Raw genomic sequence first — 72,089 nt, forward strand, 5'->3', positions numbered from 1 at the left:
GATCTAGGCTATAGTGGGGCTTCGACCTTCAATGGTAAGACGCATTTTGGGGGCAACCCCGAGAACAAATCCGTGTGCCCTCAGGTAAAGCGGACAATATCCTACTGTTGGGGTTGGGCTGTTACATTATAGTAGTTCGGTGCTTAAAATAACCACACCTACTCCACTCCCAAAATTACTACTCTTGTAATTTTGGCTTTCACCATAATACAGTTTTCACAGGTTCACCTTAGCAACCTGATATAGTTCCTTGTGATTTGCACGGGCTATCCCAATTTAAAAATAAAAATAAAAATAAAAATAAAAACCCTTTTGTGATTTTCACGGGTTATCACAATAAAAACCGCTTTTGTGATTTTCACAGGCTATTACAAATAAAAACTCCACTAAGATTTTCACAGGCTATCTCAGAAAAACCTAAAATGAAATACAGTGAATGTACTTATCTTCAAATGGAGATTCGAAGACGTGGCAGAAGCTGTAGTAGAAGAACTTCTTTCTTAAACGTAAATGGCGTAGTGTTCAATTAGACAGAAAGAGTCTAGGGCTCTATAGATTTTATAAATGAAAAACTCAAATGCTACTTGATTCAATTCTCTTAGATCTCAAAGAAGAGTATAGATTATTCTCTTAGAATAAGATTAAAAAAATCTTGAGATAAGGGAATTAAATAAGGTATAAATTAAAATTATAAATACTACGTTGATAGCTTGCTGAGGACTTGAGCTTCTCTCACTTGCAGAAGAATTATAGTAAATTTTCGTTATTCTTTAGAATAAGAGAAAGCTTTAATTTATAGGCAAAGAGGTTGAAAATTCGACTTGCTTAAGACTGGCTTCAGCTGGCTACATTCCACTGGATTCGTTCCAATGGCTATCGGATCACGTGGGATAAGATCTATCTACAATTCGGCTGGCCTGAGGTCAAATTCGGCTGGTTGAACATCACAATTCAGTTGGCCGAATTTGCCAATAGTCTAGCCAAATTCTCGCAAAAAATCAAAGATTTGCATTGCTGAAATTTAACCTGAACTTTCTCGGGTTAACTGAATTTGAAGCTCAGGCTAGCCAAACCAAAACATTAGCTAGCTGAATTTTCAATAGAATTTATTATTTTGCTCGGGCTTAAAGTTATGCTAGCCGAATTCTAGAGCAAAAACACCTATAAAAACCTAAGAAAACAGTCCCCACCCACAAATCAAGTCATCCGACCGTTGATCACGTAGTTTGATACATTGACATTCCCCTAACTAAATCAATGGATAACCCTTCATTTGTGTGAATTTAAACATAAGTTCTTTTATAGGAAGTACTTAGAAATGTGCCTACAACCATATAAAACCATAGGATCTCCCAAAACTCTCATATCAGCAATAATTATGAAAATGCCATTAACCTAGACCCCTGAATTCTAGATCACATGGTTCCCGCGATCCATTTAATGTGAAATTTTACACTATGCCTTTATATCATAAATTAGCCGTATACATCAAATTCTAACCCTTAGATCATTGTTAAAGGGGCCCAGTCGACAGATCATCCCCTCAACCGTTGATTTTGGTGTCCATTGAGCGAAGAAAGGTCCTGGGTAGTTGTGGTAGGGATTTTCCCTTCATCTATGTCTATATGATCTTATGGACAGGTTGGATGACAAATAAACAGCACTATAGAGCCTACGCAGGTTTCAACAGTAGAAATCACCAATAACCACTGTTATGGCCCACCTGATCCTTCGATATGCTTCAATTTTGGGCTCGACCCCTTACATTAGATGGAAAAGCGAATGGACGGTGTAGATTTGTCAAAAGGTAATCACTGTGGGCCCCACCTTAGTGTGTAACATCACAGGTGTGCGTGTCCTAGTGGAGCACAGAACTAAAGGTCGGATCAAACCACGTTTGACACGACGTTTTGCCGAAAACGGACCCCTGTCCATTACGCGCTGAATCTGGGCCCACCATCTTGGACCACCTCGTTAATCCGAACCATCCATCACGACGAGAGGCCTGGCCCGATAAAAACCATGGCACTCGTATGCATCCATGCATGCACACGTGCCTCAAGTGACAATGAAGGGTACGTGAACGCCGCAAGATTCAGACGGACAGGGTTATTTGCGACGCCGGTAGGCCACTATGATCGGCCAATTGATAAATCCAAGCCATCCATCTTGAAGATGGGACAGAAACGACCAAGACCCAAACATCGGTGGACCCCACCTATTGCAATGATCAGACCGGAGGTGACTTCACTCTGCACGCTATAACAGCGTTCGAACGACATACGCTAGGGAAGAACATCGCACTAGGACTCTTGGACTCGACGGTTTCAGTGAAATCGGAACCGTCCATTGGGAGCGGATGAGAGCTCCGACCATAACCTGGATAAACAGTGGCGGAAATGGACCAGCAATCATCCCCGTCGTTTTCCCTGCGCTCTGATCTCCACAGCAAGGTAACTCGATGGGCCACACCGAAGACATCTCCTCCTAGGCCAAAGCCATATGCCGAAAACATTGGATGGAACAGATCTCTCACGGGCCCGTGATCGTGGACCCCATCAGTTATGTAAGAAGGTTTCCACAACAAACGTGGACAACGTTGAAAAGGGAGTGGTGAGATGAGTTGTGTGATCAAAGTTCAGATCAAAATGATGATCCGAGCCGTCTAAATTGTTGGGAGGGGAGTTTTGACCTATCCCACTCCGACCAAACAAATCAGATATGGTCGCGGGCCACTCCGGATTCCTATTACACACAAATGAAATCGCGCAGCGAAAGGACTCCGCATGCTGCTGCGTAAACCGATCCATGCAGAAGAGTCTAGAGACTCTCTCCGTCTATAAAAAGCCTTTATTCGACAAAGGATGAGGGAAAAGAGAAAAAGATAAAAAGAAAGAAAGAGAAAGAGAGAGAGAGAGAGAGAGAGAGAGAGAGTACCGACCAGCCCTGCTGGACGTATCAACAAGAAGAGAAGGAAGAGAAAGAAAAGAAAAGAAAAGAAAAGGAAAGAGAAAGGAAAGAAAGAAAAAGATAGAGGAAGGAGGTCAAGTTGACTCACCAAGTGCTAGGATTGAGTTGGGATTAGATCGAGTCGAGTTTAAAGTGAGGGCTTTTCCTTTAAGCTTACGATAATTTAAGATAGTCTGAATTATTCTGTTTCCTCACATGCTTTGAATCCTTCCTACAAGTAACTAATTTTAGCACCACCCATTTGTTTGTCTTTTGAAAATATTGACTTAAGAGTAATGATTCGTGGCCTTTTAGAGTTTATGTAAGGGTTTTATCCTTTAGGCTTACATTAATTTAAGTTATTATATTTACATTGCCCTACATGCCTTCCTGTTATTTCATCTTACCTTTTACATGCCTTCATGTTATTTTATCTTGTCTTTTACATGCCTTCATATTACTCTGAATCTTCCCTACAATTATATGTTTTACCATCAATTGTTTACCTTTGGCTTACAGTATAATGTTGATTACAAGCGATCTTTCTGAATTTATGTGGGGCCATGGATACAAGCCTTGCCCTTGCCTTATCAAATTTATTGAGTTGGCCTTGCCACTCTCCTTATTATTGAATCGGCCGTTGCCGCTCTTCTATTTGTTGAGTTAGCCATTGCTACTCTTCTTTTATTGAGTTGGCTATTGTCACTTCCTTATTATTGAAACAGTCATTGCCGCTCTTCTATTTATTGAGTTAGCCAATGTTACTCTTCTTTTATTGAGTTGACTATTGTCACTCTCCTATTTGTTATGTTGGCCATTGCCACTATTTGAGTTCACCATTCTCTTCTCTTTATTATATTGGCTTTGTGTTATTTATCTTTAAAACTTGGGTATGTGTCTTGATATTCCAGAACCCCCATGATTTAGTTTATGTTCTCTATAAGTGCAAGCGATATGGTCAGATGTATCACAACTAGTGATTCAAATAATCTATCATGGACGTAATGCTCTCTAGGTAGAGACCATCTTGGTTGTCACGTAATTCTATGAGTTTTAGGTAATGGTGCACAGATCAATGTGTGTAATTCGCAAATGTAATGTCACATCACTTTCGGGATTGGATGTCGCAAATAGACATTCCATGAACAAATCGTGTCACGTAATTCATCCGACTCATGTGTTGTGCGCTTTGAGGTGTTCACATAAATTCACGGTAGCGTTGGCCATGCCGGCGAATATCCGTTTAGTGAGAGTGCGGGTGGATCCAGATATCATGAAACTGTTTTCCACATTGGGATGATCATTATGTATGATGAGCTGTACACGCTTTGTTAGGTATGCATCTCATGTAGGTTGTTTGCGCATGCTGATACTCTCATATTAATGGAGTATGGGACGTATCAGAACCCTTACATTATATTTGTGAATCTCTTGAATTATTGTTAATCTTAAAGGATAACCATCACTATGAGTAGGGCGTTAACCCTTTCCAACCATACAGATTATGCAGGTGATGTACAGATTGAAGTCATAGAAGGTCATCTCCCTATAGAAGACTGTAAAGGCTGAGCAATATGTCCTAAAGGGGGGTGAATAGGACTATACCAAATAAAAATTAATAAGCGGAATATAAACAATAAGATAACCAAATAAATGCAATTAACCAAAACAAATAACAACCTCAATAGTCAAGTATTGAGAGGTTGATACCAACTTGGTTCTAAGGACAACCTGACACCAAAAACCACTGGTTATGGCAAGATAACCTTACTAGAACATGGGTGAGTATCAAAAACTCAAACTGAAGAGGATATGAATAGAAACTAATCTATTACAATATTCACCACATAATGCTGAAATGAAAAGATTACAACATTCACATCCACAAATACATCCCACAATCTTGAATTATAAAAGAAAAAGAAATAAACCACACATCCACCAAACATAAAGAATTATAGTGGTTCGCTTGTGTGTACATCAACCGTTAAACAACAGCCACATAACTACTCCACTCCTAATATCCACTCCCTCGGGATATTAGCGTTCACTAATCAAAATAGGTTTTTCAAGGTTCACCTAAACCTTCACAATTATGTCTTTCAAGTGGGCTTACACAATTCAAAAACCCCACACACTGAGTTTTCTATATCACCTAAGACAAACCACAAATGGAGATTTTCTGGAACAATCTCACCAACCAAACAAATAGATTGAATTACAGAAAAAGTAAAATACTTATCTATATGACGATTCTGAATGAGCCCGGTAGAACCAACTTGATGTCGACATAGATGTTCAACATTCAATCTCACAAGTATATAGGGTTCTAAGTTTAAATGATTTTTAATTAAATCAGCAAGGGCTTTGCTTTGATTTTGATCTCATAAAGGGTAAATCGAATATCCCTTTTCAATATAAGAATGGAATAGATAATCAAAATCAAAATACAAGAGCTACTTTAAAGAATCTTAAATATACACAAAATGACCTAAAATGTACTCAAAATTAACTCAGAGTGTTTGCTTAAAAAATGATAAGAATTGAATGAAAAACTCTGAAATTCGAGCACTATTGATAGGTGAAAAATCAGTTCGCACAACTGGCCTTTGGTTAGCTACGACTGGCCTTATCCAAACAGATTTTCAAAAATTCTGGCGCGATAAGATTTTTCAGTCGCACGGCTGGCCTTTTGGGTCCCACGACTAGTTGAGTGGCCTACTCGTTTGGTCATGTGAGTTCAGATCACTCGCTGGAAAATAAGTCAAGCACTGTACGACTGGTCGAGCACTATTCACACAACTGGTCGAGCAGTTTCCAGGACTAGTCGAAGACCAATAGAAAAATTTTTAAAATTCATAACAAATCCTAGACTGGTCGAGAAAATTCTAAGACTGGTTGAGCCAGTGTTAGGGCTAGTCGAAAGAACAGAATTTTACACTTATAAAATGACCAAAATGACTGACCAAAAGTATGAAATAATCTAATCATGATCTAAGGTCAATCTAGGTCAATCATACCTTACTTGTGAGATAGAACATATGAACCATCAAACTATCAATCACTTCAGCAGCTTTAATTTTGCGCTTGAACTCAACATACCGAACACAGTCTTCAACTAGGTCTTGAGTTCTTAGACTTTTCTGGTTCCAGATCTTGAACCGCAATGTTCTTGAAAACTAAGTCTTCACTTTCTTCCAGTTTAAAGATCTCGGCAAGTTCGTCATAGATATCAGCAAGATAAATTCAACACAAACAAAACAAACGCTGAAGATTCAATATGAACAGATACACAAGCTTGATACACATCAAGATACAAACTTAAAATGGTTTGGCACACCAAAATTTGACAATACTCAGGGTTTATCAACATAACACTTTCAATCTCCCCCTTTGTCAAATTTGTGACAAAACCAAAATTACAATATGCAAAATAGATATTCAATCAACACATTCCACAAGCATATTATGATATGATCCATAATCAATAATATAATCAACAATAATCAACTCTCCCCCTTAATCCAATACTCTCTGCAAAAAAAATTAAAAAATTAAAAAATATTAGTCACATTCATCATCATCATATCATTATCCTCATATCATCAACAATGTTCTCCCCCTTTTTGTCACAACATGACAAAGGAAGCGATTAATGATAAAGGAAGATAATAAGAGAGTAGGTAGAATCAATAACTACTCATCCAAATAGAATAAAACAAAGTATCTGAACTGATACCATATATAAGAGTTTAAACAACATTATCCAAATAGTCATAGGGAAAAGAGTTAGAGTAAAGTTATTACAAAAACCATTAAATCAAAAGATAACTAATCAAATCCTGAAGAGGAAGTAGGAATAGATAGATCAATTTGATGTAAACCCTTATTAATACACCTCATGTATTTACGCATATAAGCAAATTGAGAATCTTGGGTTACTCGAATCTGAGCCACCTGTTCCTTAAGAGTATGCAACCTCTCATCAAACTAGAAGGCTAATAATCAGGGTTAGCCTCAGAATCTGATTCAAGTTCATCAAATAATTCGTCTATATTAACGTCTTCTTGAAGTAAAGCATCAGCATCTTCAGCTTCTTCATCTTCTCCACCATTCCCATCAACTTGACTAGTAGCCAAGTCCAAATTCATCTTGTTGATATTGGAGTTGTTAAATGGACGGAGATTAATAAAACCTTCCCCAACAGGCATAGCTATCAAAGCATGATCAGCTAAGGTGGTCATAAGATAAGCGAAAAGAATATCGATGTGACCAAGGTGAAGACAAAAATGAATAATATGATGACAGATAAGAGACGGGAGACAGATATGAATGCCAGTTACAACAGAATGTATAATGTGAGCCATAAAAGAAATTAACTTAGTCTTGTTACCTAAGCGAGGATAGATATTCGAAATAAAAATACGATCCAAGACCCTGTATCTGGGCAACATATATTTGAAACTGAGCGTAGTACTGCCGTTCTATTCTGCATTCATATTACAGAGAACTCTCGTAATCAATTGTTTAGCATTTTTAGAAGGTTTAGCTTGCAAAGTAGATATGGGTACACCGTCATCAACAACAGGTATATTCATGACTGCTGAAATCAAATGACAGTCTACCTCTTCACTTTCATCTTCTATTTCATCCCCATACTCATCAAGTCAGGCTAGACGTTGCCTAGGACCAATTCCCTTGTTATTGAGTGCAGTGTCATTAATGAAGTGGATCGGCGCAAGCTCATCCGTATTAAGTCTGAAGCCGAAATTATGGGCAATTTTGCAGATAAATCGGCCGAATGGGAGTGAGGCATCTCCCCTAGTAGAATGTACGGTCTTGATTATCTGTGTCAGGGCGAAAGTATGCAGACACAGCTTGTCTCCTTATCCAGCTCTGTATAGGAAGTCCACCATCAGACGAGTGTATTCTGTACGGTTGCTCCACCTAGGATACACGTTGTACGTGCATATGTGGTGGAGTAGGCGAAAGTCTGCCGTCATCCTGGTCGATGGGAGGCTATTGCCTCGCCTCCAATGAGCCAGTCGGCCACAAAGAAACCACGTGCGGCGATTTTTCTCTCGCCCACTAGTGAGACGAGATGCACTAGCATGTACCACCCCACGCTCAATTCCCATAATACGGGCCATCACATTTACATCGACTATGGCTTCCTGCCTCCCCAAGGGAATAGTAAACTGAAGCGGCTCCAGTATTGGATTCCGTGTGTGGGCATAGAAGACTCGGACAGTGCCTTCACTTGCATGAGACACTTGCATGAGACTTACCTTCAAATATAGGACCCCACCTAGACTCCAACATGAGGTCCATCACTGGATACAACCCAAATAGCCTTTCATTAACATATGCTTCAAATACGACTTTGCAGTTACGAAACTTACTAAGTCCGATGCCCACCGGTAGTGATCTTTCAAGCAGGATTTGGGGATCGAGGTCCCATTTTGTTCTTCGCTCTCGCTCGACGCTCGTAGTAGCCATGACGCTTGCTTGCTTCCTCGAGGGGGTTGGGCGGCTCAGCCTGGCCTCATCCGGGGCCGCTCTTCTCTTTCCCATAACGGAAAGGAGCGTTAAGATGGAAAAGATAGCAGTGACAAGCTCAAAAAGAACCATGGAGTTGGAAAAGCTTGAGAATGAGGTGGATTCGTGGGTTGAAAGGTTATGAGACACAAAAGACGGGTTTTGTGCTCATGCTGGTGTGAAATGGGAAGATGGAGAGTTGTATGAAATGGGTTTGAGAGAATGGTGGAGGATAGGTGTGTAATGTAAAAAAAAAAAAAAAGAAGCTTGAGTGTATAGAATGAGGATTTGAGGGAGAAAATGGAGTTTTTTGGGGGTTTAGAGGGTTAGAAAACTTGAAATAGGAGGGAATGAAGCAAAAGGGTGTGAAATGGAGTGGTCCCACACGTGGACGGGCCCCACAAGAGTGGGTGGAGGGTGATGGCCGCTAGAATCGCGGGCCCGCCGCGCCCTGCTGTGAAGGCGGGCAGCTCACCGTAGTCCAGGCGGTGTTGCCGCTCTCCCCCTGGGCTGCCGGCGGTGGCCAACATGCGGGGGACACCCTGGGTCCCACTGGAAATTGTACTATGGGCCCTTACGCCCGCGTGACGTGTTTTCTGAGTCTAACTCGCGCGTATTCGCACCTTCTAATTTGTTTCAAATTCGGGATTCACCAAATTTTCATTCTAACTCGTCGATTGACGGCCTAAAAAGGGGTTGAGATCACTTCACATGATCTCGGACGCATACGGGCTACATTACAACGGTCAATTTCGCCAATCAGCAAAACCTTGGTATCCTACAATCATTTCTATATTTTATCGCCCCCTCCTAAGTCAAAGTGCGTCAGTGTGAGTCGTGTTACCATAACCCAGATCCAGTTTAATCCAAGTCATGCTCTGATACCAACTTGTAACGCCCTGAATTTCGAGGGTCGAGCAAAGCTCAACTCCCGAGATTCAACGCATCACTTATGCAACATAGATAATGATGTTTAAATGTTGTCCATGTTAGTGCATTAAACATGAGGGGGATTATACTAAAACAGCATATCATACTCCAGAGACAATTTAATTTAGCAAGCGAAAGACTGAAACACATATATATATATATAAGTACGTGAGAGTGTTGTAACCTCCAGAGTATGAGTATGATACCGGGCTGAATATAAACATGTATTGTTTTAAAATTTACAAAATATCAAAATGTACATGTCTGACTAATCCATATAATCCATGTGATCCCATCGATTAGCGCATGGTCTACATAGACTCGCCTGATAACTGCACATAAGAGAACTTCTCCTCCTCGTCAAAAAAGTCCATCTCAGATGTATAGACTCCGTCATCACCTGCATCTATAACAGAGTCTGGTTGGTGTTTTAAAACACCGTCCCAAAGTGGGAGCGAGTGATCAACTCAGTGGTACTATAAGGAAAAGGTTAACATGTTATCAATTCAGTCAAGCAGTAATGATAAAGCAATACAAAAATCATATCCCAAGTACTCTTGTTAATGCAGGGATGGTATGCTATAATGATGCGTGACTCGCACGAAGCTCTCTCACAAGCGACTCCGTCAACCATTCGCACATGATAAACTCCGTAAACGTGCCCTTCATCGCCAAAGCACATACAATGCGGTGCATAGTCGTGTTAGCCAAGTACTTAATTAGGCTTATTCATATAGCAGATTTGGAAAGCTAGGGCACCTCCCTTTATATCACTAACCCTAAACGGAGATCCATCTAGGGTCGTCAATCCTAATTAATCACATACGATAGACAAGTTGTAGGGCATCACCCCTAATGAAAGTAGTGGATAGGAAAATTCAAGAGTTTATACCCGAGGTCACTACGGGGAGGCTCGTCACCTCAGCGTAGGCTGACAGCTCAAATGTAGTGTCTCATACCACCGTATTCGGCTCACGAGTTTTGGGTTGCTCACTGGTCACTACGGGGAGGTTCGTCACCCCAGTGTAAGCCGACAGCTCGACCATGATGTCTCATACCAGCATGCCCGGCTCATGAGTCTTAGCGGATCGTGGTATCATGGTTGAATTGGATCTTTTCATTGGTAGGTGGTACCTTAGATTCAAACAGGGATGTCCATACATGGTAAACACATAATAGGTCAATCGGTTTTGTTAAATAAGTTCGGTTGGTACAAGCGCACGCTGAATTAATCAACATGGAGTGCATAAGCATTTCACGTGGCCTAACCACTATCAACAATCGTCGTACGATCCGGATTCACTAAACATATGACGAGACTAATTCCACCACTCAAACGGGAATTGTTACCGATTGCATGGGCCAGGTTATGGCCCCAATCTTACTCAAGTGCAATAGGAAGACACATGTGATAATCATATGAGCATTTAACGAACAATCCAAACACAACACTCATTTGAGCATTTTATCAACACATTGAACATATTACTAAATATTTGCATTTCATCCATAAATTGCGTAATCGAAATTATGATTATATGAATGAAGCTATAGATATAGATAAGGTAGTTGAGAATCCTATCTCAATACTCTTATTAAATACAAATCATCAACCATTTCTCATTCAGACATTTTATCAAACACTTAGACTACACATTACTAAATACATAGACTAGATTAGTTACAACATGAACTATAGCAATTCATTACACAACATCGGTTATAAAGCATACAACGAACATGGACCTTAGATTAGAAAGCATGGCAAGCAAAAATCATAATTTCATATTCATTCAATCATTTCAACAAACACATGGAATGCATCTTATATTCTACATAGTTCACACATGTATAGTATATTGAAAACGTTGTAACTAAGATCATATGACAGCAATCAAGTCAGACATAAATCATTGCTGGCATTGAAAGCCTTGAAAACCATAACCTAAATGTTTATAGTTCGCACCTTCCATCGGAATCCTCGTTTCGAACGTGGTTCGAATCCTACGTTCCCGAGTACAGAACAACGAGTACCTAAATCACGAAATAGGTTAGCTATTTCGTCGATTACTCTATTTGGATTCCTAAATCAAGATTAAGGTTAGGATTTCTTACCCAAATCGTAGTTGAAACGATTCGCGTAGCGATGGTGGGGAGGTGAATCAGCACGTGGAGTAGTGGGAGTGATCCCGGCAACGATCTCCCGAACTCTCTCTCTTCTCCTCACTCTTTTCTTTTCTTTTCTCTCTTCTCTCACCTAGGGTTAGATAAATTCGTATTGAATAGGAATAGGGTGGTTTAAGGGCATTATATAGGCCCAAAACTGATGTCAATGGCCCCAGGGCTATGATATACTTAGGTTACAACCAAAGGGTGTCTGTTTCGGGCAGACGGGACACATCTGGAGGTCCATTACCTGTCTATGTCATAGACTAAGTTCCCTGACAATGGATCTAGGCCAGGATACAATTGCAGTACGATGGGATTAGCGGATCGACCGTGGAGGACCCATGTCAGAACAACGGTCGTTGGCGCTCGATCAGGGCCACAAGTATACAGATATGTGCAGGAAAATTTCTCTGATCCATGGGTGAAGTTCGGTCAGAAACCGATGGTTTGAAATCTTCAATTTCGCTCATGAGTGAACGGCCCAATTTACTTAAGTTCCATTTTCTAAATATATTCGCGTTTCTTATACACTTTGCTCAGGGCTCAAGTTGTGTGTTTCTGGATACTATCTGAGATCGATTCACGCCATGGTTGTCAAGCCCAATAAGACGGTCATAACTCTATAATTTCGTGATTATCGGACTTTCGACGTGCGGTCCAGGTCTAATACAGAGTTTCAATGTGTTGAGTCAGTGATTTTGACGGGTTTGGGTCTTGCCATTTGTATAGATAGTAGTTCAAGCTAATCCACCGATTAATTCAATTTAGTACTTAATTACTTTTCGTCTAATTTCTACAAAATACGGTCCTTAGGGATTTCTTCCTGAGGCAGTACTCGAGCCTTTGTACGGATTTTTCCAAGATGTTGCACCTTCTTTCATGTCTGTGTTAACTTGTGAACGAGTTGGATTTCAAATAAAAATCACAATGAGCCTTAGGAAGGTTTCAACGGTAGCCATCAATCTCGCCACTGTTTTTTGTGGAGGGGCCAACTACATATTTGGATCTCCCTCATTCTTTAACTCATGCTCTAAAAATTAATAGATGAACGGTATAGATAAAGCACATACATCATAATAGGCCCACATACATCATAGTGGGCCCATGGAACTTGATGACATCACTTTAATAGCAAATCTCGCTATTCAACCTATCAATAGCTAATCCGCGTCAAGTAGGATGCGGATTGGTTGGTGTACCTCACACAAGCTATATAGCTGCTATATTGACGTCAGCAAGTTCTGTGGGTCCCATCATGAGGTATGTGTTATATCCAAACCATCCATCCATTTGGCGAGCTTGGATTAAAGCTTGAGATGAAAAATAAGCTGCAAAAAGCAGTGGGGTATTGAATGTCTACCATTGAAACCTTTTTTAGGGTCACAAAAGTTTTAGATCAATATGATTTTTTTCCTTCTTCATATAGGTATTTGTGACCTTATGAACATATTGGATGGAAAATAAACTTAAATAGGCCACAGAAGTTTTGGATCAATATGTTTTCACTTCATCCAATTGGGAATAACCTTATAAACAGTTTAGATAGCATATAAATATAAGGTGGGCCTTATTTGAAGGTTTTGTTACTACTGGTGTTCAATTCTATACAACACATAGTGACAATCTTCCCGCTAAGAGGAATAGAGGGTGTTATGATGATATTTTAGTTTATTTGAATTAAGTATAATGATTTTATTTTCATTTAATAAAAAATAATTTCTTTATAATGTAAGACATTCCCAAACAAACGAGAGATAGGGGCAAATGTGTCAAATTAACATATTTCAGACATTTAAGATGTTTGTTAACAAACAGTTTGTTTTAGATTCAGTACTTAATTTTTAGACTTCAGTCATAATTATCAAACAAGTTTTTTTTTTTTTTTTTTTACTTTAAATTTCATATTTAGGCTTTAGATTTCAGATTCAGGCTTTAGATTTCAGATTCGGTCTTTAGACTTCAGATATAACAAACGGGGCCTAAATCTTATTTTAAAAATAGGCGGTTTAATTCAACTTTAAATATTTTATTAGAAACTAGTAAATAAGCTCTTAAATTTTAAATAATTGAGAGATCAATTTATTTTCAAGAGCTTAATTGGTTTAATTAGGAAGAGGTTTGGCCCACATCAAGTGGGCCGAATTAGATGGATAGCCCACATCAAGGGTGGGGCCCCACATAGTGGATAGTCCACATCAAAAGTTGGCCCATAATGATGAATGGCTCACATCCAAGGTAGGTCTCGCGTGATGAACAATCCAATTCAAAGGTGGGGCCCACAGGATGGACACATTGAATGTGGGCTCCACGTAGTGGGTAGTGGACATTGAATGACCCCACATTATGGATGACTTACATCGAGGTGAGTCCCATATAATAGATGATCCACATCAAAGATCGACTCCTAATGATGAGTGGTCCACATCCAAGGTGGGACTGCATGATGGACAACCTACTTTGAAGGTTTGGTTCTCATGATGGACGGTCCACATCAAAGGTGGGCTTCACATGATTGACGATCCACATCCAGTGTATAATATGGTGTATAATATGATGGACGACATTTGTCCAAGGTGTGAGGCATGTAGGGGCGGCGTGCATGCTTGAGATAGGGTGGTGGCAATTTTAAAAAATGACAATGGCTGCCCCTTCAAAAGTTCTCATTTGACTACTACACCAAACATATTTATTAAAAAAAAAAAAAAAAAGCTTCTTTGGGTAATAAAAAGCTGATTTTACCAAACGAGCTTAGTGTAAAACAAGTGCTAGAATAAAAGTCTTAATTCTCTTGTTTATATTAAAGTAGCTCTTATTAGATTATATAAAAGATGCCCCACAAGCCTTAATTTAAGTTCATTTTCTTGTCTTGCAAATTTAATATGCCTCAAAATCACTCTCGAGAAATTACAACTACCTGTTTCCCAACATTCTTCCCCGTGAATAGTCCTATTAAAGCTGCTGGAGCACTCTCGAGACCATCGACCGAGTCTTCTACGTAAACAATCTTCCCTTCCTTGATATATTGTCGAGTCACGTCGAGAAATTGAGGATACAAGTGGTAATAGTCAAACACGAGGAACCCCTCCATCCGGATGCGCTTCGTGATGAGACAAAACAAGTTGTGTACACCTTCGGGTTTCTCAAGGTTATATTGAGAGATCATACCACATGCTGCGATGCGACCATGAAGCCTCATGTTCAGGAGTACCGCATCAAGCATATAGCCACCCACGTTTTCAAAGTAGATATCGATTCCCTCGGGAAAATGCCTAACAATAGATTCCAAACATGTGGGTAAATCAAAAAGATAAAATACATCGAGTCTTCAAGCATTAACCAGATGCCTTTAAAAAAATAATAATAATAAATTGAAATTGCCACCTTGCAGAGCTTAGCTTAACCCACATTCCACACCTTGTGAGGGAAAACTAGGCCATGTACCTTTAGTGTGTGATCCACTAAGTAAAAAAGGGAAGCGGATTGGCTGGTTTACCAGCCACCACCAACCTGGCTGGTGTGGGTACGTGCCGTGTGAAGACAAGTGCTGACACTCCTCGATCTCGGAGGTCTACAAACGGTTCAAAGAAGATCCAACTTACATGGGTCGCAAAACGATGTATTTATTATATCCAACCATTCATCCATTTCGGGAGATTAGTTTTGAACATGAGTCCAAAAATGAGTTATATTCAACGCTCAATTGGACCACACCACAAATAGTAGTGGGACAATGATTCTCACTATTTTACATTTATAGGACTCACCATAATGTTTATTTTCCATCCAATCTGTTCATAATGTCACAAAGAACTGGATGAAGAGGAAAAACAAATATCATATTGATCCAAAACTTCTGTGACCCCCAAAAGGGTTTCAACGGTAGACGTTCAACTCCCCACTGCATTTTGCAGTGTGGTCCACTTGATATTTGGATCTGTCTTATTTTTGGGCCCAAAAGTTAAGACAATCTTGCCAAATGGACGGAAGGTTTGGATATAACACATACCTCATGATGGGACCCACAGAACATGGTGACCTCAACACACCAGCTAGCTCGGTGGTGTGTGGAACACCAGCCAATCCGCTTCCATAAAAAACCTGGCTGAATAATTTAAGGTCGTCCAACCAATAGGTGAGCATCATACACATAAAATGTGGGATTTTTGCAATTTTTTTTTTTTTCTAAACCATCTTCAACTTGTGTGGCTTGCCTATTGGGTGGGCCACCTGTTTACTGGGTCAGATCATTTACATTGTGTGACCCACCTGGGCCCGCTGCTTATACACCAACACATGGTTGGTGTGTGTTTAGCCATTTGTAGGGACGTTGAAAAAAAAAAACCCATGTTTTGAAGGAAACTAAATCGATAATATTTGAGATTCTCATATGCTAATATGAATACCGACCTTGTTAAAGCCTTGTTCAGGTCAGGTTCTTCCTTATAGTTGAAAGCATCATTGAACCCAAACTTACTTTTCAATAGTTCAACCTGAGCCCACCAAAAATATATATATATATTAGTAAAAAAAAAAAAATTCTTCTAGTTACCGATAATAATAGAAACGCATTCTTTTTTAAAAGTTGGCAGTGATGGATTGCACGCCAACATCTATACATCATTAGGCATTACTGGATCCTTAGAACAAACCAACAATTCAAATTGGGGCCTCAACATAAATGGCTGAGAAGAGGAATGCATGAACAATCCACATTCAACTTAAAAAGGACTGGGGATTGGGGCTGAGATCTTCCAATCTGACAGATATTTGATGCATGGTCCTTCCCCAGAAACTTGACTCGAACTAGTATTAAATTGACTAAACTCAATATTATAATTAATTCAACAATATAAACAATGTGAATGAATCTTTAAAACCATCATATGTATAAAATTATCCAAGTTGCCTGGGGAATGCTCGTATCAAGGCTGCGCTTGCAAACAACTAATGCACGTTTGGTTATTGTTGGCTGCCTTTTTATTACTAAATGGCCCCTGCCTATGAGGCTGACTTGGTTCGAATCAGGCAATTTCATATTGAGTCAGCCAAGTAATCGAGCTAACCATATTGAGTCTTGTTGAGTTTGGATCCTCAAAATCTTGACTTTTACAAGTTTTAAGTATTCGGTGAGTTTTAGAACCATGGTTGCAGCAGATTGATTGCCTAGATCAATGAACCAAAGGCTCACTCCTACAAACTGAAAACCGAAGCAAGTTGTGCAAAACCTCCAATCCAGGATCATATAATACTCTTTCTTAATAGTTCTCATGCTTCTATGAACTAATATGTTGTCTAGCAATTTATTTTTCACTTAAAAAGGTGAAAATAATAATCATCACAACTAGCAACTAACCTTGTCACTGGAACCAGCACTTCCAACAACATAGCAGCCCATCAGCTTAGCGAATTGTCCAACTAGTTGACCCACGGCACCAGAAGCTGCTGACACAAAGACGTATTCACCTTTCTTAGGAGTGCAAACCTCATAAAATCCAGCATAAGCTGTAAGACCAGCCATACCTGTAGATAATCAAGTAATGCAGTTGATTGTGGTGTTAGACATAAATAAATGGAAATGAGAATGCTAATCCATGAACTAAAATGAATGTGGTATCCACACTTACTGGCGAAAGCTGATTTGATTGAATTCCATCTAATGGTTAAACCAGGATGCTCACTTCATGATTCTAATTGTGGGGCCTTCGGATTTAGTACTTTACATAAACAGTTTAGGCAGCTGAAAGTAACATAAGACTAAAGATGGGATGTTAGTAGGGAAGGCGTGGGTTAGTGGCATTAAACAGTTTAGGCAGTTTAGCCTATTTTACCAATTGGTCACAGGGAAGGGTATAAACTTTTGAAATTTAAAAGAAAAATGGGATATTTGTAGCAATTCATACGAAGAAACTTTTATCCTTTCACTTGTTTAATGCCACTAACCCAGGCCTCTTTGCACATTGCCCACATAGACACCTAGTGTTAGGGAGCACATGAAACAAAGGCTATACAGGGCTCTACTGTGATGACAATGGTATTCACTTTGTACATATGTTGCACCACCTCGTGTCATGATGTGAACCCAAAAATGAGGCAGCTCTAAAACTCAAACGGGCTACAATATTAAAAATTAAAGATGAGCGCCCAACATCGAAATCATTCTGGGAGCCCTTCTCTCTTTCTTTGTACTCATGTAGGTGCATCCATTCTTCCATCTCCCTCCTTTTTCTCTCCCCAAATTAATCTCTAAATGTCCTTTGCATGTAGCCACACCCCCAAGTAAGAATAACACAAGCAATAATCTCCACTAGACCTCTTTTATGAAATTACTCGTCAGACCCTTGGGCTTAACCATTCTCCATATTGTTCATCTAGCGGGTCTATCATGGCTGGGCCATAGCCAAAACTTGCTCTAACTGGACACATCCTAAATCAAACAATGGCTCACAAATGGACAGCTTGAAAAACATAACAATGGCTCTCATTTAACTAAGAAAGAAAACTCCTCTAATCAAATAACTAGTATAACCCTAGTGGATTGATTTTCATGCCAATGGACAATTGACAATAAGCCTGGATGAACAGGAAAATAAATGTAAAATGCCGTGTGAGTGGGCCCATAATAGGCCATTCGTCATAAGCTAAGAATATTACACACCATATTCACAAGAAAATTCAGAGAAGCATTGAAGAGAAAATATAAGACTTTATTTATGCCTAACATAATAGCAAGTCAAATTTGCTGTTGTTAGGAAAATGGACACCCAAATAGCAATCCATATACCTCATAATAACAAATGAAATTATGCAAATAGATGAGCTCAGAAATAATAAGCTAGCATTTTAAGTACACCGTGTGCATTTAATCATCTCTCTTGTATTATTACTGGAGGAAGAATATGATCAGGGGGAATATTAACTATCAGTCAACTTGCATTATAAATCTTTAATGGCTATAATTCTTAACAATATTCAATCAAATTGAGTAAAAAACAACTTACCTAGAATGCCCGTATAGTAAGAAAGAGGAATATCAGTGTATTTGATTTTAAATAGGGTCTCAGGCTCTGATATGAGAGTGAATTCTTCCCATCCAGTCATCCCCCAAACCAAGTCACCTTCCTTGAAATCTGGATGTCCAGAATCTAAAACTTTAGCCACTCCAAAGCCAACGATGGGCTGCAGAATAATAAATTAATTAATTAATAAATACAAGTTCAAGCCTTAGAAACATGAAAAGAAGAAGAAGAAGCTAAAATTAAAAAAAAAAAAAAAAAAAAGGTTCAAAACTCAAAATTTAAGTGGGTTTATGGGAATCCAAGTTGGCATGTAACACTTCCGGGTAACCAATATGTTCTTTTGGCATTGAAAATGTCCATTTTATTGTAATCTAGGAAATAATAAAAGCTAAGAAAGAGAGGGGACTAAACAACTTCATTTTTTATATTGGACCTTGTTTTAAACGTTATAATAAGGCTGAGAGTTTTGTGCTAGATAGATCGATCATCTTCACGAGAAAGCAATTAACACACAATCCCTTCTATATAAAAAGAAAAGAAAACCACTGAATTCCTTTTGTCAGGACGTAGATTATTTTTTTATAAAATAATGGATGGCTTTTAATTGAACTTTATGCATCTTTTTATGAATAGAAATGATCTAATGCAACTCCTATGCATTATAATATTATAAAACAAAGATGCACTGCACATATGGATGGTTCTCTTGGTGACTTTGCTTGGGATGCAAGTTCATTCTAAGCATCTCCATTGGTGGATTTTTGACAAATATATGTTTTTATGTTGACTATAAATCTATTTACCGTATCTTGCCTGGACACTAGGGACGAAGGGATGTTTACACACATGCAAAGTCATATACTAAAATGCTATCTTGAACATCAGTTGCAAATCATGCAATGTGTTGTGGGTGAAAATGGACTGACCAGGGTAAGTCAAGATGGGAGCACGGCTTCCATCAAAAGGCTTGCTAAACCATGACTCACTCGACTTCAAAGTCGACCTGAATTCAACCAGCATCAACTACAACGTCAATTCAAAACAAGCCCGGCCTCACCCTCGTCCTGTCCGACCTCAGTCTGACCGACTTTGACCTCCGTCTATCCGACCTAGACCTCGGTTTGTCCAATCTCGAGCTCGACCTCAACTTCGGCCCGCCTAAGTTCAAGGTCAAGCTCAGCCTTACACCCCAACTTAGTTGATCATCCGCCACATGGGAATCTACTAAAAGATCCTCTAAATTTTCTCCGAGAATGTCAGAGGAATAACCGCGCATCCTCAAAATTAGTTTCCTAGCATGATACGGTATCGGATGGCGGATTCATTGCCATACCCGACACTGCCTCCATGGGACCTATATATACATGCCCCTTTTGTAAAGAAGAGGATGCACAATCACTAGCTTAAAACTCTATTTTACAATCAAACCCAAATTCCTTACCTGACTTGGGCATTGGAGGTCCCCTGTACTAGCCAGGGTCTCCTTTGTTCATTCCTTGTGTGGGTATGCGAAGGTCCAGGAAAGGCTAACCAGAAAACCGCATCAACGCAATGCATGGCTACCAATACTGTACTCTCATGGTCAAGCACCTGGGACATGGGAGTGGTGGAATATATGGAGAGCTTAAGATGGTTAGTAATACATGTACAATTATGGTGCATATGTATACTAATTTACACATATGGCATATATGAGGCACTTGAAGATTAATAGTGGCATATGTGGGTTCTTAAACATAAATAGTTGCACATATAGAACTTCTTTTTTTTTTTTGCATACGTTGGCACAAATAATGCATGTGCACAAAACATTATGCTCATTCATACAACATATGTTACTTTAGCATGCATAATCTAACCAACCTTTTTAGCAAATATAGACAGTCGTTGGGTAATGATCCTATTGGCAATGCATGTCCTCATTTTCCACTTTTTGTACCGGAAAAAAAAAATGCTTGACAAACTGCATACATGTTGTCAATGCACGATAGCATATACAATAAAAGACTTTACATGCATCCAAATAGCCTTTAAGTGTCATCTAAATTAGAGTGATTCTAGGGCCACCAAGTGTCAACATATACATAAGAACTTAATTGATTACGTGGCAGATTACGCAAGAAAGTAAAAAAAAGGCAATAAGTGATTGATGCAGGCCCGAGTTTTAAGGGTGAGAGTTGCATGGGTAACCAGTTGCATTTGGTTTGTTATTCTATACATCCTTTCAATGTATCCAATTATTAGGTCCTTGGTTTGTACAAAAGGCGCCATGGTTGAATGATCCAGTCCATAAGCCAACGAATCCGACAGTGGATAGAATACGCCCAAAAGACAGCTGGATGGGACATTAATCATGACCTTTTGATCGGTGACCTGAAAATAGGTAGTTAAGAAAAAGAACACAGCATGCCCCACATTTAACTGAAAACCAGCCAAAGATTGCAAGACCACAAAGTTCCATTCCAAGAGAGTTTTGATGCATGGTCCATCCACGGATGGGCCCATCAGATCAATGCCACGGATCACTAAACATGGCTCAAAAACACGAGGGCCATGCTTGGATAGGGTCAAGGAATTTGCAATTCCTCTTCTTATAAAGTGCTACACTTTTTTCTTCTTTTTTTTTCTTTTTTTTTTTTCTTTTTCTTTTTTTTTTTAAAAAAAAAATTTACTTAATTGTTACCTCAGGAGACAAAACAGTCTGCCCTTCAATCTAAAAATCATGTGGAATGACCATCGATCTAAACCATATACAATCCTGGTTCCTTTTCACATTCAATTTGTAGGCTTCTGATAAGATGGCTACCATTATGGAGCAATAAATTAGGCCCTTGTAGTCCACGGTGGTTTGCATTGAAATCGCTACTTCTAGGTGTCAAAGGATACAGGAATTATCCCTCCCATTTCTTCAATAATTATTTTTATCATCGAGGTCCTGTCTTCGAGGTGATTCCGGTTGAAAAACCCAAACCCAATTTGAATTCATGTTGGGTTCGGCTTGAGCAAATTTGGGTTGGGAACAATTACATGTAATTGGGCTGAACTGGGTCTGTTAGATCCAGTTGGTTCTAGTATATAGGATTGGGCACCTCTGGTTGCAATTGGGTCGGTTTGAGGGTCAACTTGAGCTCAACCTGCTCGAGTTGCACCTCTAATTATCATCAACCTTTGGATACATGTATAGTTCATAGTCCTAAAACTCAGTGACTTGACCCTATTTCAAGCCCGGTGACTAAGAAAGTTGCTGATGAGTTCGACTCAGTTCCGACTCAGCAAGATTAGAACCGAAGCACTCACTTAGTGTTTTCGTTTTTAATAAATATAGTGAAAATGTATGGTGAGATCCAAAGGACATTTTGGAGCAGAGCCAACAGAAACTACCTGCGGGCATCTATGCATTTAAGGTAGTCTATATTTATTCTCATACTACTTTAATATCATTTATTAGTCAAATATACTTACGAATTTAATTATTAATACGGAGTCAAGTTCAGTTGAGCCTTTGAGTCCACCCGATCCGGCTGGATATCAAGTCCAGTTGAGCTTCTGGGTTTTTAAGCTAACCTTCAGGCGTTGCAGAGCTCCTTGTTCAGATGATCCAAACCATTATCTGATGACCCCACTATGGACTTGCTTGCCAAACATCTAAACTTAGATGAACCTAACTGCCCAATCCTTGGCATTTTCTTCTTACACGAAGGCGAAGGCAAACTATTGCTCTGTCTTTCGCGTCCCGTGTTTTGGCAGGCCATGATCGAAGGATTGGGAATGCCATATGGAGATTTTTTGGCCACAGTGGGGTCATCAGCTCCACAGCTAGGACTGCTGAAACATACCTCCATTTCTACAAACTTTCAATAAAACTAGTAAATAAATTATTAAAAAAATAAAATAAAATAAAATAATTCAGGGGTACCCTGTTCCATCTCAGAAGCCATGTCTCCTGCAGGATTTAACGAAGATATGCGGTCCTCTCACCTCAGCCGTGACAAAGGCTCCAGTCTCCATCTCCCATTACCAAGGGGGTATTGCATCTCTATGAATAGGAGCCTGTTGGTTTATTTCTAAAACAAATAAGCTTTTATACTATTTGGCAAAAGTCTAATAACGATGCTTATTTGTTTAGAAAGTAATAAATAAGCTTCAACTTTATAATTTAGAAAGGAGTGACCATTTGAAAAGGAGCTTATTTGGCTTAAGCTGGTAGATATTTTAAGCTAATTTTTGGACAACTTTGTCATCAAACTTTTCAAGTACTTCCCATCTTACCCTCTTTCCTTCTTTTTAGAATCTCTTCAAGGTAGGCCCATATGATGAACGACACATATTAAAGGTGGGCCCCACATGATGAATGGTTCTTATCAAAGGTGAGCCCACATAATGCACGGTCATATCAAAGGTGAGCTTCACATGATGGATGGCCTGCATCAAAGTGTGGCCCTACATGATGCACGATCCACATCAATAAGGCACTACCTGATGGATGGTCCACATCAAAGGTGAGACCCACATGAATAGATGGTGGACATTGATTGTGGGACCAAATGATGGAAGGTTGGCATTAAAGGTGGGCTCACATGATGAATGAAACCATATTGAAGGTTGGGCCCCACATGATGGACAGTCCACAATAAAGGTGGGACCTACATGATGGTGGACATCAAAGGTGGGTCCCACATGATGGACTATCCACATCGAGTGGGCCCCACATGATAGGATGGTCCATAACAAAGGTGGGATCCACATGATGGATGGTAGACATCAAAGGTGGGCCCCTCATGATGAACGACCCATATTGAACATGGGGCCCCACATGATGTATGGTCCACATTAAGTGGGCCCCACATGATAGGATGGTCCATAACAAAGGTGGGATCCACATGATGGATGGTAGACATCAAAGGTGGGGCCCTCATGATGCCCATATTGAACATGGGGCCCCACATGATGTATGGTCCACATCAAGGTGGGCCCTACATGATGGATGGCCCCCATCAAAGTGTGGCCCAGCATGACGGAACCTATACTTCAAGTAGTCTCATTTAATGGGCAATCCACATCAAAGGTGGGACCTAGAAGGTGGATGATGGTCATTGAAGGTGGGCCTACATTATGGTTGGTTGACATTGAAGGTGGGCCCATATGATGAATGACCCATATTGAAGGTCTGGTCCCACACAATGAATGGTCCACATCAAGGGGGCCCCACATAATGGACGGAGTGGGCTTCATATGATAGATGGCCCACATCAAAGTGTGGCCCCTTATAATGGATGGTCCACATCTAAGGTCTCGCATGATGGATGTCCCATATCCAACATAGGCCACATGATGGATGATCCACATAGAAGGTGCGCCCCACACGAAGAATGGCGGATATAAAAGTGGGCCCCACATGATGGATAATCCACTTCGAAGGTAGGGCCCACGCTATGGACACATTAAATGTGGACTCCATGTGATGGGTGATGGACAGTGGACATTGATGGGCCCCACATAAAGGATAATTAACATTGATGGTGGGCCCAACATGATAGATGACCTACATTAAGGTGGACCCCTAATGATGAATGGTCTACATCCAAGATGGGCCTTGCATGATGGATGACCTACTTTGAAGGTTTTGCTCACACAATGGATGGTCCACATCAAAGGTGGGCTCCATGTGATGGTTGATCCGTATCTAATGTACCACATAATGGATGACCTAAATGTCTTAAAATATGAAGATCGTAGCCATCATTCTTTTGTCATTTGGGGCATGGTTTATTTATGATGAGATCCACGAAAAACAATTATCCCAATTGCTCCTACAATAGAGTTGTTGTAATATTTAAAAATGACAAACCTACCCTTAAAAAAGCTCTTATTTTGAAGTTTTACCAAATATTCGCATTTTAAATAAGAGGTATTTTTGGACTTGAAAAAGTGATTTTAGCGAACAGGCTTATTTAAAACAAGAGATAGAACAATAAGAGCTTATTAGAGTAGTTCTGGTTGAAAAATGCTCTTATTAAATTTGAGTAGAGATGTCAAACGAGCCCTTACAATTAATAAAGTGATTTCATGTTAACTTACTTTAGCAGTTGCTAAAACCCATTAAGACAAAAAGTAAAAAAAAAAACTGATAAAGATAAAGGCTTGTTTTAATACCATCAAATACGTTACTTTTTAACTTATATTAAGTAATTAAGTTACTATGTTCACTTAAGTTAGTTTGGTAAGCATCATTGTAAAAGTAACTTACGTGCTAAAAGCTACTTATATTATCATTACTTTTCTACCTCTCTCTCTCTCTCTCTCTCTCTCTCTCTCTCTCTCTCTCTCTCTCTCTCTCTCCATATTAAAGGAGGCTCTCTCTCAAGGTTCATGTCAAAGGAGGCACTATAACAGTCACACATTAAAGGAGGCCCCACATCATAGACTATCTACATCAAAGGTGGGGCTCATACAATGGACGGTCCACATCAATGGTGGGCCCCACATGATGGATGACCCCATATTAATGTGGGCCCTTATAATGGAAGCTCCACATCAATGGTCGGCCCATAATGATAAATAGCCCACATACAAAGCGGGCCGATGGATGACCAACTTCAAAGGTGGTGCCTACAAAATCAATGGTCCACATTAAAGGTGGGATCCACATGATGGGCAATGGACATTGTAGTTAGGCCCCATATGATGGATGACATATATTTATGTGGCCCCATATGATGGACGGTCCACATCAAAGGTCAGCCCCTAACGATGAATGGTTTCGTTGAAGGGGAGCCGCATGATGGGTAACCCACATTGAAGGTAGGGCCCATATGATGTACAATTCACATCAAAGGTGGGCTCCACATGTTGGGTAATTGATAATGGTAGGCCCCATGATGATCCACATCAAGGTGGGCCCACATGATGGACAATCCACATTAAAGGTCAGCCTTAATGATGAGTGTCCCATATCCAAGGTGGGCCCCATATGATGGACGACCCATATCAGAGGTGGAGCCCACATGATGGATGATCCACATCAAAGGTGGGCTCCATATGATAAGTGGTGGATATTAAAGGTGGGGCCCATGATGGATGACTAACATCAAAGGTGGGCCCTACATAATGAACAATGCACATTAAAGGTTGGCCCTTAATGATGAATGCCCCGTATATATAACACCCAGATCCATAGCTCAACTGGCAAACTGAGTGGAGATACCTCGTTTCAACACTTGAGGTCTTGGTATCGATCCCTCGTGGGGTTGGCTAATATGGAGTGTGTGTACCCGCATGGGTATGCACTAACAAACTAACCCAAAAATAAAAAATAAAAAAATGCCCCGTATATAAGGTGGGCCCTATATGATCGATGACCCACATTAAAAGTGGGGCCCACATAATGGACAGTCCGTGTAAAAGGTTTGCCCCACAGGATGGATGGTGGATGTGGGGGGTACCAAACAAACTCGAGGGATAATTAGTTACAATGTTGGAAACCAAACATGTGTTTCTACATTTTGGTTGATAATTATGTTGTTTACTAAACATACTTACCTAAATAAGTAGAAGATAAGCTACTTAGGGAATAAGTAGCTTCTCTAAAGTAACTTTTGATCTAAATGCCCTTAAATATTAAAGAATTCTTTATTTCCTCCAAAAAAAAAAAAAAATCTTTGCACTTCCTTTATCAACTTTTCCTCTCATTCAAGTTTAGTGTACCTCACCTAATTTCTCTCTGTAGACACTCAACTTGGGAACCTTTCATTGCATGATTGGTTTTGTGATACCTAGCATGTAGTGACCAATTCGGAGTGATACTATCGGTCATGCTAAGGCCAGTTTGCATGCATGGATCCTACTCGCTAACTTCGGATGACCCCCTATCAAAACTCTTATATGGCAAAAGACACACCTTGAATGCACCCATCGGGTCAGATTGATCCCCGTTAGAACACACAAGAAGGTAGGGCCGAAGTGGTGCATGACCTAGTTCCACCAATAAAATAAAAAAAATAACTCTAAATACCAACTTCTACCCTGGATATGTGCAACCTTTTCAAAACTGGACATGTGAGAAGCAGAAATCCTATGTTGATTATGCACATAGTTGTCCACCCTATGGTTGATTGTGCACATAGCCGGCCACACATTGGTCGGTTCTTAGTTATGCAATGTTGGCCCAATCACAAGCCCACCGCCTCATTCACTTTGCTTTGGTTTTGCCAAAGCTAACTACAAGCTTAGTTGCTAGCACTCAATTTTTGTTTCAGTAAATTCGAACCTATCTCATGGACCCTTACATGTCACCACCGAGGCATCTTGCAATGCCTATTTAAAGGGATCCCACATTCACACAAAAAGAGAGAGAGCAGAGAGGGCCAAAGCCAGAGTTGAGAGTAAAAAAAGAAAGAGTGAGAGAGCCAAAGCCAGAGTTAAAGCTGAAAGCCACTCTGACCTTCAGCAACAATGGAAAAAGCCAGAAAGCTCTACAAAATTGTTTGCAACCTTTCTAACTTCTTTCTTTTTCAAACCATTTCGAGCAATCTCCGTTGGAAGTTGCTCTCTGCCTTTAGTTTGTCCCTATTTTTATTTATTTCAATTGAGAAGTCAAAATCTGAGATAACGCCAAAGTCAACAGAGTAGGATTGGGATAGAAGATATTCAATCATCCCTTTTGTAAAAAAGTGTGTCGGGTCTCCCCTTTTCCTTCCACATCTCAATCAACTTACATTCCAGTCCACACATCCCAAACATCTCACTAGTACACACACTCACCTTTTTTTTTTTTTTTTTTATTTCCACAATCCTCTTTCATATCTATTTTCTTTTTATTTATGCAATAATGTTGAACTTATGCTGAATCTCTTGAAACATCATAAAATTCTATAAAGTGTAGACAGTGCTTTGCATGGGTAGAAAAGGGCGGCTAACCCTTTCCTTGTTTGTAACCGAGGCCCTTACTCAGAATCAATGGTGCAAATTAACTTAGGATTCACTCGAGTCAAGAATTCTTTGAATTTCTCATTCTCCAAGCGATTCTTTAGATTCTAGCCAACAATGGATTTTAAAGCCTTATTTTGGCTAGTGGCAACTCTCAAAGTGCTCGAAATATGCAGAAGAGTCATTTTGTTAACCTTGGTATTGCATAGCGTCAAAGGAAAAGAGTGGGGTGCACGTGACGCAAGCAGCATTCATGACAACATTATTTCCCTCCTTAACCCCTCTTCGCTAGCTTTCCAATGGGTAGAAGCTCTGTGACTTGTCAGAATTTTGGATCCTATCTTACCAAACAACTCGTGGTAGCCTACTTCCCATGCATTGCATTATAGACTCTTTGGACGTATGCTTTATGACTTGCTGGAATCCTGAATCCTGTTGTCACATCGAAAATCTGAGTGTGCCTAGTCCAATATTTATTACTCTATCATATAACATCCTCTATACATGCACTACCAACGATCCGATAGGGACGCGTGTGTGAATATTTTTTAACGTTCACACTCTCATAGTCTCTCAAGTGCATAAAGAGAAATTTGTAACCCACCACGTGGTACATGTGATATCCATTCTCTTCATCTTGTGTGTTCTTAGATGATACCCCTAGAGCCATAAAATCATCTGGATCAACAACTTAGATGGGCCATACCACTAAGAGAACAATGGGATGTGATGCTAACCATAGGTTTAAATGTGTGGCTACTATGGTGCTTATCTCTCATTAGACCTATCAATATTACTCACCAAGGTGAAGGAAAACTATGAAAATCAACTTGACCTAAAACTAAAATAGTCCACACCACATGAACATAGAAGTTTTGGGATCAATTTTTCATTGGGAAAGTTCCGAATATGTTGGTAATTGAGCTTACACTTTATTCATACAAAGAATTGATCAAGCCTAAATATTGCATATTTATCCTATCAATTACACTACTTTCGGATACATTTAAGTACTAAATTGATCTAATAAGATACATTTTCTACATAAAATGTGATTTTGGATCCAAAGTTGAATATGCACCTAAATGGTTGATTTAAATCTCTCTCTCTCTCTCTCTCTCTCTCTCTCTCTCTCTCTCTCTCTCTCTCTCTCTCTATATATATATATATATATATATATATCAAGCTCAAAGGCAATGAAGAATTGGAGAACAATATTGAAGGTTTCAAGTATCAAAGATCTAAGCAAACCAAGTACCAAAGATGAGGAAAGGTCTAGAAAATCACACAGTCCAATAATAGAAATAATACACTGTTTGATCCCACATAAGGTTGATTCGATTCAACCGAAAGTGTCCAAAACAGTTCAGTAAGAAACAGCAATTTTTAGACTTAATTTGGCTCAAAAGTTAGGCGCGACCGAAGTGATGTTCAATACCACCAAAAGAGGGTTTGGTCCGACCAAAAGGAGACAGGGAGATCAAACATATTTTAGAAAAATTTAGCTACAATCAAAGGCAGCTTCGATTGGACTCACCTCGACTTCGGTGCGACCGAAGTTGGGTTCGGTGCCACCAAAGCGTAACAAAAGTGTGGAACTTTAAAGCTGTTCTAAAGTCAGTGCAAAATTTTCCTATTTAAACGGGTGTTCTAGGCTATTCTAAGTACGAATTAGGGTTGAGAGAGAGACCAAGGGGTGGCGGAGCTTCTACGGAGCTACCATTCTTCTTCAATCCCTCAGTTCTAATTTATCTTGTATGTTTTTCTTTTGTTTTAGGATGTTATCCATGTTAGGTTAATCTTTTAGCTATGGCTATGGATGAAGTTTATAGTTGATTACAATATTTAATTTATTTGATTCAACAACAATGGATTTGAATGATGATAATATATTGAATTGATTTGGACTTTACTTTAAAGATATTGAGTTGTTCCATCTTTGATTCATTGTTGACTCCGGTTACATTGGATGCTTGGAAGTGAAATTACAATGCTTGATTAGAGAAGGAATCAATATGTATAATTGATTGATTTATTGTAAACCTTGGTTACAATATATGCAGTTGATTCATTGTTGACTCCGGTTACATTGGATAGGATAGAATTTTGATTCCAATTAAGTTATAAGAGTTGAATTAATGATTAGATATTGTGATTGCTATAACTAGATTCCTAAATCTTTAGTCTTTTATTATTTGTTTTAAAACCTTTTTCTACTTTGTTAGATTAAAAACCCAAATAACCTGTTTACTGATAGGCTAGTTCTAATTGTATTCTCACATCTCCCTATGGATCGACCTTGGTCTCACCGAGTTATTACTGCATCACAACCCTGCACTTGGGGTTGTTCACCCTTGGGTTCGCTCATGAACACAAGGTTCTCACCTAATGGATGGAGTAGATTTTACATATACATTGTGGGTTTGAGGAGTGCATTTTATGTATAAAACATGGTGGGCCCACGAAGGTCTATGGTGCCCATTATAATTAAAATTCACTCCATTCATCAGGTTTTATCCTCAATTCTAGGCAATCAGAATATAAATTGGCCAACATCCGCAACTCACGTAGGCCACACCAAGGAGAATAATGGGGATATAATGCCAATAATAGGTTTCAATTACTATTGTGTGCATCTTTCATCAAACTCATTATTTAGGTGCAACTCACTAGGATGAAGAGAAAAAAACAAAAAATTGCCTGATCTAGAATTCACGAGAACCATACCGTATGAACGTCAGATTTTTGGAAAAAAAATTACATTATTCCCCATACTTTGGCCCACTGCAGTACTTTATTGTGATGATCTTTTGCATGTTCTCTATGGTAAAGTTTCTCACTAGATGGATGAAGTGGATTTATAATTACAACATGGTGTGTCCCACAATTTAGGCGCTTTATGCAGTATGACAAAAAGCGGCCAAGTACGGACTCGTCCTAACCACTTTGAAAATGTTGTGTGTGGCCTCATCTGTGATGGTGGCACGTGACCCAATCAAATCTTGCCACATGGGGGCCTTACAATATTGGGTGAAGGCCCAACCTCACCTAATATGCTTATATGCATTTTAAGGTTGGTATTTTAAGTGCTACATGGAAGATTTAGAAGGATGCAAATTGCTCGTGCCCCACCTACAAGTTCTAGTAGGAGAAAGCAATGTGAGCTTATCATGTGACATTCACTCCATCCACATAATCTATGTGGCCCAATCAAATTTTGCCACATGGGGGACTTACCATATTGGGTGAAGGTCCAGCCTCACCTAATTTGCTTATGTGTTTTTAGGGTTGGTATTTTAGGCGGTATATGGAAGATCCAGAAAGATGCAAATTGCTTGTTCCCCACCTACAAATTATAGCAGGTGAAAGCTATGTGGGTTTGTTGGGTGACATTCACTCCATCCACATAAGCTATGTGGCCCAATCAAATCTTGCCACATGGGGGCCTTACCATATCGGGTGAAGGCCCAGCCTCACCTAATCCGCTTCTATGTGTTTTAGGGTTGGTATTTTAGGTGCTACATGGAAGATTTAGAATGATGAAAATTGCTCGTTCCCCGTCTATGAGTTTGAGTAGGCAAAAGCTATGTGGGCTTGTCGTGTGACATTCACTTCATCCATTAGTTTCACTAGCCCATGTTAGTACATGAGTTCAAAATTGAGGCAAATAAAAAACTCAAGTGGAGCATGGCACAACCAATAACACGAATTCAACACCTATTATTGAAACCATTGTCGGGAATACATAAGTTTTGGTTCTAGATAATATTTGTGTTTTCAGCTCATTCTAGTGGAATAACCTTATGAATAGTTTGGATGACATATGAACATCATGGTGAGCTCCGGAGAGGTTTCAACTATAGGTGTTTCCATCCCCACTATATTCTATCATGCAACCTACTTCAATTTAAAATCTAGCTAATTTTTGTGCTCATGCCCTAACATGATCTAGTGAAACTAGCCGATGGAGTGAATGTCTCAAGAGCTTTCATAAGAAAGTTCCTCTGATGTAGATGAGTTATGGATGGATACGCAGTGGGGGCGAAAGCAAATTGCCACCGACCTCAATGGTGTTTTGACAAAGCAAAGTTTTGTGGGCCCACCATAATTTATGTGTTATATCACACTGTCCATCCATTTTGCAATATCATTTAAGGCATGAGCCCAAAAATGAGGCAATCCAAAGCTCAAGTGGACCACACCACAAAAAGCTATTAGGATTGAATGCCTACAATTAAAAACTTCTTGGGGGCCAAAGAAGTTTTAAATCACGCTCATATTTTTGTTTTCCCTTCTTCCAATTCTTTATGACCTCATGAATAGGTTAAATGGTAAATAAACATCATGGTTGGCCCTAGTAAGGATTCAATGGTGAGTGTCATTCTCCCCACTGCCTTACGTGGTGTGATTGACTCAAGCTTTGGATCTGCCTCATTTTTGGGCTCATGTCTTAAACTGATCTCACAAAATGGATGGATAGTGTGGATATAACACAAACATCATGGTGGGGCCCACAAAACTTTACCATATCAATGCATCACCAACATCAGTGGTATGTGGCACACCATGCAATCTGCTTCGTGGTAGGGTAGATTTTATAACCTTTGCAAGAGCAAAGGGGGGGGGAAAGAAGCAAAATGATGTATTGTGTGGGGCTAGAGAGTGCCCACAATGGAAGGCCCCGAACTCGGTCCAAGCCAAGTGCGCGCTTGTGCGCATGAGAAATGGTACTATAAGGTTGACCTCATGGGAGCTTCCCATGAGGTTGAACTTTGTGGGCCCACTGTGATATGTGATGGACATCCATGTTGTGCATTTGGTAGGTCCTCTCGTTATGGGATGTGTTAAAAATCAAATGTATCTAGAAATTTGGTGGGTCACACCAATTGAAATCATGGGAAATCATGTCGAAAAGATCTACGAGCACTTGGTGGGGCCCACTTGAGTTTTAAAATGGCCTAAAATTTGGTGTAACCCTTCATCCGAGTGGGACACACACAATGGATGGGCTGGATGTTTAAACCACATCTCACTGGGATTTATATACAATTGGGAATGTTTTAATGGGCGGGCTTCCACTCTCAACTGTTAGTTGTAGTGTGGCCCACCTAAGTCATGGATTGGCTTGAAGTTTAAGCCCATGGCTCACCATGGAAGGGTGCATTTGATTAATGGGATGGATATCCATCACACATCACAACAGGACCCAAAAAGTTTGACCTTATGGGAAGCTTCGTATGAGGTCGACCACATAGTACTTCATGGTACCTTTGGATGACTGGTCACATCAAAGTCCAGGCTATTCCAAAACACAAGTGGGCCTCACCAAGTGCTTTTAGATGTTTTAGTCATGATTTCCCATAGTTTCAGATGGTGTGGCCCGCCTAAGTTATGGATACAGTCAATTTTGCCACATCCCATAACCTAGAGGGTACCTACCAAATGCACAGAGTGAATGTTCATCACACATCATAGTGGGCCCCACATAGCTCATCCTGCTGGCCTCTAAGTACCATTTTTATAGACAAAGTCTCAAGTCCAACGAATTGGACTATTAGTTATAGTCAAGGTGTCCCGTATCGGTATCGGTTGGCGTAACGGTGCCCTCCGAAACCGATACGGATACGGGGGCGTAACGGCCCGTAACGGCGTAAATTTTTTTTTTTGCCAAAAAAATATGAAAAAATATGGATTAAATCCAGAATATTCTAAGCATTCCAAATATGCATTCATTTATAAATTGGAACATGTTTATGGTGGTGTAACGGTCCACTCTTTGGTGAGAAGTTGTATCGGACTGTCTGATTAATTTTTTAACCAGGTAACTTGAATATGACTACAAAATTCATATATTTAATTTTTTAAATATAAAATTTATATACTTAACATCTTGATATCATTTCTCCCAATAGTTCTTTAAAAAAATGAAATTAAATTCAGATAGATGGCGTTGCCAATTTGGGGCCGACTTGGAGGACCAATTTATTCTCCAAATCAGCCTCAAATTCATGCCATTTATTGTCATTATCCCACTTATAAATTGGTGGACATTTATTGGATAGTGAATCATAAAAAAATAAAATCAAATCAAAAGGCCCTATTTTAAAAAATAAAAGTTCACAAATTAACAATTAAAACTATTCAAATAATTTGATTTTGGCATTGTGAGTTAGCAATTGCAGTCCATAATTTAATTGTCAAATTTCAAGTTAATATGTCTCGTGTACAATTTTTTAAGGCTTGAATTAGGAGGGACTCGGATGTAAAGTGCAGCACACGTGTCAAAGTTTTTTGGGCCTCACCCGTGATGAATGTGTTATATCTACACCATACATCCATTTTGCCAAATAATTTTAGGGCATGAGCCCAAAAATGAGGCACATCCAAAGCTCGGGTGGATTGCACCGTAAGAAACAATAATAATTAAACATTCACCGTTAAAAATTTATTGGGGCTAGAAAAGTTTTAGATCAAGCTGACATGTGTGTTTTCCCTTCATCCACGTCAATATGACCCAATTAATAGGTTAGATTGAAAATAAACATTACAGTGGACTTTAGGAAATTTTTAATGGTGAGCATTCAATAATCACTATTTCCTATGGTGTGGTCCACCTGAGATTTGGATATTACTAATTTTTTGAATCCTGACTTAAAATGACGTGGCAAAATGGATGGACGATATGGATAAAATATATATATTATGGTGGGGCCTACTCGGGTCTGATCTGATTGGATGGAAAATAAACGTTACCGTGCCTACAAATTATTTAACCGTGAAAATCATTATCGCTGCTGCTATTTTTGGTGTGGTCCAGATGATCTCTGGATATAATTCATTTTTTGGCGGGTGCTCTAAAATGATCTCTGAAAATAGGTGAATGGTGTAGATGTAATAAATACATCACTGTGGAGCCCATATAACTTTGATCTCCTTTGAACCGTTCGTACAACTCGGAGCTCGAGGAGTGTCAGCGCTCGTCTTTGCGTGACACGTACCTACAGCAGTCAGCTGCTGCAAATAAAAAAAAAATGGAGAGAGGGAAACGAAAAGAAAAAAACGAGGGAAAGAAAGAAAAGAAAAAAAGAGGGAAAGGGGGAAAGAAGAGATTGAGAGAGCGAGAGAGAGTGAGAGAGAGAGAGGAAGAAGAAGAAGAAGAGCAGGAAGCAGCCGCAGCCGCAGCTGCTCGAGAAGAAGAAGAAGAAGAAGAAAGAGAAAAAGAAGAAGAAAAGAAAGGAAAAAAAGGTAAGGTTTTTTTTTTTTTTTTTTTTTAGGGCGTTTTGGTCCGGCCGTTATGGCCCGTAACGGCCGTTACGGTCACAGAAATCCATAACGGCCGTTTCGACCCCGTATCGCGTAACGGGTCCCACCGTTACCGTTACGTATCGGCCGTTACAGCCGATACGTAACCGATTTGGGATACCCTGGTTATAGTACACCCAGTGTATAACTTGCAACCTTTTATGTTTCTACAACAATCACACATCTAATAGTTTGCCTCATCATGAGGATCACATTGTGCAAATCAACCACATTTGTTCATTATGTATATACCTGGCTATCACAATCCACATTGCTCAATGAGAAACTGTTATGTGTTGACTCGTATACAAATGACGAGAGAAAACGTACTCACACTAGAGAAGAACCACAAGATCCCAGCGATCGATGACATGTAGCTTACAAAAAGCAAACTTGCTTAAAGCCATACGCACGCTTGTGATGACACATGCACGATACATGTGACTGTTTGCATATGTAGGAAGTTTTCAGAAAGTCGTTGATGGCGGATTCCTTGTAATCTAGTTCAAGCATGGCACGACGGTTTGAAATAAATAAAAATAAATCCACAGAAAGGAATTTTTTCCTAAGACAATTGATATTTTCTCAAAGATAGCAAGGGAAAAGAGCTTTGACTAGAAAGTCCATCCAAAATTAGAAGAAAATCATATTCAATGGCACCATACAATAAGGATTTCAAATCCTACTAGGACATGACCACTCCACGATCAAAGATTCACAAGGAAACTACAACGTAGCCACTGCCTCCCCAAGCCTATAAAAGCGACACTTGAAGAAGTGTTCCAGGCTCATGCCACACACAATCAATCATTCTAAAGTGCAGCACTGCTTATCCTTAATTTAGCTCCTTAGAATGGGTAGTTCACTTCTATCCAGCTATGTTACAGTAATTTTAGAGCCCTTAGTTTAGTTTAGATCCATTTCTACTCAGTGTCATCACTATAATACATCCTAGGAGCATGTTAAATATCCACGATCACTATGTCGGATCCCTAATCAGTAAGTCTTTACTTAGTAGATCACCGAATTCTTACTTAGCAAATTACTGATCATATCCTGATGAATTTACACCACAACCATCTCACGACTGCCTGGTATCTTTTTTTCCACAGCTATTTTTCCAGAACAAGCAGTTGTGGGTATTTATTTTATTCTTTGCTTAATATATTTTTCTTTTCCATTAATTGTATTATTCATATTTTCAAATCAATAAAATCGGCAATCAACCTTATTTTTAATCTCGTCCATCCATTATTAATTCATCAAGAAACCTAATATGCTATCACTATTGGAAGAAAAGTCATTAGCTCAAGATAAAAATATCCCACCTGAAGGACTAATCATTCCCTTCTTAAATTGCCTAGTCAATGTAACAATTGGTGGTTGAACAGTCAGATTAACTTTCATGGGAAATCAACCTTTATAGGTTTGATCTTAATTTTGCTAGTTTGGTCATAGGGTCACAAGCATTCAATTCTTCAAGTCAAATGCAACTTTAACACGCCTAATATACTTTCTCTATCGCACATATTTGACTGAATTTGAATCATTTATTGCACATGCGACCATGTGTCAGGATTGAGCAACAACACATTAAGTGGGATCAAACTTGTATTTTGCTATTTATCAATGGGTAGACATTAATTATTATTTTGTGGTGCAACCCACCTGATAAGTAGGAGTTGAATTTTGCGCTATGTTATCACCTAATGAGGCCAACATATTAGAAGGGATTGGATGCCTCATGTACTTACTACATTAGAAGTTATCAACTAGGCGGACTATAACTTGTAAGTTAGACCCGATATATATATATATATATATATATGTAGAGAGAGAGAGAGAGAGAGAGATGCTCACACACACAACTAGTTAGACAATGCGTTTTGGTCCAACTAGCTCTCTCTCTCTCTCTCTCTCTCTCTCTCTCTCTCTCTCTATATATATATATATATAGAGAGAGAGAGAGATGCTCACACACAACTAGTTGGACAATGCATTTTGGTCCAACTAGCTGGGCATTTAATGAGAAAAATTTCCTCTTGAATACAATATACACAATTAGTTGAGATTAATTAATGCTAATTAATGTTAAGAGAGGGGCGTTTGTTTAACACTAGCTTTTTAAGAGGTCTTTTGAAATTAATCCTTGGCTTGGGTGGGCTCCATTGTGGTGTTAATATAAAATATACCTTGACCATCATGTGTGTCACCCCATGTTAAACCTAGGAACCGAAAATTAACTCCATCCATAGTCCAAGTGGACCACACAATTGGAAATAGTGTGCAAAAAAAGCTCACCTTCTAAAATAATTCCTTTCATGAGCCACACTTAAATCAAGTATGGACCTGTATTTTGAGTTCTATGCCTAACCTTTGGTGTGGCATCTAATGGTTGGAATGGATTTCACTTACTCATGACTGTGGGTCTTGTAAAAATCAAAGGTAGATGTCTCTCTCTATTATTTTATTGGCGTGTCCTACCTAAATCAAAAGTCAGCCTGATATTTTGTCTCGAGATGTAGATAAGATCACACATCTAATGGTCGTGGTAGATCTCACATGTACATCAAGATATCACGATGGGCCTAATAAAAATAAGGTTAGGCATTCCTCTTCCACCCTTAAGCTTCTTCCAACATTGTTACAAGATAAAAGGAGCCATGTTAGGAAAAATATAAGAGTTTTTTCCTATCGTACAACTCACTTATGAGCCATGCACCTTACTAAGACCTCCAATTCTTACCTTCCAAGAATACTCTCCTACTGTACGGACGACTTTTCACAGGTCCAAAATGCCCCTGCCTCTATACAAATGCACCTTCGAAAGCTGAAGGCCGCATCTCCTTCAAAAATTTCTCTGATTCTTCTTTCCTCTTTCTGATCCTTCACCCTAGTAAAAAAAAAATCCATTTTCTAATTACATCTCCCCCCTTTGTGACTGTCCACCATAGCAGTAAAACCCCTATTTTACCGCTTTCTTCTCTCCCCTTTTGTGATTGTCCACCCTAGCAGTAAAACCCTCATTTTCACCTTTATTTGGTCGAGAATACACTCGCCACTCACGCCATTTTCGACTTTTGTCAACCCAAGACAGGATGAAAATGGTCCCCCCATCAAAGAAGCTTCGAATGGCAGGCATATATGAAATCCCTGCTTTCACCTTGTGGACCCCACCGTATTTTATATGATATATCCACATGGTCCACAATCCTCTTTATTTTTTTTTAAAAACATTGTAAGGTATGGCATGTCCTAATAAAAGAGCAAATTCAATGCTCAAATGGCCCACATTGAGGGTTTTTGAAACAAAGAACGAAGACCGATGTGAAACTGAACGAAGACCAAGTGAAATAGATTAAGGACCCACTGAGTTAAATTGACCGCGAACTAAGTTAAATCTACCATGAAGTGAATGGAATTGACCGCGAAATGAGTTAAATCTACTGCATAGTGAATGGAATTCACCGAGGACCAAGTGAAATTCGACTTACAACTGCAAGAAACTAACATCTTAATCGAGAACTGTGTGAAATTGTTTGATAACCACTTGAAATTGACCAATAACTATGTGAAATTGACCGATAACTGCTTGCCACTCACTTATCGGTCAATTTAACTTAGTTCGCGGTCATTTTAACTCAGTTCGAGGTCAATTTCACGATGTCCATGGTCAATTTAATTCAATTCTTGGTCAATTCCATGATGTTCGCCGTCAATTTAACTCAATTCAAAATGTTAATTTGAAGTAGCTATTGATTAATTTCACAGTCCCCAATTAATCTCACGTAGTCCCCAATCAATTTCACTTAGTCCGTGGTCAAACACAATCAGTTCGTGGTCAATTTAACTCAGTGGTCAGTGAATTTCATTAAGTTCGCGGTCAATACCATTCATTTTGCGGTTAATTTCAGTTAGTTCACAGTCAATTGAAGTGATTTTACGGTGAATTTCAGTCAGTTCGCGGTCAACTTCACTCACTTCGCGATCAATTTCACGACGTTCTTGGGCTAAAATGTAACATATAACTCGGAAATTTGACCGATAAGTGAGTGAAATTGCCCGCAAACTCGTTGAATTTCACCTATGAGTCGACCACTTTGACTTGGAAATCGTCTAAATGACCGATAACTACTTGAAATTGACATCTTTTTTACCAAGAACTTGTTGAAATTTACCGACAACTTCATGAAATTGACTGATAAATGAGTGAAACAGGTCAAAAACTTGTTGAAATTCATTTATAAGTCGGGCACTTTCATTTGGAATTCGCTAAAAAAATGACCGCCGACTTCGCAAAACTGACATTATACTTTATGATTTTTCACCACAAGAAGTCAACTTTCACATTATGCTTCATTAAATAATGAATGTTATTATTGATATAATTTTCAATTTATCCTTGCAGATGACAAACCCTCACGTAAGGGATTTGGTGTTACAGTCCCGAACATATCATGCAAATGTTCATTGACATGGTGGTTTAATATTGTGAAGAGTAGTTTGGAGAAGAATAACAATAGATTAAATATATTTCAGCAATCCCCATTCTCTTTTTTACTACACATTACATCATTTAGATTTATAGGGGCTTTTTTCACTTACTTATTAAGAGATACAGAGGTAATCTTGTATTCGAGATACAGGGGAACTGTTTAAAATTTTCGGAGATGGACTTCACCCTAATAACAGGGCTGAAGACTGGTGACCTCTACATACCCAATATCCATCGTTCCAAGAAGTCAATAAGAGAGAAATACTTCAAGGAATATCCTATCCTAAATAAATACATACAGGAGGTGTTCAATAAGATAGTTGATAGCAATAAGCACAAAGATGTCGTAAAGGTAGCCCTAATATTATACGTAGAGTGGTTTGTTAGGGGAACCGACATGAATATTATGTGTCGTACAGAGTATATCGACCTTGTGGACTCGTTGGAAGACTTTAATATCTACCCTTGGGGTAGTTTGGCCTTCCAGACGATGACTGAAGGGAGCAAGAGTGCCTTGATGGCATCACATGGGTTTCACTACAATGTCAACGACAACATATTTCCCATACAAGTAAGGATTCTTTCCTTGTCTATTTTAATTTATAGTTTATACGAAACTATATTTATTTAAGACTATCTTGCTATTTCATCGTAACAAATATGGGCCCTTGAGAGAGTACCAGCCCTCCGAGAATGTATCATTTCATACGTTCCCTCCCAAATCCCAAGATTCATACAATATCGAGGATGGAAGGATTGGAGGTATAAGAAAATTCATCAAATACTTGAGAGTGAAGATGTAAGTCAATTTTTATGAAGCTAAGTGGTCACTTATTGAAATATATATGTTTCTGTACATGAACATGAAGGATGTTCTCTTGTACATTAAGATAATTCTTATCTTAGAACCCACCATTGAGGAGCTAGAGACGGATGTCGTTCGTTTGGTTCGTGATAGATCTCACATAAGATGTCATAAAAGTCTTCTTTTATGTTGAGATTTTATATTTACTTTGACATGTTACATATTTGATATATACATTGCCTCATTTTATAGGGCATTAAAGATGATGATGATGAAAATATCGAAGAAGGAGAGGGAGAGGGAGAGGGAGCGGGATTGCAATTGACAGGAGAGTTGAGGGAGGATAGTGAGGAGCTGAAGGCGGAGAGGCTTTTGTTGGAGAGAGATAGGGAAGAGTTGAATCAAAAGGAAAAACATATCGATGAGAGGGAATGTGTACTAAAAGAGAGAAGAATCGATGGAGAGGGAGAGAGAACTAGCACTCAAGGAGAGGAAACTAATGGTAAAAGAGAAAGAAGCCTTGAGGTTAGAGAATGAAGAGTTGAATGAGAAGGCGATTTTGAAGGTGGAGAGGGAAACACTATTGAGGGAGAAGGAAGTATTGAGGATCAGGATGAAGAAGGAGAAGGAAGAGTTAAAGGAGGGTAAGGAGGAGTTGAAGAAGCAGATAAAGGCGTTTCTTATAAAAAAAAAATGCAGTTTTGGAAGGAGAATGAGTTAGAGAAGGAGAAGGAAGAGTTTAAGAAGGAGGATGAGGAATTGGAAGATATAGAACAGGGGAACGGAGAGGTGGAGGTTCAAAACTCGGATGCGTTAGACGTTAATGAATGCAAGAAATCGTTGTTGTCCATTCTAGTCTATAAGAAGAGAACTAAGAGGGTCATGAAGCCGTCTGTCTACAAGCGTTCTACATTCACATCCATCTCTGCCATTCAAACAACTCCAAGCAACGCCGTCGACTCTGAGAAACCAAAAAAAAAAATTGTACTTCTCCAATACCCTTCCAGGCCAAGATTGATCCATTTAGGGTTATATCGAAGGAGGAACTGCATGAATTGGATTGTTGGGCCAACGCAAATAAAGATTCGACAGATTTTATTTGGTTCAGGACTATATGGGAGAAAGATGCATGGGTTGATAGTGTGGTAAGTAATTCATATACATACATAAATCCATGTGTATTCTACTCTTATATTAGACTGGAGCTTAATCCGCCATCTTTATTGATTAGGTTATTAACAAATACGTTGATTTCTTAGAGAGAAGGTATAGTTCATTTTCAACTTTATATACTCAGGACTGCAAGTTTTGCCCCACATTTTTTCTAGTAACTGTATGATTTGGATTATGGTTACTATGTTATTTGTTTATATAATATATGTTCTAATTTGGTATTGTCTGTAATAGCCATATCTCGACTTGCAAATGCCGACATTGATAGTGTATCGGGACATTGGCAGCGAGGAAGAGCGTGCGGCATTACCAGTAGATAAACTCACTGTGAACGGCATTGCTAAACATCGAGAAGGGTAGAAACCCATGTGGCAGTATGAAAAGGCAATGATGTCGTTACAAGTGATCAACTCTGGGTGTACCTATTTCTATAATTTTACTAATGATATCTTATCTTGTCAAACATAGACAGGCATACATACCAATCAACCACGCCAACAGTCATTGGTACCTCATGGTCATCCACCCTCAAGACCAAGAGATCGTTATTCTCGACAATTTATATTCGAGGGCAATCAGACAATACAGGGAACATATTGAGCTGATGGAGGGTTTGCCTATAATATTCCATGCCGCAGGATATATGTCTGTGTTGGACGGGAATGCTTGAATGGTCAGAGAAGATACTTCTATACCAAAGCAGACGAACGGATATGATCGTGGCATATTTGTCATGAAATATATTTATATTTTGTGCAGCGATCGAATTTTGTTAGGGACAGACTTGTAGATATTCACTCCTATCTTTAAGAACTCAATAGCCTATGATTGCCTGAGTGTCCACAATAGATGAGATATTTGTGTTAGGTATGAGAGGAATACGGAAATTTTGTGAAATGTTGTAATTTGTTGTAAATGATGTCTTGTAAAACATTGAGGGTGTAATTTGTTGTAAATGATGTCTTGTAAAACATTGAGGGTGTAATTTGTTGTAAATGATGTCTTGAAATGAAATGTCTTGTATAGTTTGTCGTAAATTTGTAGTAAATGATGTCTTGTTAATAGTGATTTCATTATGAATTATGACTTGTTTGTGAATTAGTGAATTTCATCTACTTCGCGGTGAATTTCATTCACTTCGGTGAATTCCATTCATTTCGCGGTGAATTCAATTCACTTCATTCACTTCGTGGTGAATTCCATTCATTTCACTGTCAATTCCATTCACTTCGCGGTCAATTCTATTCATTTCGTGGTGAATTCCATTCATTTTACGGTCAAATTCCATTCATTTTACAATCAATTCCATTCATTTAGCGGTCAATTTCCTTCACTTCGCGGTCAATTCCATTAATTTCGTGGTGAATTCTATTCACTTCGCGGTTAATTCCATTCACTTCATTCATTTCGCGGTCAATTCCATTCACTTCGCGGTCAATTCCATTCATTTCGCAATCAATTCCATTCACTTCATTCACTTTGTGGTCAATTCCATTCACTTCGCGGTCAATTTCCTTCACTTCGCGGTCAATTCCATTCATTTCGTGGTGAATTCTATTAACTTCACGGTCAATTCCATTCACTTCATTCATTTCGCGGTCAATTCCATTCACCTCGCGGTGAATTCCCTTCACTTCGCAGTGAATTCCATTCACTTCGCGATCAATTTCATTCATTTCGCGGTCAATTTCCTTCACTTCATGGTCAATTCCATTCACTTTGCGGTCAATTCCATTCACTTCATTCACTTCGCGGTGAATTCCACTCATTTTGCGGTCAATTCCATTAATTTCGCAGTCAATTTCCTTCACTTCGCAGTTAATTCAATTCGAAGTCACTGAATTTCACAATATGTCGAAGCCTCTTCGATATATCGAAGGACATTCGATATGATCGAAAAAGTGAAAAACCTGTCCAAAGACCTTGTCTACATTTAAAATGAATTCTCGATTATATCGAGTGATATTCGATGAATCAAAGGACACTTCGATATCATCGAAGTGTAGTCGATTATATGGACCTTGAATTTTTTCAAAACGAAAGCTAAAATTTTCAAGGGCTCCTCGATTACATCAAACACTACTCGATGTTATCGAGGTTAAGTTATCGATAACATCGAAGTCTATTTGATGTTACCGTAACTAAACTAGTTTCGTCCAGCAACTTCCTCACGAAAATTCACTGAACTTCACGATATATCGAAGCCTCTTCGATATCATATTCTTCGATACATCGAAGGACATTCGATATGATCGAAAAAGACCCAAAACTGTCAGAGACTTTGTGTTCATTTAAAATGAATTCTCGATTATATCGAGTGATATTCGATGAATCGAAGGACACTTCGATATCATCGAAGTGTACTCGATTACATAGACCTTGAATTTCTTCAAAACGAAAGCTAAAATTTTCAAGGGCTCCTCGATGACATTGAACACTACTCAATGTTATCGAGGTTAAGTTATCGATAACATCGAAGTCTATTCAATTTTATTGTAACTAAACCAGTTTCGTCCAGCAACTTCCTCATGGAAATTCACTGAATTTCACGATATATCGAAGCCTCTTCAATATCATATTCTTCGATATATCGAAGGACATTTGATATGATTGAAAAAGACCCAAAACTATCCAGAGACCTTGTGTTCATTTAAATGAATTCTCGATTATATCGAGTGACCTTCGATGAATCGAAGGACACTTTGATATCATCGAAGTGTACTCGATTGAAATACAGGCAAATTTTTTTCTCTTGACCTCTAGACTCCCTTCGATATTATCGAATATGCTTCAATACTATCGAAGAATCACGTGTATTTATAACATGGTGCGAACACTTCACTTCATTCACTCCATTTCCTTTTTTCTCTGCAACGCGTCGACTCCTAGAAGCTGGTGGAGGTGAATTCGAGCCATTTTCCTAATCATTTAGGGTTGGTAAATCATTTTTGTTGTTCAATCAATCAAAACCCTATCTTTCGAAATTTCCTTGTCCATTTGTTTTTTGTCTCCTTGTCTCCAATCCCTAGATTTCCCTTTAGTTTTCTTTAAGAATATCATCTGATCTTTCCTATAAATGGGAAAAGACAAGAGTAAATCCGTTCATTAGGGAGAATCTTCCAATCCCAGGCCAAAACGTTCCAAAACAGTTGCCAGAAGAAAACTGGCTCAACTACAAACCCAAACAGACTCTCCATCACGTAGAAACGATCCGGCCCCCGAAGTTGAAATCCCTATTGTCCCACCACCTCATGAGGCTCTACATGAAAAGTTTAAAGCACGAAAGATGGTGTATGAAAGATAAATTGACAAGTCCTGTCTAGCTCCATATGGGATTGGACCAATGCTTAAGGCCATTGGGTTGTCATGTATGCTTGACTTTGGTGGAGTGACACGAAATGAACAAATATATAGGTTTTTAGCCTATTGTCATTCACTAGTATCTAACCCCCGGCCATAGATGTCACCATTGGGCAAACCACTACTCACATCACTCTTACCATTATCAGTCAATTAATTGGAATTCCCACAAAATCCGAAGGCTTTGCAGAGTATGACTTCAACTCACTTGAAGTTCGTTCAAAAATTACTAAACATCTCTGCAATAGGAAAGACATTCCTTGGCATGAGGGTAATTCCCTGCGTAGCACCTACATGTCTGCACAATTCCGCATTCTTCACGCAATTTTTGCTATAAATGTCTATCCTCGGGGCACCAACAGTCTGATCTTACCCCATTCATGTTGGGGATTCTTTATGCCGTCAGTCAAAGAGTGGAACTGTGTCTGCCTACTCTCATGTTGCATTAGTTGGCCGTAACAATCCAAGGGACTAGAGATACGTACATTCCATTCCCTTATCTTATCTGTGTTTTGTCTCGACATGTGGGATTGCTTCCCACCACTAACCGTCCTCGATAGCCTCGCAAATTGACCAAATTAAATATCAAAAAATGGCTACGTTGGACACACCAGCTTCCTCTTCCACATGTCATCATGATGATACTATGGGCAAAACCGAAGCTGAAGGAAACTGAAACAATGGACACCGAGGCAGGAGAGACTGGAGATGAGAGGCAACAACCCAGTGATGCTCCGTTCTCGCCAATCCCACATACCCATCGTCATGCTGGCCACCGGAGCATCGAACCTCGATTATACATCAACTTCACCAGTAAGATGAGCGGCTGTCGCAGATCGAGCGGATCGTAGATGCGACGCAATGAGGACTCGAGCGAGTGGAGAAAGCGCTGCAGGACCTGATATCGACTATCACATGCAGACGAGATGACACCATGCTGCACGGATCCGATCCTTCAACCTAGCCTAATTCTTAGATGGAGAGATAGGGACACTAGCTTGCGTATCAGTTATCTTTTTGGATAAGCAAGCAAATCTGATGAGCCTAACTCATATTCACATCAGATTAAAGTGTTCCTTTGTTGAAAAATGTTGTTAAAGAAGTTTATATATATATATATATATATATATATATATATATATATATATATATATATATATATATATATATATATATATTGTATGTCGTTAAAGGGCTTCTTCTTCTTTTGTTGGATGATGATTATACCACCCAAACTTGGGGTAGTCATTTTAGTTATACTCTGGTGAATGAATGATGATATATAATCACCCTTCTTTCTGCTAATGATGGTACCTTGTCTGTCCTATATGTTGATAACTCTAAACATTCATATTATATGGCCAATTTTCATTGTCCCAAACTTTTAATATGCATGGATCATTTGAATTCATCCAATCAATTCATGTGAATGGCTTGTAGTGATCGAAATCCATATTATGATTGGGGCCATTTTTAGTTTATCAAATTTCCTCACTGTAGAACTCTCCATATGATCTAGGTTGTTTCTAGTGCTATGATTTAGGTTGTTTCACCACAAAGTAGATTAATTGAATGGAATTCACCGCGAAGTGAAGGGAATTCACTGCGAAGGGAATGGAAATGACTGCAAAATGAATGGAATTCACAGCGAAGTGAATGGAATTCACCACGAAGTGAAGGAAATTCATCGTGAAGTGAAGGAAATTGACCGCAAAGTAGATGAATTGAAGGGAATTCACCGCGAAGTGAATGGAATTGACCGCGAAATGAATGAAATTCACCACGAAGTGAATGGAATTCACCGCGAAGTGAATGAAGTGAGTAGAATTGACCGAGAAGTGAATGGAATTGACTGCAAAGTGAAGGGAAATCACCGCGAAGTGAATGGAATTGACCGCAAAGTGAATGAAGTGAATCGAATTGGCTGCGAAATGAATGGAATTCACCGCAAAGTGAATGGAATTCACCGCGAAGTGAAGGAAATTCATCGTGAAGTGATGGAAATTGAATGAAATTCACCGCGAAGTGAAGGAAATTGAATGAAATTCACCGCGAAGTGAAGGGAATTCACCGTGAAGGTGATGGATTTGACCATAAAATGCATAGAATTGACCGCGAAGTGAAGGGAATTCGCCGCGAAATGAATGAAATTCACAGCGGAGTGAATGAAGTGAAGGGAATTCACCATAAAATGAATGGAATTCACCACGAAGTGAAATGAATTGACCACGAAATGAATGGAATTAACCGCGAAGTGAAGGGAATTCACCATGAAGTGAATGTCTTATTGACTGAAAGTGGCCTTTGTGAAGAACTTGACCTTGTGACATGAATCAAGTTATGCTGAGAAGGATATCGGATAAGAAATACATATTTATTAGAACTGATTTCAATGCAATCCTACTCACACCACCTAAATTTATTTTCCAAAAATCAAATTATAATCCTAATAGTAGTAGGTTCCTGAAATCCCTCTAGGACCCACATTTTCAGAAAGTATCTCGCTAATCACTACATTTTCACGCAATTTATATCCGAGAGCATGGAGATTTCTATCTACCATGTAGAGATAATGTACCAGATATGGCGTGGGGAGAATGTGCGCCTGCCCTCCATTATCCTTTACCATATAGTGAAGGTCGCGAAGTCATAAAGAGAACAATCCTCCCTCCAATTTGGCCGTCTGATTTGCAAGATAGCCCGAGATAATGGGTTCAGGGCATCTAGCGGCCCCTCACATCCAGAACAAGTGATAACTAAAGACACCTTAAATCGCATGTAATGTGGCCCTAAACAAGAGGCAAAGAGGTTGGAAGAAACTGGAGACGAGATAGCTGAAGAAGAAGAAGAAGAAGAAGGTGGCAAAGAGGATCAAGCTGAACAAGAAGAAGAAGGTGACGAAGAGGATCAAGCTGAAGAAGAAGACGAGGGTGATGATGCAGATGAGGTGCCCGATGCACATTCGGGTTTAAATGAGCGTTAAGGGGCGATTGAGGCTAGTATATCCAATCTTAAGAAGGATCAACACTACCAGAAGCGTAAGATGCAGAGTATGCAACATACGATAAAGGCGATGTTGTGTTGTGTACAAAAGGAGGGAGCGTCCCCTCCCTCGCCGGACTTGGTATCATAGTAGGGAATTGTCATTGATATGGACTCCCTCACTTCGTATGTCATGTATTACTTAGCATCCTTATGATAGTCACTTCGTATATTTGCATGTATTAGTTAGCATCCTCATGCATTTTTCATGTTTCTTTGCAACTTATGTACTGAATGTCTTATCGAATGAAAGTGGCCTTATGGAAAAACTTTTTGGGTAACCTAAAATGCATGAGTATTATGTTCTTATGATGATGAACCAGGCTATGATGAGAAAGATAGTTGAACTTGTGTCATGTTTAGAATGTATTTAACACAATGTGGGTGCACAATATGGAGTGAAAATCACCGAGGTCATTGCCTGGATTTGCACCATTGCAGATCGGTCATGACCCAGGACTTTCTCTAGCTGGAAAGCCTTATCCAAATAGTTGATGGGTTTTTATTGTTGAATGTGGACCATTGGCTAGAACATCCATTTTCAAGACAATTCAATTCACTCCCTCGTTGAGAATTGTTGAGAATTAATGGAATTGGCCGCAAAATGAATGGAATTCACCGCGAAGTGAAGGGAATTCATTGCGAAGTGAATGAAGTGAATCGAATTGACCGTGAAGTGAATGGAATTCACTGTGAAGTGAAGGGAATTCACCGCGAAGTGAAGAGAATTGACCGCAAATGAATGAAATTCACCGCGAAGTGAATGAAGTGAATTGAATTGACCGCAAAGTGAAGGGAATTCATTGTGAAGTGAAGGGAATTCACCGCCAAGTGAAGGGAATTGACAGCGAAATGAATGAAATTCACCGTGAAGTGAATCGAATTGACCGCGAAGGGGAATTAACCGTGAAGTGAATAGAATTCACCGCGAAGTGAATGGAATTGACAGCGAAATGAATGAAATTCACTGCGAAGTGAAGGGAATTCACCACAAAATGAATGAAATTCATCGCAAAATGAATGGAATTCACCACAAAGTGAATGTCTTATTCACTGAAAGTGGCCTTAGTGAAGAACCTGAACTTGTGACATGAATCAGGTTATGTTGAGAAGGAACATGGATAAAAATTCCAAATTTATTAGAATTGATTTCAATGCAATCCTGCTCAGAAAAGGCTAATAGTAGCAGGTTCCTGAAATCCCTTTAGGACATGGATTTTCAGATAATATCTCGCCAATCATTACTATTTATTCAAAGTTTAAATCGTAGTGGTAAGAAATTCGCAATTTCAAAGAAAGCAAAAAATGTATTCAATAAATAACATTCACATTCGTATTACAAAAACTGCATTACAAATTACATTATTCTGGAGGTATTGGAAATTTGCAACTCTAGCGATTATGCCCTGTTTGTTTACAACGTCCACACTTTACTATTTTCCGTTCCTCTCCAAGAGAGGATTCGTGCCTTCTTCGGTCTTCCAGCTGACCTCCTCTGTCGTGGGGGCTTGATACTCACACAATACTCCTTGAATCTGGTAGAAATTTTCCATTGACTCTTGTCCCGTACTGGGTACATAATCTTCATACGTGATTTGGTAATTCCTTACCGTGTGTAACGGGGAGCAATACGAATAATAAGGAAGATAATAGTTTATACAGGCTGAAAGAACATAAAAACAAGGGAAATCCTTAACTTTAAACTCACGACATGTATAGAAAAGCTCACTGAGCTTGACAGTATCGTTGTAGTCTCCCACGACATAGTATTCATCCCGAGAAATTACATGGCAACGAACATCTTGTGCCTTCGGTATAAGATACTTTAATTGTTTCTCGACCCACGGTGTCAACGAATGATGATGCTGATTCCCTTCTCTTATAGAACATCTTTTGAATTTTAATTCTAACCATCTCTATCAGCATAGTCACGAGATATTCTCGTGCACCTTTAAATAGAGCATTAACACACTTAGTTATGTTTGTAGTGACCAAATTGAATCTTTTTCCTAGAAAGTGTGAAGATGTCTATTTTTCATACCTTATTTCTCTCAGTTGGCAAGTTCAATATCGTGCATTAACTTTTCAAACTCAGCCCTCATACAAGTCTTTACAGTTTGCCAGTAGTAGATTTCTAACGACTTGTCTTTGAACGTATCCACCATGTTTCGGTATATATGGTAGGCGCAGTAGACATGAATTACCTGCTTAAAAGACCTAGGGAACTTTTTTCATTAGACCTTTATGCCGGTCTAAAATAATCACAAGACCAGGTAGATCTCTTAATGAACAATTGAGGTAGGTGAGGAACCAATTCCAACTGTTGTTGTTCTTTGATTCTCCGATACCAAAAGCGACAGGAAAGATATAATTGTCGCCATCCAAGGCCATAACAACAAATAGAACACCCTTATACTTACCTTATAGATGCGTCCCGTCAACAGCCAAGACCCTTCACAAAGATGTTTGAAAACTTCTAACGCAATGTCCGAAAGCAACAAAACATCTCTCGAACCTCATCGTCTGTGGATTCACAAGCAGGGCAGTCATTGTCCCTGGGTTCACCCTCCTCAACTCATGCAAGTACATCGGGAGTTATTTATAAGAGTCTTCATAAGACCCCATTACACGATTGATTGTGATCTTTTTAGCACGCCATGCCTTCTTATAGCTAATAAGAATATTATACTTTTCTTGCATTGCGAATATAATGTCCTTCGGCCTTAATCCAAGGCATTGCTCAATGTAATTGACAACCAGTTTACTAGTTAGCTTACTGCTTGATTGCCGATGGTCACTCTTCATCCATGACATTCCACATGTATGCATGGACGTGTAAGTCTTAAATCTTGAATATCCCCGCATCATTTACCCTAGATGCATGTACCCTCCATTCACACTTATTTTCCATATACGCCACGATGAATTTCTTGGATGTGGAATACAAGACCTTGTATTGAAGTTGTTGTGAATTGCAAATTGGCTCAAAACATACTTACACCGGCTCTCGTCCTTAAACGTTTAGACAACGGCTATATCAATCAGGTCATCAAGTGGATATGAATATAGTAACAGGTATGCATTAGTGAAACTAGCATCCTCAAAAGGCATGATGGCATGACCGATGATGAAGTCCGATGTTCGAGCCTGCTCGGGCAATGGAATGTCGCTTCCACTTACATTTCTAACGTTGGATGTTAAGGGAAAATCTACTCTTATACATGAAGGTGATGTCGTATATCCACTTCTGAGTTTGAAGTCAGCTGACGCGCTCACTTGACTTGTCATGAAGTTTGATGTTTGAGCCGGCTCGGGTACTGGAGTGTTGCTTAGAGGAACATGTGAAGGTGATGCCATATATTCATGTTTCAAGCCATGATCCTCACCCAAACTTCCAATAGCTGGGGCATCATGTTCGAAACCACTGTAAGCCACCGAGTCTTTGAGTATTGCCTCATTAACGCGCTGCATTGTCTTGATGAATAAAGAGATGTAGTGATCCGGATGCTCCGACTGTGCTGCCAAAATCATTCTAATATCTTCGTCATCTTCAATTATAGTTGGAGGGATTGATTCGTTTGAGCAAGGGTACAATGCTTTCAACCTAATATCATAATCATCAGGCATACTCTTCGCAATCCTGTACATTTTATATACAAACTCATTATATGTAGTCCCGACGCCCATAGCAGTAGATTTCAAGTTTCCACCCTTATACGTGTATCGATTGTTTTCGCTTACTAACTCCCCACCAAATGAACATAGGATGATTATTGAAGCCATTTTCTGAAAGCAAACATAATGATATAACTTGTCTAGTATTCACATGTATAAGGTGGATTTGACCGAGTAGTAGGAAATCCACCATTGTACTAGGTCAAATATGACTGACTTATCGGTCAAATTTTCAAATTTCTCAATCGCAGGGATGTATTCCACTCAGTTCGCGATAATTTTCACTCAATTTGTGTTCATTTTCTCTACTTCTATCTCAATTTCACTCACTTCTCGGTCCTGAAGTGATTGAAGTTGACCGCGACGTGAGTGAAATTGAGTGCAAACTGATTGAAAATGACCGTGAAGTGAGTGTAATTGACCGCGAAGTGAGTGAAATTGACTGCGAGGTGATTGAAAATGACCACGAAGTGAGTGACCTTGAGGGCAAACTAATTGACATTAACCGCAAAGTGAGTGAAACTGATCGCGAAGTGATTAAAAATGACCGTGAAGTGAGTGAACTTGAGCGCAAACTGATTGACATTGATCAAGAAGTGAGTGAAATTGAACGCGAAGTGAAATTGACTACAAAGTGGGTGAAATTGACTGCAAATTGAGTGAAATGACCAATGAGTCGATTATAGTTGAGTGAAAATGACAGATAAATGTGTGAAATTTACTGATAAGTGCATGAAATTGACCGAGAAATTCATTACATTTACCGCGAAACATCGTCAAATTGACCGTTCACTTCTTGAAGTTGACGGTAAAATACATGAAATTGACCGAGTAGTGCATGAATTTGACCGATAAATTCAATAAATTGACAGGAAACTTTGTGGAATTTACCGCGAAACGTCGTCAAATTGGCCGTAAACTTCTTAAAGTTCATTGGATAACCACATGAAATTGACTTAGAAGTGCATGAAATTGACCGCGAAGTTCTAGGTAAATTCTTCAGATTTTAAACATCCTTACCTCCCACAGCCTCTGTATCAGTGAAATCCGTATTCGAGAAGAAGAATAAGAGTGCGTTGATGTGAAACACGTTCTTCAGAGAAAAGTCTTCAAGATTTCACATTTATCAATGCATCCACATTCTCTTAGAAAAAGAATGTAGTTAGCCTTGAGTAGAATGGAACATGGAAGATGTAATGTGATAGTAGAACAGAGATTCTATGGAGATTTAATGAAGAAAATGGGTGAAAAGAAGGATGATAGAGATGAGTTCGGACGTGTATTTGGGTGTAAGGGAGAGAATGGAGTGAAATTGATAAAGCAGGGGCATTTTCGACCCGTGAAAAGTTGTCCAAATAGCCCGGGCTTATTTTTGGAAGTTAAGAATGGGAGGGCTTAGTAAGGTGAGTGGCTCATAAGTGGGTCGTATAGTTGGAAAATTCTCAATATATAAAGAGCGGATTAAATGCAATCCCTTACTCATGCAACACAAGCAACAAAGTTCGTCCCTAACCATGCCTCCCTCCTTCATGTATGTATTATCTATCCATGCCATCGATTGGTTTTTTTAGCTAATTTTAGAACATTGTTAAAAAAAATGAAGCAGTTATAAATCTCAAGTGGTCCACACCAAATAGGAAATAGTGGAAATTGAACTTTTACCATTAAAAATTTCTTAGGGCCCAACATAATTTTTTACTTGCCACTTAACTTATTGATAAGGTAACAAAGACCTTGATGAAGGAAAATAAAAATAAAAAATAAATTTTAGCTTAATCCAAAACTTTTGGCCCACAAATTTTTTTAGTGGCCAATCACCACAGTTTCTAGGGTGTGGTCCACCAGAGATCTATATCTATTTTGAATCCTATCTTGTCATGAGCTAAAAATATGGATATAGGGCATGGATATACTATACGTTTATCAAAGTAGGCCCAATGTCAGGGATGCACGGTACTGCGTGAGGACAGGCTGCACCCAATGCACTCCCACTTTTTTGGGAACAGGTACCTTTTCTCTTGGCATAGGAAGTAGGCACCTTTTCTCTCGAAATCAGAAGAAGTTTAACAACAGCAAAGAAAGCTTACCTTGATTTTTTTTTATGGCCCACCGTATCATGTATGTAAAATCCACTCCGACCATTAGATGTGAAATCTCATTGTAGGTTTAGAGCTAAAATATAAGGTAGACTTGTAATTCAGGTGAGCCAAACCAATGGAATAGTTGAGGGAGAGATGTCCACCTTTGATTTTTACGGGACCCTAATCATGAGCATGTGAAATCCACTCCAACCATTCAATGCGACAGTAAAGGCTAGGCGTGAGACCTAAAAATCATATTCATAGGTGATTCAAGTGGGCCTCATCAAACGAATCATTTTGGATGGTGAGCTTTTTTAGCACATTGTTTCTAATTGTGTGGTCCACCTGAACCACCAATGGGGTTTATTTTCAGTCCATAAGTTTAACATGAGGTGACACACATCTTGGTCGAAGTAAATTTTACATTAAGACCACAATAGGTCCCACTCAAGCCAATGATCATTTTGAAAGCTAACATTAAACAAAGTCCAATTTCTCTTTCAACATTAATTAACATTAATTAATGTTAGAATATTTTTGTTGAATCAAATAGACTATTAAAAATCGAGAACCAAAAAGAAAAAAGAAAAATTAAAGATAGAAGACTTATTGAATTGAGTCGAGGTGTGACGTGAGTCACTCCTTAAAATCGAATTTGCTCCCCTTGGATAGCGTCCCAAATGCAACATGTTTCCAAAGCAATCGACCTCTGGGATACAACGACTATGACCCGGTCTCAACGGTGTACTCACTGTACGTGGGCTCGAACCACTTGCAGTTTAACCCTTTCGAAAGGGTTTAATCCATTGGGTTTAAACCTAACAGATGCGACCAACCGAACAGTCATATCTCTCTAGTTTAAAATGAAAAGACGCAAGTGCGAGTACACTTTAGCAAATAAAGTGCCGCGAGTAACCATACACACACACATACACCCATGCAAGTACACCCACACCTCACTCGCACCCACGCCTAGCTCGTCCCGTTGCGTCGCGCACACGCAAGCGAATACGGACTCGGCGCGCGTGTGTGGTCAATGGCATAAATTAGAGCTATTGGCATAACCTCCCCTGGAGATCAAATAAAAGAGGAGGCCGATTGGGTACTAGCCGGTCCATCCCTACCTAGGAACGGACTAGGGTTCTAGGGGCCACTATGATGTATGGGTTTTATCTAGACTGTCCATCCATTTTTCCATATTATTTTAGCATGCAAGCTAAAAAATGAGGCAGATCCAAATCTTAAATGGACCACACAGTGGGGATTAAATACTTACCGTTGAAAATAATTAGGGGTCCATAAAAGTTTTCGATCAACCTGAAATTTGTTTACTTCCTTCATCCACGTCTATGTGTCCTTATGAATAGGTTGGATGGCAATTAACCATAGGGTAGTCCTAGGAAGGTTTTAACGGGGGGTGTCATTATCTCCTCACCGCTTATTCATGTCGTGTCATTATCTCCTCACCACTTGAGCCTTGGATCTGCATATTTTTGGGCTCTTAAATGATATGGAAAAATGGATGGACAGTTTCATCACGGTGGCCCGTCAGAGTCCCTGGCGGGGTAGTACCCAATCCGCATCCAATTAAAAATAATAATGATGAAATATAAAAAATAAAATAAAATTACCGATCCAGGCACGAAAGAAGTAACGTAATACGGGCCATCGATCTTAGCCATCCGTGACCGCATGTAGGGATCGCAAGAAAGGTAGAGATTCTTGACTAGAACGGCCTTCGATCCTTCGGGTACCTTCAACCGTATCGTGCCGGTTCTCAATATCATGTCGGATTCTTTTGGAAATCCCGTCACGAAATCTCGAAAGACGACTTGCTTGTTCCTAGCCTCTTCTGCCATTTTTATTTTCCGGGAAATTCGAAGCTCGTAAAGTGATTTTCTAGTTTACTACGGAAGCAAAATGGAGAAGACTCTTTTGGAAACCCTAGCTTCTTCCGAGACTTCTCGCCTATGGTCCGTCCGTTGCAGACGAACAGGCTTTGCGGGGGACTATAAGTACGGAAGATACTATCCACACGTACGTATCAGTAACAATTTTTCGCTGGATAGGGCTTCAGTGGATTCCTGACTGTGGGGTCCATCGTGATGTATGTACCTTACATCCACGCTGTCCATCCGTTTTGACAGCTCATTATAGGGCACGATCCCAATAAGCAGGAAAATCAATATCTTAGGTGTAGACTACAACGACAGGAAACAGTGGTGATTTAATACCCGCCATTAAAAACATCTTGGAGGCCACCAGAACTTATATTTTCCATCCAACCTGTAGATAAGGTCACGAGGACCTGGATGAAGGTAAGGAAAAAATATCAGCTTAATCCAAAACTTTTATTGCCCATAAGAAGTTTTCAATGTTAATTCACCAATGTTTCCTGTGGTGTGCTCGAAGTGATATTTGAATTTGCTTCAGTTTTACGATGAAGCACTAAAATGAGCTGTTAAAACAGATGAACAGCGTAGATGCAAGTCAAATACATTAAGGTGGGCCCCACAGTGAGGTATCCACTCACCTCAGTGTATCCTTGCATCCACCCTCCCCGTTTTCCTTGACCTGACGTGGTTGCTAGCGATGGCCAACCTCACACAACATGTTCGGAGAACTTAAAAATGAGATTCACGCCTTTTAAAGGACACGGTTAGGCTAGTGACCCCAACGCTAGCCAGCTAGCTGATGTCAAAAAGTCCATGGCCCTATCATGATGCATGTATTTTATCACGATGTATATATGTCTAGTAGAACTAAATCACAGGTGGACCACACCTCATAAAAACAATATTGATTGAACGTTCATTGTTAATCCAATTTTTCAATAGACCCTCCTTAGTTAATCCATCAGGACCTGCACAGACGAAAGCAATAGACAAAGGAAACCCTGACTTGTCTAGGGGACCCTCTGATGCATAAGTTAGGGTCTTGGGTATTTTGTAGGTTAGGATCTTAAGGAAAATAGTCACCAGTCGAGTATTAGGATATATATGTGTACCTTATATTGGCTGGATGTACCTCTATTTATAGGAGAAGGAAGACTATACTGTAGGGAATCTTCCTGATATGTCGAAGACCTTTCTGCACAGGTTTCCGAATTCGCCCGGGATCTTCTCAAGATTATAGTTATATGAGGTCCTCGGGATCTTATTTGATCCCTTCAATGTCTTGGGAGAGATCTTTGGGTGGCAGAGATGCTAGATATAATAGACGTAAATAATATTGAGCCTTCCGTCAGATTAGTATTTTTCTTGTTCAGAAGTTAAGCCGAGGTATGGCCGAGCTATATCAGGTTGACCAGTAGCCGATATATAACCGAGCTATATTCGACCTATGGTTTAGGTTGATCTATAGCTGACCTATGGTTTAAGTAGGCGATTGACCATTTGAGTGGACTTTCAGTTGCATAGACCTACTTGAAGGTCGACCTTTCCTTGCCAGTGGGTGCCTCTTAAGGCATAAGCCCTATTGGGTCCGTTCTAGTTTGTAGAGTTGGTCCATTCTATAAGTCGTTTCTATTTTTCTCCTAACAGTAAGCCTCCTTTTCTTTTTGAGTCGATCTTCGGAGGCTCGGAAAGTAAGCCAAACATATTTTAGGTCGGGTTTTGTTGTCATAAATGTCAGGTATGGCGGCCAGCATGGTAGGCAAGGCGTGTCAGTAATCAAGCACAGCGTAGTTGAGGTGGCGTTTTATGGTTCGAGGTCACGTGGTCTACCAAGCCACCGTTTCGGTGTCAGACCAACGAGAATGTGACACGTGGCCAATTCTCGATATTAGGGTCGAGTGACGCATGGGGTCGCGCCACGTGTCAGAAGGGGGTAGTCGAGGGGACATTGTACGAACTCGCATTAATGGGCGCGCTCAAGTGTTGCCACGTGGCTTCCCTATATAAGGGAAACCTTAACCCTTAGTCATTTTCGTCTACATTTTCTCCTTTTCCCTTCCAGTCATCTTCCCTAACGCGTATAGGCGATTTTTGGTGATTATCTTCACTAGCGGCCGGGCATTTGTTCTTTCCCCAGTGAGCTTCGAACTTTACTCGCCCACTTCTTTCTTTTTCCTTTTAACAGTAACTCTCAACATCGATAAAAAGTTGTCATGTCCGACTCTATGTGTAACATCTCAGAAAAATCTGTACAAAAACCCGAGTACCACCTCAGGCAGAAATCACTAAGGACTGAATCCTTTAGAAATTAGACGAAAATTAATTTAGTACTAAACTAAATTAACTAGTAGATTAGCTTGAACTACTTTCTATACGAACTGCAAGACCCAAAACCAGTAGAATCGCTAACTCTACATTACCTAAAAACCTAGGAACAATTTCAAAACTCAGTTGCTCTCGGGAGCACACTGAAACTCCGTATCGGACCTAGACCACGCGTCGAAAGTCCGATTACTGCGAAACTATACGGTTATGACCGCCTTACTGGGGCTTGACAATCATCGCGGGAATCAAGTCCTAATAGTATCCAGAAATGCACAACTTGAGCCCAGAGTGAATTGTGTGAGAAAGATGAATATCTTTAGAAAATGAACTCGAACTTAAGTGAATTGAGCCGTTCGCTTGCAGGCCAAATTTAAAGTTTTAAACCGTCAAATTCTGACCCAATTACACCCTCAGATCAGGGAAATTTCTCAACATAGGTTAGTGTACTTGTGGCCCTGATCGAATGGCGATGACCGTTGAACTGAAACTGGTCCTCCCCGGTCGATCCGTAAATCTGATCAAACTGAAAACTTAACCTGATGTAGATCCATTGTCAGGGAACTTTCACCGGACCGTATGCAGAAAATGGGCCTCGAGATGAGCTCCGTTGGACCGAAACAGCCACCCATTGGCTATAACCTAAGTATACCATGGCCCTGGGGCCATTGACACCAGTTTCTAGGCCTATATAAGGGCCTTAACCCACCCCTCTCTCATTCCATATGAAATTCCTAAACCCTACGAGAGAGAAGAGAGAAAAGAAAAGGAAAGAGTGAGGAGAAGTGAGAGATAGTTGCCGGGATTCGATCCCGCCGCTCCACGTGCTAAATCATCCTACCCGTGTCGCTATACCGGTGATTTCGACTCCGTTCTTGGGTAAGAAATCCTAACCCTAATCTGTTTTACATATCCAATTAGAAGAATCGACGAAATAGCTAACCTATTTCGTGATTCGGGTAGCCGTTGTGCCGTAGACAAAGGCGTAGTATTCGAATTGAGTTCGATACGAGTTTACCGACGGAAGGTGCGGACTATAAACATTTAGGTTATGGTTTTCAAGACTTTCAATGTCAGTTAATGATTTATGACTGACTTGATTGCTATCACATGTGCTTAAATACGATGTTTTTCGTATATTACACATATATGCAAACTATATTGATTTTAATGCATTACATGTATTTGTTGAAATGTCTGAATGAATATGGAATTAGGATTTGTGCTTGTCATAATTATCGATTAAGAATATATGATTGTTGTACGTGTGGCAACTCCCTTGTGAAAGGATTTGCTATAATATGTGTTTTAACTAATTTATTACATGTATGTGATATGTGTAGCCTAAGTGTTTGATAAAATGCCTGAATGAGAAAGTGCTTGTTGAAATGTATTTAATGAGGGTGTTAAGATATGATTCTCAATTCCCTCATCTATAGTTACAGTTTCCTTTATGTAACCTATCTTACTACTACGTGATTTATAGATAAAATGCCTATATATAAAATAACATGTGCACTATATGTTTGTTGAAATGCTCAAATTAGATTTATATTTAGATTGGTTGTCACATGCTGTCTTTGACTATCACATGTGAATGAAATTGTTTTGGAGTGTGATTGGGGCTACGATGTAGTTCAGGAAATCGGTAATGACTTCCGATTGAGTGGCGTAATAAGTTTAGCCACCACAGACATATTCGATGAATCCAGGTCGTATGGTAATTGTTGATAGTGGTTAAGCCACGTGGAGTGCTTACGCGCTCCATGTCGATTAATTCAATGTGTGCTCGTACCAGTCGAGCTTATCAAATAACCCAATTGGCCTAATGTATGTTCACCATGTATAGACGCCACTGCTTGAATCTAAGGTATCAACTTACCAGTGGACAACCCGTTTAACCTTGGTACTACGATCTGCTAAGACTCATGAGCCGGGCATGGTGGTATGGGACACCGTGGTCGAACTGTCGGCCTACACTAGGATGACGAGCCTCCTCGTAGTGTCCAGTGAGCAAACCAAACTCGTGAGCCAAATACGGTAGTATGGGACACTGTATTCGAGCTGTCGACCTACGATCAGGTGATGAGCCTCTCGTAGTGACCTCGAGTATACATTAAGAGTACGTTAAGGTGACGAGCCTTTCCGTAGTGACTTCAAGTATAAACTAGGCCTGCGCTAAGGTGATGGGCCTCTCCGTAGCGACGTGGAACTGCCATCGTATGTGACTTACTAGGATTGACGACCCTAGATGAATCATTGTTTGGGTCAATGATATAAAGGGAGGTACCTTAGCTTCCTAAACCTGTTGTATGAATAAGTCTAAGTAAAAACTTGGCTAATCACGCATATGCACTGCATTGCATGTGTCTTTGGCGTTGGAGTTGAGCACAGCGAGAGTGCTGCATGCCGTGATTGTGAGATGATGTCGCAGAGGGAGTGCAGGCGAGGACATGCATCATTACAGCATATCATTCTTACATTAACAAGAGTATTTAAGACATAATTGTTGTACTGCTTTATCATTATTGCTTGATTGAATTGATAACATGTTAACCTTTGTCTTATAGCTCCACTGAGTTGATCACTCACTCCTACTCTAGGATGGTGTTTTAAAACACCAACCAGACTCTGTTGTAGTTTCAGGCGATGGCGAGGCTTACGAGGAGGAGCCTGACTTCTATGATGATGAGGAGTTCTCCTATCTACAACTCTTTGGCGGGTCTATATAGATCTGAAGTTGCATCACCGGGGCTACATGGATATGAATTAGATGATATTACACTTCATCATTTCGTAAATTTTGGAATTATATATGTAATTATTTAACCTGGTGACTTTCATACTCTGGAGACTTACAATAACTTATATGCCTTATATATCTATCATAGTCTTTCGCTTGCGTAATCTAATTATCTCAGGAGTATAATATACTGATTTAGTGTAATCCCATTCATGTTTAATATGCTAATACAGACAACATTTAATAATCATTATCTATGTTGCATAAGTGATGCGTTGGAACTCAGGAGCTGGGCTTCTACTCGACCCCTAATTTTCAGGGCGTTACAAGTTGGTATCAGAGTATGATTTAGATTAAACTGGACCTAAGTTATGGACACACGACGCACACTGACGTACTTTGACTTAAGAGAGAGCGATGAAATGTAGTAACAGTTGTAGGATTCCAAGTTTCGCCCGTCAATGTTCATATGACCTTTGAGGCGAAAACTGACCATAGAAACGGGACCTGTAGGCATCTGTGATTATGCGAGATGATCCCAAGTCTTTTCCAGACCATTAATCGATGGGTTTAGGCGATAATTCGGTGTATTCCACACTCAAACAACCCGAAATGCATGAATATACGCGAGATAAACTCAGAAAATGCCTCAAACGGACTCGGGGGCCTAAATGGTGCAAATTGGAGGAACCAAGTGGACCCCGCGCATTTTCGGTACCTTGGGAGGGGGATGCCATTGACCCTGGGGTGAGCCATCATCCCCCTGTCCAGCGAACGACGATGGCATCGCTCCAACGGCAAGGCCTCATCGTCTACAGACAGCAGGCCTGTCAGGCTGCACTGGGCCGGTCGAGCCGACGTGTGTGAACACATGTGGGGCCCATTAAAATGTGTGGGGACCCCTATACCACCCCTATTTGCTTCATTTCTCCCTTCCACACCCCTCTAAGTCTCCAAAATTCTAAAAATCCCATTTTTCTCTCTCAAATCCTTCCTTCATTCTCATATCTTCTTTATTTTCTTCATTCTATAGACACCTCTCACTATTCCTCTCAAACCCACCTCCTATCTCCCTCATTTCCTCCCGTTTGAGCACACAAACCCTCTTTTGTGTCTTAAAGATCTCAAGGCCTAACAATCCATCCTATCCCTCCATCTTGTTTCACTCAAATGGCTCTTTTCGAGCTCGTGGCGGTGATTTTCTCCCTTTCCACTCTTTTCCCTCATGGGGAAGAAGAGGGCTTCCATGGATGAAGTCGGGCCTAGCCGCCCTACCCGTTCGAGGAGACAGAAAAGCGTCGAAGCAAGTTCAAGCGTCGATCGAGAGATCAGGACGAAGCGTGATCTCGATCCCCAGCTTCCTCTCTCGAGAGCTCTACTGGCGGATATGGCACATGGAAGATTTCAAGGCCGTAGGGTCCTCTTTGAAGCACACATGGACAAAAAACTATTTGGGCTTTATCCGGCGATTGATCTTCTATTGGACACCAGGTGGGGTCCCATATTTGAGGGCAAGTCTCGTGCGAATGAGAGCACTGTCCGAGCTTTCTATGCCCATATACGAGAGCCACTGCTGGAGCCTCTACAGTTCTCTATCCCCGTGGGAAGGCGGGAAGCCATTGTAATGTGGGCTTGATAGCCCAAATCATGGGGATGCCGCTTGGAGAGGTTCATGCTAGCGAGAAGAACTTTAGGAGTGTGTATGAAAAAGATCGCCACACACGATTTCTTTGTGGCCAACTGGTCCACTGGAATCCACGCATTATGGACCTCAACATCAAATCCAAAGAGTTAAAATATATCAGAAAATATAAAATGTTAAACAAAAATTTTAAAGCTTACATTCCTTCAAGCATTATGGACCTCGTCTTCACTTCCATTCTCCTCCTCATACTCTTCAACATCGAAACCGCTATTGCCCCAAACTGGATGCAACCAATCTTACGTGCATATTAGTGCTTCAATTATATTCGAGGCGAGTGAGCTTCAATACTTGCTAACTGTAAGTGTTGTGTTGTATAAAGCACCTTATTTGTCAAATTTCGATGGGACATAACAGTTTATAAGTATGACTCTTTCATGTGATGAAAAGTTCACCTTCAAGTGAGTCAAGATGGAAAGTTCACCTTCAAGATCAAACATGAAATGGAAAAGTGCAAGACATGAAGATGGCTACTTCAAGTTTAAGTTCTACTTCACTTCAAATTCAAAATGAAGCTACAACTTTAAGTTTGCTTCAAGTAGAAGATCCACTGAACACTACTGAAGATTTAAGTAGAAACTTCAAGGTATATACTTCAATGTCCAATAAATTCAGGTATAATTGACCCTAGAAAGACCCTAGACTTAGGTCCTTTCATATGCTAAACATACACGAGTTTTTATACTTTGTTTAGGTTTTGGTTCGACTAGTCCAAGCTGAAGTTCGACTAGTCTAGGTTCTGGTTCGACTAGTCTAAGAATTACTTCGACCAGTCCAAGATTTAAACTCAAAATAGACTTTTCCGGTAGTTCTTCGACCAGTCGAGTAGGGTTCTCGACCACTCATGGGCATACCCTTAACCAGTCAAATGGAGTATAAGTGTCATGGTTTCTAGCTCCTATAATTGTCAAATTTTGTAGTGCCAAAACCTCTCTTGAAATCTGTGTCTTGTGTAGCTCATCTATATAATGAAGACTATGCATCTTTCAAGTACAAGGGTCTTTAGTTCAAAATCTTCAAAGGCAAGATTACTTGTTCATGTTCATGTACATCATCAATTGTGAATTCAAGCTCTCAAGCTTCAAGAGTTCAAGATTTTCAAAGCTTCGTACAAGTCAAGACAACGTTCCTAGATTTTGATACTTAAGTTCAAGCTTCAACTTTAGTCAATTTCAAGCTTTAAGAGACTCAAGTTCAAGCTTCATCCTATGACAAGATCTCAAGCTTTGTGAACTTCAAAGAACGACTATCAACTGAAGAAAAAGAAGTTTCAATGTTCATACATCATGTATAAGGTATGAATGACCCAAGGTTGACCATAGGGTAGGTCATTTTGAATACATAATTCAATTGGCTCATTTTATAAGTGAATAGATTGTTTCTCGACTAGTCTTGGACTCTGTTCGACTAGTCCTAGCACTGCCTCGACCAGTCCAAGAAATTCCTCGACCAGTCCTAAGTTTATTGCAGATTTTTGAAATTTTTTGTTAAGCCTCGACCAGTCCTGGAGACCGCTCGATTGGTCGTGTTAACAGTGCTTGACTCGTTCTCGACCAGTTCTGCAGCCTCAACTCAAAGTCCAGCAACTAAATCTGGTTCCACACGACCAGTTGTGGACAGGTCATGACCAGTCATGGAGGTCCCTCGACTAGTCGTACAGGGCTTACAACTAGTCGTGGAACGGCTTTCTCTTATTGCGCACAAAATTTCAAAAATCTGTTGGTCCTACAACTAGTTGTGGTGTCCTCAGGACCAGTCGTGAACGTAATTTTTTCACCTATAAATAGAGCACGAATTTTAAAGTTTTTCATCGAATTCAAGCTAAATCAATATACCACTCTGAGAGATAAGTTAGTTATCTTTTTAAGCTATATTATGCTCATTTAATATTCTCTTAATTTAGCTTTATTATATTTGATTTTATATTCTTTATTCCAATCACACTTGAAGAAGGGATTGAGATTTACCCTTTACTTGAAATCAAAATCAAATAGAGCTAGTCCAACTTGATTTAATTTAAAATCAATTTAGAATCTAGAACCATTTCTTAAGTGAGTTTGGACATTGAACTTCTACGTTGAAATTCTACTCCGATTTGGTTCTTTTAGGCTTCGTCAAAAAGAGAATATCTAGGTATTTTACATTATTGTAAATTTCAGTATTTTGGTTTCATTGAGATTGAGCCAGAAAAATCTCTCTGTTTTGGTTTATCTGAGGTGATTCAGAAAACTCAGAGTGTGGGGTTTTTGAATTGTGTAAGCCCACTTGAAAGACATAATTGTGAGGGTTTTAAGTGAACATGGAAAAACTTATTTTCATAGTGAACGCTAATATCCACTGTGTGAGGATATTAGGAGTGAAGTAGTTGTGTGGCTATTTTTCTAAACAGTTGGTGTACATACAATGAACCACTATAATTTCGGGTCTTGTGGATTGATTGTTTATTTCTTTTTGTGAATGACTATAATTTTTCTTTTTGCATTGTGGAGAATGTTGTAATTTCTTTTATGCAAGTATGGGAATGTTGTAATAGCGTAGATTTCATTCATTGCTATTTATTTCTTTATTCCTCTGTATTAGTTTGAGTTTTTGATACACAAACCGTTCTAGTAAGGTTGTCCTGCCATAAACCCTTAGTTTTTATGGTGTAAGGTTGTCCTTAGAACAACATCTGTATCAACCTCTCAATATTCGTTCATTTGAGGTTGTCTTTAAATTCAACATTGTGGGATTGTCTATTACTATCTGTATTTAATTTATTTAAATTCCACTATTATTTTTTAATTTGGCATAGTCCTATTCACCCCGCCCCCCCTCTAGGACATATAGCTCAACCTTTTCAAGTGGTATCAAAGCCTAATAGCTCGCTTTTAATTATTCTTATTGGATTTATTTCCTGAGCTAATCGATCTGAGCTATTTGAGATGTCAAATTTTGATAGTCTCTCAGTCACTAGGCCTTTACCATTTGATGGGTCCAATTATGCCTAATGGAAAGTCAGAATGAAGATTTTTCTAAAATCCATGGATGAGAGCATGTGGCAAGCTACAGTGACTAAATGGACCCCTAGTACCATTGAAGTAACTGGTATCAATGGATCTAAATCAATGAAAGTCACACCTTATTTTACTTGGACCACTCTTTAGAAAAATGAGAGTAGTGCCAATGTAAAGGCTTTAATTGCCATAACTTGCACATTATCACCGAATGAATTCAAAAGAATTATATCCTGTGATACTGTAAAGCAAGCCTGGGATATTTTAGAAATGACACATGAGGGAATAACAATCGTCAAGAAATCTAAAGTCCAAATCCTCATAACCAAATTTGAGAAAATATGTATAGAAGAAAGTGAAACGTTCATGGACTTTTATACTAGATTGAATGACATTGTTAACTCTATGTGGGGTTTCGATGATAAAATCTCAGCAAGCAAAGTCTGTGCAAAGATACTACACTCACTACCTGAACGGTTCAATTCAAAGGTGATTGCGATTCAAGAACTTCGTGATACGGACAATATGAGGGTAGAAGAATTAGTTAAGTCATTATAGACCTATGAGTTAAACTTTAAAGCTCCTAAAGGTAAATCCATCGCCCTTAAATCTTCTAAATGTATTTCTCAAGAAAATAGTAATTCAGATTTAAAAAATTCTGAAGATGATATGGCCCTTTTAGCTAAAAAGTTTTATAAGATTTTCAAAAATAAAAAGAGGGTTGATTTTCAAAAATCTAATGATAAGAAAAGATTTAAATCTAAAACTTAGAAATCTTTAAAAGATAATCAATGTTGCAACTTCCATAAATATGGGCATTTAGCGAACAAGTGTCCTAAAAAGGACAAACCTAAAAAGAAAGATATGTTGGCTACTTGGGACGAATCTTCTGGCTCTGAAGCCTCCTCTGAATCAGAAGATTCTGAAACCGAGTCGGGTAATGAAGCTAAAGCCCTTATGACTCTAGCCAAGTTCACTTTTTCAAATTATGATGATACAACCAGTGAAGAAAATCTGAATAGTGATCATGAAAATGAAGAAGATCTTTAAGATGCGTATAATGCCCTTTACAAGGAGAGTTGTAAAATTGCGGTAAAACTAAAAGTTTAATAAGAAAAGTTTTCGAAACTTAAAGAAAATTTTGATACTCTTGTTTTAGAAAAATCTCACATTTCAGATTCTTTTGAAAAAACTAAATGCGATTTAGATTTCAAAACCTCCTTTATTGAAAATCTAAAATCTGAAAATGAAAAACTAAAACTTGAAGTCTCTTCACTTTTGAGTTTAAAGGATACATGGAGGTATGCCCAAGGTGATCCTAAGTTAGAAAAACTATTATCCGGATCCTGAAAATGTGGCGACCAATTTGGTTTGGGCTATGACAAAAATATTCCTCCCAAACATAAGAATACTCTTCCTAAGTTTGTGAAAGGAGAGTCTTCAAACTCAAAATGGAAAAGTTTAAATCAAAATTATTCTAAAAATGCTAAAACTTTTCAATCCTTAAAACCTAAAAGAAACCATATCAACTATAAAATTCAAAATCGTAATCCTTTAGGTGAGAAAATTGTTAATTTACTTAGGAGCTCTTAAAATCTAACTCAAAGGGTCGGTCTTATAACAACTACAATCATAAGAAGACCAACTATACTCTTAAACCCAAGACAGTAATGAAATGGGTTCTTAAGGTTACTTGCTTAGTTGCCCACACGGCTTTCAAAGCTTCAAGCTATTCAAAGTGGTACCTAGACAGTGGATGCTCTAGGCACATAACTGGTGACAAAGGTCTGTTCACCAATCTTAAAGACATGACTGATGGTTTAGTCACATTTGGTGATGGTAGCAATAGCAAGATTATTAACCAAGGTACGGTTCAACTTTCTAACCTCCCTTTATTTGAGAATGTTTTATATGTAGAAGGTTTAAAACACAACTTATTAAGCAGTTCTCAAATATGCGATAAAAATCATAGCTTAAATTTTTCTAACCTAAGGTGTGAAATTTTAAATAAAAATGGTTCTGTAATATTAACTGGTCGCAGAACTTTTGAAAACTGCTATATTGTAAGTGACTCTAGCTCATTTAATTTATCGTGTTACATGGTCCATACCGATGAGACTGAGTTATGACATAAATGCCTTGGACATGTAAACTACCGTAACTTATATAGATTGAGCAAAAGAGAGTTAGTAAGAGGCCTACCCAAAATACAAAAAATAGATAAAATATGTGGCGAATGCCAGATTGGCAAGCAAACTAGGAGTTCTCACAAAAAAGTGGACTCGAATGCCACATCTAAACCGCTCGAACTCCTCCATATGGATCTTATTAGACCAACTAGAAAGGAGAGTCGAGGTGGCAAAAAGTATATCCTAGTAATCGTTGATGACTTTACCAGATATACTTGGGTAGTCTTCTTAAGAGACAACTCAGAAACTCTCGATGAAGTTAAAAGGGTACTTAGACATATCCAAACTGAAAAAGAGACTCAAGTCTGTAAGATCTGTATTGATCATGGATCAAAATTTGAGAATAGGGGTTTTGAAAAGTTTTGAAGTGATCAGGGAATATCACATGAATTCTCTGCGTCCAAAACACCACAACAAAATGGTATTGTAGAAAGAAAAAATAGAATGCTTCAAGAAATGGCAAATGTAATGTTAAACAGTATGAAGCTCCCTAAAAATCTTTGGGCCAAAGCCATAAATACTGCATGTTATATAATTAACCATGTTTATACTAGAAAATCAAATGGTAAAACGGCTTATGAAATGTGGTTTGATAAGAAGCCTAGTGTCAAATACTTTCGAGTTTTTGGTAGCAAGTGCTACATTTTATGTGACCGAGAAAATTTGGGTAAGTTTGACACCAAAAGTGTTGAAGGGATATTTTCAGGGTATGCTCTGAATAGTCGAGCATATCGGGTTCTTAATAAGAGAACCGGTGTAATTCAAGATTCCATTAATGTGGTTATTGATGATCCCTTGAATACACCTGTCTCAAGTTAAGATAATGATGAAGTACTTCTAATTGATAAACCAGATTCTTCATCAAGTCAAAACAACTCTGAACTGAGAACTGTTAAAGACTATCCAACTAATCAAATTCTTAGAAACCCTCTTACTACTATATGCACTCGTAGACAACTAGAAGATGTATGTAACTATGTGTTCTTTACATCCTAAATAGAACCGGCTAATGTAAAAGAAGCCCTTAATAATAAAAATTGGATAGTTGTGATGCAAGAAGAGCTTAATCAATTTGTTAGAAATGATGTTTGATACTTAGTTCCTAGTCTGAAAGATAAACATTATCGGAATTAAGTGGATTTTTAAAAATAAGTCTGATGAACTTGGTAATATAATTAGAAACAAGGTTAGACTGGTTGTACAAGGGTACACTCAAATTGAAGGCATCGATTATGATGAAACCTTTACCCCCAGTAGCTCGTCTTGAATCAATCAGACTATTTATATCCATTGCTTGCTTTAGAAAGTTCAAAATTTATCAAATGAATGTAAATATTGCTTTTTTAAATGACAATTTGTATGAAGAAGTGTATATTGAACAACCAACGGGTTTTGAAGACCCTAAGAATATTGATCATGTCTATCGCCTAAAAAAGGCTCTCTACGGTTTAAAACAAGCTCTCAGGGCATGGTATGAAAAATTGACTAAGTTTTTACTAAGTCATAACTTTATAATGGGAAGTGTTGATAAGACATTATTTGTAAAGAAACATAATGATCACATTTTAATAGTGTAAATTTATGTTGATGATATTATTTATGAATCTACCTATGCTAACATGACTATTGAGTTTGCAGATCTTATGAAATCTAAGTTCGAAATGAGCATGGTTGGAGAATTAAATTATTTCTTAGGGTTGCAAGTCAAACAGCAATCTGATGGTTTCTTTATTTCTCAAACCCAATATGCTTTGAACTTAGTTAAAAAATTCGAATTTGAGAATGGGAAAAAAATTGATACTCATATGAGTACGACTCTAAAACTCTCAAAGGACTCTACAGGTAAGAAAGTGGATCCTAAATTGTATCGCAGCATCATAGGTAATTTGCTGTATTTAACTGCGAGTCGACCTGATATTGCATTTAGCATAAGAATTTACGCTAGATATCAATCTCACCCTAAAGAGTCACATTTAACTGCTGTTAAGTGGATTATGTGATATGTCGCAAGTTCAGCTAATCTGGGTCTTTGGTATCCACATGATACTAGTGTTCAATTAGCTGGTTACACTGATGCTGATTGGGCTGGTAACGTTGATGATAGGAAATCAACAAGTGGTTGTTATTTCTATGTTGGGAACTATTTAATTTCTTAGCAAAGTAAGAAATAAAGTTCTGTATCACTCTCTACTACTGAGGCTGAATACATTGCAGCAAGCAATGCATGCACTAGCTTGTATGGATGAAAAAAATGTTAAGCAATTACGGAATTGCACAGGACTCCATGGCTTCATATTGTGATAATTTCAGTGCAATAATTATATCTAAAAATCCGATCCGGCATTCACGAACCAAGCACATTGACATTAGATATCACTACATTCGTGAGTTAGTGGAGGAAAAGACAATTACTTTGGAATACATTCCGACCGAGACTTAACTTGCTGACATTTTCACGAAACCGCTCGACAAAAGTAGGTTTTAAATTGAAATTTGATCTTGGTATGTGTAATTTAAATTGATGATTCATGCATTTCTGTATTATAATGTATATACTTGTTAGTTTGAATGTTTAAATTTCAAAATTTAATGAAAAATACACATTTTTGGCTGTATACGACCAGTCGAGTACATAGTCAACCAGTTGTGGCACAACCGATCGAGCATGTACACGACCAGTCGTGTAGCGCGGGTTTGACCTTTATTTGGGGGAAAAATCCATTTTTTCTTCATTTGAGTTTCTTCTCCAACAAATCCTAGCACAACCGGTCGAACCCATCTCCATTGTTCTTCAAGGTTAGTGCTTTATTTCTATTTTCCTTATAGATTCAAGTGCATATCACTTCTTTTTCATCTTTGGAGTGATTTATTTCTTGTTTCCTTGAGGTTTTTGGAGTTTTCTTCTCCAAAATCTGATTTTGAGAAAACCCACTCTACTTCTTTTGCAACCTTTTGATTCCTTGATTTCCTAGTTGCAAATGAAAGGTAGAGGCAAAAAGAAAAGTTCTCGTAGTCCTTCAACATCTAGATCGACACCTATCACAAAGCGCCACCTTGGGTCACCCGAAGATGATCCTCCCTATGTGCGAGATTTAAGGTTGCGCAATGTGATAGTTGAATGACCTATTCATGTTGAACATCTTGCTCCATTTGAAATCCTTACTCTTTTCCAATCTATAGGATATGCTAACATTCTACATTGGGGTGGGCTGGCATACCAGTCTATTGCGCAAGCTATGTTTGCATGTATTTCTGATTTTTCAACTGAAAATTTAACTTTTATTATAACAACTAGAGAAGGTCCATTTGAAGTAGACCGACATCTGATTCTGGCTTAATGGATATACCTGTCAATGATGAAGGCATTCCAATTAGTACTCTAGTAGCTAAACCATCTGAATCAGAAAAACGAATGCTTAATAGAGCATTGTGCAATATAGATGGACAATGGAATCACAATGGGAATGCGCTTGCTTCAAAGTATTTGTTACCCAGATACAGGGTCCTTCACAAGGTATGTATTTCAAATCTTTATCCACATTCTGGTAAAAAAACCGAACTCACCTCTTTCATGGTTCAGATTCTTCATTCCATTGCTTCTGGTACCAAGGTATGTCTTCCATCTTTAATCTGTCATTCCATCATACAATTCCGTCTCCATCCTAGACACAGTGATATCCCTTTTGCATATCTTATGACTGTGTTGGTCACCCATATGTTAGTGGCTATGCCTATTGGAGAGGCTCACATTCAACACCTAATCTTCAACAACTCAAATATAAACAAGATAAATTTGAGGTTGGCTGATGGTCGAGTCAATGTGGGTGTTGGTGGAGCTGAAGCAGTAAATGAAGAAGAAGACGATTTACCTCCAGAAGACATTAACATGGACAATATCTTTGATGAGATCGAATCAGATTCTGAGGCTGACCCTGATTATCAGCCTTCTGATTTCGCTGAGAGGTTGCATTCTCTTGAGGAACAGGTGGCTCAAATTCATGTAACCTAGGATTTACAATTTGCTTATATGCGTAAATATATGAGGCGCATTAATAAGGGTTTACATCAGATTAATCCATCTATTCCTGCTCCCTCTTTAGGATCTGATTTGTTTTTTTTTTTTTAATCTTAGTTTGTAATAACTCTTATGTTACTTAGCTTTCTTACAGTTTGTGGGAATGAATTTGGATGAATTATGTTGATGTTGGGTGATTATGCTTGAACATTACTTGCTTATAAATTTAATATCTTGATCCATTATTCCTCTTTGCTCGTCTTATTCTTCATTATTTATCTACATCCTATTTCTTGTATTGAGTTCTTCCTTTGTTATATTGTGACGAAAAGGGGGAGAATTTTGACATGCTTGATATATGGTGTTTGTGATATATGGCATGTGGATTGTGGATGGAGGAGTAAGGGGGAGTAGTAAAATGCTTTCTTTATCCTGTTGATAACTGGTGCATGATTCTTTAACCAGGTTGACTGGTTTATATTGATAACTAGTGCATGATTCTTTATGCATATAATGTTTATGTTATTGTGGAGTGTGTTTTGTCACAAATTTGACAAAGGGGGAAATTATAAGTGTTATGGTTTCTACCTCCTATAATTATCAAATTTTGTAGTGCCAAAACCTCTCTTGGAATCTGTGTCTTGTGTAGCTCATCTACATAATGAAGACTGTGCATCTCTCAAATACAAGGGTCTTTAGTTCAAAATCTTCAAAGGCAAGATTACTTTTTCATGTTCATGTACATCATCAATTGTGAATTCAAGCTC

At 39.1% G+C, this 72,089-nt stretch overlaps 1 protein-coding gene across 4 annotated transcripts; it reads right to left on the reverse strand.

Annotated features, from left to right (window-relative positions):
* Window positions 1–14,352: 14,352 nt before the first annotated feature.
* LOC131246085 (2-alkenal reductase (NADP(+)-dependent)-like) lies at window positions 14,353–55,462 on the reverse strand. Of its 4 annotated transcripts, none has more exons than XM_058245947.1 (5): window positions 55,092–55,462; window positions 18,585–18,762; window positions 16,940–17,025; window positions 15,994–16,076; window positions 14,353–14,855 (listed from the first exon to the last, which is right to left on the reverse strand). In XM_058245947.1, the coding sequence occupies exons 1-5, from the start codon at window positions 55,317–55,319 to the stop codon at window positions 14,477–14,479; spliced, it is 954 nt and encodes a 317-aa protein (XP_058101930.1). In that variant the 5' UTR covers window positions 55,320–55,462; the 3' UTR covers window positions 14,353–14,476. The 4 variants fall into 4 exon arrangements, with proteins under 4 accessions (XP_058101930.1, XP_058101929.1, XP_058101932.1 ...); XM_058245946.1 differs by having other exon boundaries at window positions 16,940–17,106; XM_058245949.1 differs by lacking the exon at window positions 55,092–55,462 and adding an exon at window positions 52,400–52,422 and having other exon boundaries at window positions 16,940–17,106.
* Between the last annotated feature and the right edge of the window lie 16,627 nt (window positions 55,463–72,089).

The sequence above is a fragment of the Magnolia sinica genome, chromosome 5, assembly GCF_029962835.1.
Source record: "Magnolia sinica isolate HGM2019 chromosome 5, MsV1, whole genome shotgun sequence".
Classification (NCBI taxonomy): Eukaryota; Viridiplantae; Streptophyta; class Magnoliopsida; order Magnoliales; family Magnoliaceae; genus Magnolia; species Magnolia sinica.

Excerpts from the sequence above, each read along its gene's own strand:
- LOC131246085 (XM_058245946.1), bottom strand. The coding sequence starts at position 55,319 with ATGGCAGAAGAGGCTAGGAACAAGCAAGTCGTCTTTCGAGATTTCGTG. Across the intron at positions 18,763-55,091 it reads CTTCTTTCGTGCCTGGATCG|CCCATCGTTGGCTTTGGAGT; the intron begins GTAATTTTATTT and ends ATTATTCTGCAG. Across the intron at positions 14,856-15,993 it reads CTGAACAAGGCTTTAACAAG|GCATTTTCCCGAGGGAATCG; the intron begins GTCGGTATTCAT and ends ATCTATTGTTAG.